General features: G+C 43.9%; 1 protein-coding gene across 4 annotated transcripts; it reads right to left on the bottom strand.

Annotated features, from left to right (window-relative positions):
* Positions 1-15,128: 15,128 nt before the first annotated feature.
* Positions 15,129-70,393, bottom strand: LOC138648770 (5-hydroxytryptamine receptor 3C-like). 4 transcript variants are annotated; one of them, XM_069738654.1, is made up of 8 exons: positions 70,352-70,393; positions 57,029-57,168; positions 56,368-56,412; positions 35,626-35,735; positions 31,700-31,854; positions 28,397-28,604; positions 20,039-20,236; positions 15,129-16,560 (listed from the first exon to the last, which is right to left on the bottom strand). In XM_069738654.1, exons 4-8 carry the CDS (start codon positions 35,630-35,632, stop codon positions 16,490-16,492), a joined length of 639 nt encoding a protein of 212 aa, XP_069594755.1. In that variant the 5' UTR covers positions 35,633-35,735; positions 56,368-56,412; positions 57,029-57,168; positions 70,352-70,393; the 3' UTR covers positions 15,129-16,489. The 4 variants fall into 4 exon arrangements, 3 of the variants coding, with proteins under 3 accessions (XP_069594755.1, XP_069594756.1, XP_069594754.1); XR_011315188.1 differs by lacking the exons at positions 28,397-28,604; positions 31,700-31,854; positions 35,626-35,735; XM_069738655.1 differs by lacking the exons at positions 56,368-56,412; positions 57,029-57,168; positions 70,352-70,393 and having other exon boundaries at positions 35,626-36,291.
* Between the last annotated feature and the right edge of the window lie 1,696 nt (positions 70,394-72,089).

Below are 72,089 nucleotides of genomic sequence, written 5' to 3'. Positions count from 1 at the left end.
AGCTGACATGTCCCGGCTTTGATGCGGGCTCACTGCGGAGCCCTGCATCAAAGCAGGGGATCTGACCTTGGACGTACTATCCCGTCCAAGGTCAGATAGGGGTTAAAAAAAGGTCTGGATGATTTCCTTGATACACATAACATTGTGGGTTATAGTTAAATTATTGACAAAATGTACATTTGGTGGAGAAAGGTTGAACTTGATGGACCAAGGTCTTTGTTCAACCTCCGTAATTATGTAGCTATGTAACTATGATGCAGGAAAAAGCATTTCAGGATGTTGAACAAGTTGATCAAGAATTATTAATAATGAAATATGACAAGAATGGGACAGAAAAAAAATAAGCTATGCTATAGTCTTTGTTAAAATTTACGTGATGACCTTTTCATCAAGTTATCCAAGTCTATTCAGAGAGGTGCTGCTTATCATACACACCAATTCTCAAGAAGAGGTTTGTTACTAAGAAATATTTTGTTCTTGAACCTTTACCTGCGGCAGTTCTTTTGGGTATTCCTTGTCTGAGCAAACATAATTATGTAATTGACCTATTATGCACTGTGGAACTCTAAAAGTCGTCATACCTGTCTAATATTTCCCCTTAAAGAACTTAAGAACTTCATTTTTGTAATTGTCAAATTTGTTCTCTTTGTGGTTGAATGTAAAAAATTACCTTTTCACCAAGCATACTACTGTCTAATTGATCTTGCACCCGATTCCCATTGGTTGGTCTCTGACCGGTGGAACATTCTCCAGTCCTAAGAACTGGACTCGGAAATGCCCTGTAGCAGTGGCCTCTAATGCAGCACATTCATTGTATACAGGAGTGATGGAAGGTCTATGCCCGACAGTCTCACAAATATGTGAATCAGGGGGTATGCATCCTCAGCCACTGGTCCATTCGTACAAGGCTTTGAGGAGCCCCTGTCGATAACTCTCAGTGATATTCTATTTTTTTGCTATAAGGATGTGTTCATACATGGCTTTAATTGATGTCATAGACCTAATGTTAAAGAGAGGAATTAAATGGGTAGAAAGGCAAAATGAGCAATTGTAAGTACACAGTGCCATATAATATTAAGGAGATACAAATGTTGATAGGAAGAGGAAGAGGAGAAGGAGGGCTTCTTTAATGGGTGCAGAAATGGTGCAGAAAATCTACAACAGTGTTTCTTAACTCCAGTCCTCAAGACCCTACAATAGGTCATGTTTTCAAGATTTCCTTAGTATTGCACAGGCAATGGAATTAATGCTTGAGTGAAGCGCCCCCAAACGCAGGGCCGCGGGTACTCGGTCTGGGGTTGTCACGGTGGCTAGACCCAGTCCGTGACCCTGCTAAGGGGCGTCCAATAAAAGGTGATGGTGCGTGGTGCAAGGTGCGAGGAATAACGAGGACACAGAATTGCAGTCTCTTTACCTTTTACTAAAGGTTTCAGGATCCTCAATCCAGGGCACTGCCAACAGGGCTGTCTGAGACCGGCCGGTCCAAAGGCACATCCAGAGTTCCCTTTGCAGGTGGAAATCAGTGCCTACCAACTAGCGCCTGTGTGTTGTAGTTCTTCCCTGCTGGGCATTCGGGATAGTTTTCACAACTTCTGTTCTCGTTCTTTCTAAATCTTTCTCTCTCCATCCCCCAGGTTTGTTATGGCTAGGACGCACCTTTATGACATGTAGGCCTGGAGTTATTCTGGGACTCTAGTGTCGCCCCTCTCCCACGATTGCCCCCTATGTCCTTCTTAGGTGATGTATGGTAGACAGCCAACCTGTAATTAACTGTCCTGCTGCTGTTTGAAGTAATGCATGGAGACTGTTACTTCCTCGGTGCTCCGGCCACCGGCTATGCGCCTCAGTAGGATGTTGCCGTTCTCGGGGCACGACTCCTACTGGTTCTCCTTTGTCCACAATATCCTTCACTTCGTGTCCTTTCTTTAGATACCGCCGCAAGGTAGTGCAGGCGCGGTTCCGTAACAATCTGTCCTTTCGGCTAGGTACCTGCCAGATTCCCCAGTTCTGACAGGTCCTCCCTGGAGCTCTCCCAGGCTGCGTTCTCCCTGACTTCCTGTCCAACCCCTAGTTTTACCAGTGTGAGGAGTGACCTAATAAATAGGCCTTTTGCTCCCCCTAGTGGCCGGAGTGTGAAGTGTAATGTGTGCTGTGATACCTGGTCAGAAGAACTCCTTTAGTGCCATCAGACGTACCATCACTCCACTTAGTGGCAGAGCGACGTTACTGCAATGACCATATCTCTGGGACGCTGCACTCCCCCCCGGTTAAATCCAGTACTCCCGGAGTGGGAAAAGAAGAATAACAATACATGTTAATAGAAAACACACAAAAATTCTTATATACTATGAACAAATAAATATAACAGTGCTTTCCGTTATGGAAGGTAAGGACGCTTGAACGTTGCAAAAGATTGGTCATGCACAGTCCATGACTCCCAGTTCAGTAGGTGCAACCATAGAACAGCAGGGACCCCGGGTAAACAAAAGGGCCCCTGTGAAAGTTTTGGAGTGATTCACTGTCCATCACACCATTGTCCATTTTTAAACCTATAACACAGATATTTACACAAGCATTTTCAACCAAATAGCAACTATCGTTAATATCTCCAAGGTCTATAGCGAAGCGGAGTCTGATTCTTGGTGCTATGCGTAGACCTCCGCAGCGTAGTGGTTGCTACTGGCCTGACAGGACCCGCTACGCTTGCTATCGCTAGTGTAGTGCACTGTCTTCTAGCTACACTTCTAGTGAGTCTGGGCAGCACTGGCATACTGTAGTCCTCAATGCTGCCACTATTAGTGGTGGGCATGGCAGATTCACCGATGACAGAGGGAGGGCCCGCTGGTTCGACCGTTGGCATCGCATCTTCTGGTGGGGTCGGCTGCTCTTGCGGGTCCAGATGCCCCGGCACCACGTTTAGTTCTGGCGGTCTCGGTTGACGAAACGTTAAGACAGGTACCACAATGGCCTGATTTATTTGAGTCCAGGACTGGGGAAAATCGCCAAGAACAGTGTATATCATCTTCTCCTCTTCCACGGGCGGAGAAGTCCTGGAATCTGTTTCCCCATCTTTCAGCTTATCAGGGCATATTTTCAGGTGGTCTCTGGATATGGCCGTTGAGGTCTCCCTTCCATCTTTACTGATGAGACAGACCTTCGTATTGTCGAAATCGGAGGAGAGAATGGTATACGGTTCCGCTTCCCATTGATCATCAAGCTTATGTAGTCTCCTCTTTCGTTTGAGTACCTGCTCACCAGGTGCCAATGGAGCCGCGGGAGCATACTGGTTGTAGTCCCTCTCTTGCTTCTGTCTGGCTTGAGCGAGACTCCTTTCTACACATTCCTGTATTTTGCGGTACCTCTGCTGCCTCTCGATATCCCAATCCGCATCTGGCGATATATCTTCGGAGGTCAGGACCCCCATGTCCAGATCGACGGGCAACTTGCTAGACCTTCCTCGCATCAGGTACGCTGGGGTGCAGTTGGTGGAATTCACCGGGATGTGGTTGTACATATCTACCAAATCTGGTAACTTTGTAGGCCACAAGTTCCACTCCTCTACAGGTAAGGTCTTCAGTAAGTCGATCACCACTTGGTTCATCTTCTCACACATCCCCTTGGTCTGTGGATGGTACGGCGTGGTTCTGATCTTCTTACACCCGTACAAATTGCACAACTCCTGGAACACCTCCGCTTCAAATGCAGGCCCCTGATCGGTCAAAAGCTTCTCTGGGTACCCATGGGGTCGACAGAAGTACTGCTGGAAGGTTTTGGCAGCCGTCAGATCTTTGACTGGTACGACTACCAGGAATCTAGAATAGTGGTCCACAATGGTGAGAGCGTAGATATACCCTGACTGGCTAGGTGTTAGCTTTACGTGATCCAGTGCGACCAACTCGAGCGGCCATTTGGTGATGATGGGCTGCAAGGGAGCCCGTTGGCTGTCACAATCCTTCCGGCGTAGGCTACAGGGGCCACACTCTCGACACCACTTCTCGATGGCCTTCCTCAAGCCGATCCAGTAGAACCTCCCACGGAGTAGCCTCTCCAGCTTCCTCCATCCGAAGTGTCCTGCCCCATCGTGGTATGCTCCCAGGACCATTGGCACATCTTGTCTGGTGACCACAATCTGCCACACCAATTCGTGAGTGCGGGGGTCGATGCTCCTTCGGCACAGCTTGCCATCGTGAATAAACAGTTTGCCCCTCTCCTTCCACAACTGTAATGCCTCCGGTGGATCATCCGGGCCGGGATGCAAACCTGCCTGTGTCAGGAGCTCTTTCACCCGACGGACTGCAGGGTCACCATCCTGGTTCTCTGTCCACCTGTGGTGGGGCAGGGGATTCAATGGGGAGCCCTGTTTGTTTCTGCCTCTGTTCTCCACCTGATGGGAACACTGAGCTGCCTTGGGACGATGGAAAGCGGGCAGCTCCACTTCTTCAAATGCTTCTGGATCTTCCTCCGTTTCGGGTAGGTGAGGCATTCGGGACAATGCATCGGCATTCGCATTCTTGTGCCCCGCCCGGTACTTGATGGTGAAGTCGTAATTGGACAACCGGGCCATCCACCGCTGCTCCAAGGTGCAGAGTTTCGCTGTGTCTAAGTGCGTAAGTGGATTATTATCCGTGAAGATGGTGAATTTCGCTGAGGCCAGATAGTGCTTGAACCTCTCCGTCACGGCCCAAACGACGGCGAGGAACTCCAGCTTAAAGGAACTGTAGTTGTCCGGGTTCCTTTCAGTGGGGCAGAGCTTCCTGCTGGCGATTACCCGTTCCTTGCCCTTCTGGACCTGGGACAGCACAGCTCCCAGCCCCACGTTGCTGGCATCCATATACAATACAAACGGTTGGTCGTATTCAGGGTAGGCTACTACTTCTTCTCCCGTCAGTGCCGATTTTAAGCAAGTGAACGATCCTTCCATTCCGTCGTTCCAATCCAACGGGGTATTCTTACCCTTGGGTTTCTTGGGCTGGCCAACCAACAGGTCTTGCAATGGCGCGGCCTTCTTGGTAAAGTCCTTGATAAACCTCCGGTAGTAGCCCACCAACCCGAGGAACTGCTGGACTTCATTAAGGTTACTGGGCTGCGGCCAGTCCTTGATCACCGTGACCTTGTCGGGGTCTGGGGCCACTCCTTCGGCACTCACCACATGGCCCAGGTACTGTACTTTGGGTTTGAGCAGATGGCATTTGGACGGTTTCACCTTTAAGCCAAAGTTGGACAGCGCTTCAAATACCTCGGCCAGGTGCTTCAAATGGTCTTCATAGGTCTTAGAGAAGTCAATGACATCGTCCAGATACAGCAGCATGGTCTCAAAGTTCTTGTGTCCCAAACAGCACTCCATCATCCTCTGGAACGTCTCCGGGGCATTACACAATCCAAAGGGCATGTAGTTGAACTCGCAGAGACCCATCTGCATCGTGAAGGCTGTCTTTTCCTTGTCCGCCTCTGCCACGGGAACCTGCCAGTACCCACTAGTGAGATCTAAGGTAGAGAAGTAATTAGCAGACTTTAACGCAGCCAAGGACTGCTCTATCCTAGGCAGGGGGTATGCGTCTTAATGTGTAATGCGGTTTAATTGCCTATAATCCACACACATCCTCATGGTGCCATCTTTCTTCCTAACGAGGACTAACGGAGCTGCCCAGGGGCTACAGCTGTCTCTCACTACCCCAGCCTCCTTCATCTCTCGCAACATGTCCTTGGCACACTGATAATGAGCTGGGGGTACAGGACGTTATCTTTCTTTTGCGGGTGGGTGATCTCCTGTGGGGATGTGATGTTGAATCCCTTTTACCCGCCTGAAATCAAGGGGGTGTTTGCTGAATACCCGCTCATACTCGTGAACCACCCTGTAGGCCCCCTGTATCTGGTGAGATGGTGTAGCATCAGTGCCCACATGTAATTCTTGACACCAATCTTTTGATTGCTCTGCAGAGCCGTTGTCCTCCGCCGACTTGGACGGAGCCAAGGGCCCGGGTGCCTGTATCACACTATTATTAACAGTAAACAGCTTGGCAAGTGTGACATATTTGGTTAGGTGGACTTCCTCCTCCCCGCAGTTAAGAACACGTACCGGCACCCTCCCCTTGCGGACGTCAACCACCCCTCTGGCTGTCAGGAGGGTAGGCCTATTCTCTGAATACACAGGTTCTACCAGGGCCTGATAGTCTTTACCCCCGAGGCCTATGGCTGCCTGACACCATATTAACATTTCACTCCTGGGGGGTATTGCAATGGGGTTCGAATCACTCACTGTGACCCGGCCAATTTCACCACCAGTCAGCTCCACTTGCTGTCTCCGCATTAGGGCTCTGATTTCTTTCTGCAAGGCACGTTGTTCACTGTAACCAGCTGTCTCTGCTACTTGCTGCAACAAGACAATAACTTCTGCAAGACAATTTTCTATGACATTAGTACTGATGGTCATCATGGGGTTACGTTCACGTCGGTCAATATCAACAATAACAATTCCTTGGGCCTCCAATTCTACCCGCCCCACCTTAATAGTGACCTCTTTATACCCCACTTGCGGCAGTGGCTGACCATTGCTAGCTATTATGGTGAAATCATCATCGGGGGCACGGGTAATGTCGGTATCCTCCCAATAACATCTATAAAGAATGTAGGGCATAGTTGTCACCTGGGAACCGGTGTCCAGCAAAGCGTTCATGGGGATATCGTCGATCACGATGGGGAGAACTGGACGCCCCCGACGTATTTGGCTCTCCAATTTTGCGGGCCTGGGCGTTCTACTCCTGGGGGTTGGCCCTTGGCCCCAGGGGTTGCTCGTTTAACTGACAGTACCTTGCAAGATGGCCCACCTGGTGGCAGAGGCGGCAGATAGGTCATCCATCCCGATGAAAACAATCGTTGTCTCTGCCTCTGGTCGATGGAACTCTCCTTGGTCGCTGCCAGGGGACATTTTCCGGTCTGGAAGCCAGCTGGATCTTCTCCTTGGGGGCTTCCTGTAAGGACTGGACGGTCCGGGTTAGGGCGGCAACGCTCCTGGTCAGTTCCTGTACCTGGAGGCGCAGTCCTGCAGGGGAGTCGTCTTCCAGGATCTGGGCATCGGCCTTAGGCGGAGATGGGTGCGTCCGGCGCCACCTTCTGGTGGTATGTGAGGGCTTGACGCCTGGGAAGTGTGGCACGGCTGGGCTGTCGCTCTGGTAGTGCCTGGATAGCTTTATCTTTGAATTGCGCAAAAGTTAGGTCTGGGTTCTGCATTGCCAGGAAGTGTAGCTGGGCCCTTTGGTTACTGCACAGGAGCCCTTCGACGAACCACTCCTTCAGGAGTTTATCTTCATCTTGCATGCTGTTTGGGTCACTTTGCTTGATGGCCTGCAGCGCCTCCTGAAGATTAAGGGCATAGTCCCGTAAGCTATCCTGCGGCCTCTGCTTGCACCCATAGAATGTTAATTTAATTTCCGTAGCGGCGCTGGTGTCAAAGGTAGTTTTAAGCTTGGCAAATACCTGTTGCGCAGTTTTCTTGTCTGCAGCGGTCCAGGACTTCACTTCCCTCAATGCCGCTCCAAAGAGTTGGCCGGTTATCATATGGACTTTCTGAGGCTCCGTCAAGGGATAAAACTCGAGCAGGCTACAAATCCCCTCTTTAAAGTCAGTTAACGTATGAGCTTCTCTGAAGTATCGCGGGAGCCAGGCGGCTCCTGGTAGGTACGGCATAGAGAAGGGCATTATGGCTGTTGTAGCGGCGGCAGTACCCGGCTGGTTGATGGGAGTGGCAAGCCCTGCGGCATCCGGCGGTGAGATCAGACCCGTGGCTGCGTCTACCATGGAATCTGGAAGTGCTCCCGAGTCTGCAGCTGTGGCCGCCGCCTCCGCTCCTCCGGGATCCGACATGGCCGTCCTTCCCCCCTTGCTAACCTGTCGGGGTCGGGGTTCTCCTTCCGTGATCGGCGCCTCAACGCGTCTTCCGCTCTGTGCTCTTTTCCAGCCGGCTCCACACACGAAGCTATGGCTCCTCCCCTCGCGCTCCACATGGCGCGGTAATGGCGGACTTTTGGCTGCAAATAGCAATACACAGTCTTTGCAATAATTCACAGTTCAATCACAATTCCAAGGCATACATGACCTGATTCTTCAGGCTTAAGTAGATCCTGTTTGTGACGTCAAGTTGAAGCGCCCCCAAACGCAGGGCCGCGGGTACTCGGTCTGGGGTTGTCACGGTGGCTAGGCCCGGTCCGTGACCCTGCTAAGGGGCGTCCAATAAAAGGTGATGGTGCATAGTGCAAGGTGCAAAGAATAACGAGGACACAGAATTGCAGTCTCTTTACCTTTTACTGAAGGTTTCAGGATCCTCAATCCAGGGTACTGCCAACAGGGCTGTCTGAGACCGGCCGGTCCAAAGGCACATCCAGAGTTCCCTTTGCAGGTGGAAATCAGTACCTACCAACTAGCGCCTGTGTGTTGTAGTTCTTCCCTGCTGGGCATTCGGGATAGTTCTCACAACTTCTGTTCTCGTTCTTTCTAGATCTTTCTCTCTCCGTCCCCCAGGATTGTTATGGCTAGGACGCACCTTTATAACAGGTAGGCATGGAGTTATTCTGGGAATCTAGTGTCGCCCCTCTCCCACAATTGCCCCCTATGTCCTTCTTAGGTGATGTATGGTAGACAGCCAACCTGTCCTGCCGCTGTTTGAAGTAATGCGTGGAGACTGTTACTTCCTCAGTGCTCTGGCCACCGGCTATGCGCCTCAGTAGGATGTTGCCGTTCTCGGGGCACGACTCCTACTGGTTCTCCTTTGTACTTGATCTCTTTTCTCACTGTCCACAATATCCTTCGCTTCGTGTCCTTTCTTTAGATACCGCCGCAAGGTAGTGCAGGCGCGGTTCCATAACAATCTGTCCTTTCGGCTAGGTACCTGCCAGATTCCCCAGTTCTGACAGGTCCTCCCTGGAGCTCTCCCAGGCTGCATTCTCCCTGACTTCCTGTCCAACCCCTAGTTTTAGCAGTGTGAGGAGTGACCTAATAAATAGGCCTTTTGCTCCCCCTAGTGGCCGGAGTGTGAACTGTAATGTGTGCTGTGATACCTGGTCAGAAGAACTCCTTTAGTGCCATCAGATGCACCATCACTCCCCTTAGTGGCAGAGCGACGTTACTGCAACGACCAGATCTCTGGGGCGCTGCATGAGGAGGTGATGAAATTATCACCTGTGCAATACTAAGGAAATCCTGAAAACATGACCTGTTGTGGGGTCTTGAGGACTGGAGTTGAGAAACACTGATACTAAAACATCAAAAGCTGATCCTGGGAATATAGACTTACACACCAAATATGTTGGTAAAATATGCAGCAAAATACCGTATCTCTTGCCATTGAGAAAGGTAATGTGTAAATTAAAGTAAGTATAATCAGTCATGTAGATGTCTCCACTCTTGACTATAGACTTGCAAGATCCCTTTGTATTCTAAGCTGCCCTATTATTTGTTTGGGTGTTCCCCTATAAAGGTGCATGCTCTCCATCCTCGTACAGGTATGAGTTTCGCCATTGGACAAGCTTGCCCCAGGGTCTCCAGCTTTCATCTCTTTTTCTCAAAGAACCATGGAAAGAAATAAAGATTAACACTTTTGGGAGCAAAATTTAAAGCAAATTAATAAATTCAGTCTAAATTTCTTGGAAACTTGCTCTATCACTCCCCCACTTCAAGTTTTATCCATTTACATATTCATATTCCAATAATTTTTTAACTATTACTATCTTTCCTCTTAGAACAAACAGTTACATTTCCCCTACTTTATGTTGTTGACTTATTTACAGAGGCAAGTTTTTAATTTATCGACATATTCCAAACCAACGCCGGAATTTCATCTGGCAGAACACATTGCCGCTGTCACATTGTTAGGACTGGCGGAATGCACCAAATAATATTTAGAGAGGATAAGAGGTGCATTCCCAGTCCGGGGTCCACCGTGCAGAAAGGACACCTGCTGCTCTGTAATGGCAGACTAGATGGCGGTATAATGTGAATACATAGACGGGTTAGGTTCCCCAGGTATGAAGGAAGCGAACCCTGTTGCATCACAGGGCTGCGATACCGTACAGAGCGCGCAAGTGAATGGTCACAGAACTCTGTCCCAAGACACGGGGAAAGAGTTCCTCTAGACCTCTTGCGCTTGACACCGTTACTGTGGTGTCAGGGGTAGAACTGAACTAATAGTAATAATTAATTGCACAAGAGTGCATACAACGTTGCTCTGGCGGACGCCACTAACCACCCTAACCAGGGCCTGGAAGGTGCACTAAGCGCACGGCGCCGCACTGGCGGTCACTGCTGAGAGACGCAGAATTGTGTGCTGGATGTGCAGAGTAGCACTGTCTGGCGCTAGGTAGCTTCCACTATTCATGAGCAGGCAACAACACTAGGGATGGGAATGATTCGGAGCTTTCATCCATCGACAGGCATTCATCTACACACACAAGTAAATCAGTTTACACTAGCGCATGGCCGAGTGGCCATGCGATCCTTTTATAGCAGTAGTGCTCCAGGACCTTCCTGATGGTCCAATAGGAGCCGCAACAGGACCTGAGCATGTGACCCCAGACCTCCAATGGGAGGTCGTCCCGTGGGTATGCTCAGTATGGGAAAAGCAGGACTTAGTCCCAGAAAGGCCTGCTTGCTGCTGATCAGTGCTGGCTACAAAGGCAGAGCCTGGAAAGGCAGAAGTAACCATTCTCATAGTATCAGTTTATGGCTGGGACCGACGTCTCCGCTGAGCAGGTTCAACTGCGGCTGGAAGAGAATAGAAGACTGCAGCAGACATGGTTCGAGACTCCCCCTGTGCAGCGGCGGGAACTCAACACCTAACACACATCTAATAAAGTTGCATGTCTAATTTATTTTTTACATTTTCCCTATTCTTTTTCGGTTTTTCTACACCACTCTTTTCCAATTGTTGCTTTATTACGCATACGTACTCTTTTTTACACAAAAGGTGTATTATCTGATATTTCTTTCGAGTTTATGCTGTTTTTCTGGGTTTTTTTTTACATTATTCCTACCTTCCACATTCCTCACCTACAAATGGTTGGATAGTGTATTTGTTATGTTTGCTATTTTTCTTGTATTTCCCCTTATTAAAAAATCTCAATCAACTTGTCCAACATCATAATATGTTTTCTCTTGCATCATTTCGACATAATTTATGAGTAAAATGTTGGACATCGATTTTCTTCTCTAATTTTTTTTAGGAATTTTACCCCTCCTATTCAGGTCTAATGTCAAGTCTAATCTCTAAAAGGGACATATAATATATAACCCAGTCTTCAATTATATCAGATCCCATGTAAAATAAACACACATAACATTTAACGTGCGGAACAGCACCTTTCGAGCAAGGTCAACAATGTGTCTACTGGTTCCGCATGGGTTGTAGTGGTCACACTTCCCTCAAACAGAACTGTTCCATCTGAAGGACTTTAACTCATCAGTGTCAACATAATATAATGTCACATGAATGCTGCAGACCCAACGCCAACATCATTGCAATAGACTTCTCAACAACAGTGACTGACGAATAAAACTTGTTCTCACCTCTATGTAAATATCAAATCCAAGAGAAAATTACAATTATTATATCTTCAAAGTCTGGCCAGACTCAAAGTGATGTAAAATTGCCAGGTACAGTAGCAATAGTTACAGATCTTGCATGAACCAGAGCTCATTTTCTAATATGTTATCCTGCTTGAAGAAATGAGCCTCAGCATAATCATTCATTAACTCGCAGCAGTGGGACCTGTAGGTTCACATGCTAAAGTTCTCTGTTCTGATATTTGTTATTTCTTATGTACTTTTTGACACTAAAGACAAAGTTATTTCATCTTCCCCCTGGGGAAACTCAGAGCACGGCCTTACTCATAGTTCTGAAAACATTCTGTTCCTCATGGTCGAATGTCAGGGACTCTAAAACTTTGGAATCCTCATGCCGGCATCAAATGAGAGCTTGTGAGACCAATGCTTTACCCACAATGTTGAGCTTTAACAACAGCCTATCCATATTGTTATAAAGTGAGGTAGGACTAAACTTGACAAAATGGAAACACGTCGACTCTTGACACATATTGGGGCTCCAACATGACATTCAATACTTTCAAGAAACACATTGGCCAATAGGCAATCTCTTAAGAGGGTTGTAGACTTCTTTTTAGTGTGACCTAAAAATAATAAAAAGTAATAGTCACCAATCCTTGCTATTTTATACCAAGTTACCAGGCAGTCCCTTCTATATCTCTTCTGGAGTGGCCTATATGGAAGTGTTAGAGATAATTGACTTATCTGTAGCACCTGAAGAGGAAGAGAGGAGACCAACAGGGAATGCAGTTAATGGTAATGAGTATGTAAAATTTTTTTTATTTTTGAGCACAAAAGAAAAGGCAGAAAACCCTTGGAGGATCACTGTGTAATAACCCTTGACAGTGACCATGTGTTGCCCAAGGTATACAAGGAATTTTTGTTTTTTAAGGAAAAATAAAACTCGACAATTGCGGTATTGGATCTGCTGATTTTATTTGGATGAGTATAACTTCATCGATAGACTCCTTCAATGAGAAGGAGGTTTCTGAGAACTTCAGTCCCAGAATAGCTCACAAGTTTGGTGCAAAAACTTTACCAACTCATCATTTTTTATTACTTTAGAATACAAACAAAACATGAGAATACTTTTTTTATTTTCCAAGTTATCAATTTTATTTTAGGAGCTGTGGTTGTCTGTAGATATCTGCAGGAAATGGAAATGGCAATTGGGAAGACCAGAATGGCATAGGTTCATCGACTACATGTGATATTTCAGTTTTTCTTTTTTATTAAATTTGCAAAAATGTCTACATTTCTGTTCTTTTTCAGTCAAGATGGGTTGCAGAGTGTACATTAATGAGAAAAAAATTAACTTTTTTTGAATTCTCCAAATGGCTGCAATGAAACAAAGAGTGAAAAATGTAAAGGGGTCTGAATACTTTCCTTTATATGTGAAAATTGGAGTCCAGGGTCCAACCTCAGTCCACGGTCTAGGACCTGGCTGGGACTGAAATTCAGCCCTGGCATTTGATAGCACAAAGGCCCACTTATTGTGCAGTTAAAGCAGCACTCCAGTATTTTTTTTTTAGCACTGGAGTGGTGTTACTAATCTGAAGTCCCATACCATAGTATTATACTTACCCACCCCTGTCTTCACCTTTTATCGGTGTTGCTACGCTCCAGATGCGCCATTTTGCGAACGCAACTTCTGAATGACTGGAAGTCAAAGGCAACAATCACTGGCTCCCATTTTAAGTGTATGAAAGCCAGAAGAGGAGAGAATGAGACTCTCATAGACTTAAATTGAAAAGTCTGAAGAAACACAAATATATGCACAAACAAACAAAAAATAAAATTGGCCTTAACTAAGGGGCACCACTGCTCTTCACAGACACAGAGTCTCATGGAGCGCAGAGCGAGCTGCAAGTGGCTGCTGCTTAAAGCCTAAGGAGCTCAATAGGCTTTGGACGACGGAATCGGGAAACATCTTGGGAAATGTTGGACTACGTCGGACCTGCATGGGACCTTTTTTATAATTAATTGGTGAACGAACGACAGTGATTTGTTTTTATTTCTCTTCTTTATGTATTTCAGGTTTCCATTTGTGGACTACGTCATATTCCCTGGACCTTGTAAGCCAAATCCAGGAGTAGGTGAAAAATGCAGAAGTGGTGACATGTTTCTATTATACTTTTCCTCTGAGTGTTTTATTCCTGATTTTGACTTCCAAATACTGGTTCAAAATACTGAGAAAATTCTGAATGAGTAAATGTGGCATTATGCTTGTAGGCACCTTAAAGTAACAAGAATTCAAGAATTCTTCTTCAAGAATTCAAGAATTTTCTGTTCCATTGTGTGAAAAATATAGTGTCTTCGAATTCCAGCAACAGATGACAATTAGTCAGAAATGAGCATGGCGGCTCAGTTATTAGCAGTCTTGACTTGCAGCCCTGGGGTTTAACCCCTTAACCCCCGGAGCTTTTTTCGGTTTCGCGTTTTTGTTTTTCGCTCCCCTCCTTCCCAAAGCCATAACGTTTATATTTTTCCATCAATATGGCCATGTGAGGGCTTATTTTTTGCGGGACGAGTTGTACTTTTGAACAACAGCATTGGTTTTACCATGTTGTGTACTAGAAAACAAGAAAAAAATTCCAAGTGCGGTTAAATTGCATAAAAAGTGCAATCCCACACTTGTTTTTTGTTTGGCTACTTTGCTAAGTTCACTAAATGCTAAAACTGACCTGCCATTATGATTCTCCAGGTCATTATGAGTTCGTAGACACCAAACATGTCTAGGTTCTTTTCTATCTAAGTGGTGAAAAATAATTCCAAACTTTGCTAAAAAGAAATTTTTTTTTTTAAATATCTGAGGTTGGGTGAGGGCATTTTAATGCAATGTCGTGGAAACCAAAAAAAAGTAATTCTGGCATTTTTAATTTTTTATCGTTATGCCATGTAGCGATCAGGTTAATCCTTTTTTATATTGCTAGATAAGGCGATTCTGAACGCAGCGATGCCAAATATGTGTAGGTTTGATTTTTTTTAATTGTTTTATTTTGAATGGGGCGAAAGGTGGGTGATTTGAACTTTTATATTTTTTTATTTTTTTCATTTTTTTTAAAAAACAACTTTTTTTTTTTACTTTTGCCATGCTTCAATAGCCTCTATGGGAGACTAGAAGCTGCCATAACCTGATCGGCGCTGCTACATAGAGCAATGATCAGATCGCCTCTATGTAAGAGAATTACAGCATTGCTATGAGCGCCGACCACAGCGGTGCTGCTATCAGTGTGCCAAGAGTGGGAGAAGAGGGTTGCATTGACAATCCAACGCAATGGGCAGCACTTTGAACACATTTTATAAGTGGTCATAAACTTGTAAATAACTCATGAAATAATAAAGTTACATAAAAACCAAGCACACCATTGTTTTTCTTGTGAAATTCTCAATAAGTTTGATGTGTCACATGACCCTCTTCCCATTGGAAAAAAATAAAGTTGGATCCAAAATGCCCAACTTCAAAATGGCCGCCATGGTCACCACCCATCTTGAAAAGTTTTCCCCCTCCCATATACTAATGTGTCATAAACAGGAAGTTGATATCACCAACCATTCCCATTTTATTTAGGTGTATTATTATTATTATTTATTGTTATAGCGCCATTTATTCCATGGCGCTTTACATGTAAGGAGGGGTATACATAATAAAAACAAGTACAATAATCTTAAACAATACAAGTCATTACTGGTACAGGAGGAGTGAGGACCCTGCCCGCGAAGGCTCACAATCTACAAGTGATGGGTGAGAATACAGTAGGTCAGGATAGAGCTGGTCATGCAGCGGTTTGGTCGATCGGTGGTTACTGCAGGTTGTAGGCTTGTCAGAAAAGGTGGGTCTTGAGGTTCTTTTTGAAGGTTTCGATGGTAGGCGAGAGTCGGATGTGTTGTGGTAGAGGGTTCCAGAGTAGGGGAGATACGCAAGAGAAATCTTGTATACGATTGTGGGAAGAGGAGATAAGAGGGGAGTAGAGTAGGAGATCTTGTGAGGATCGGAGGTTGCGTGTAGGTAAGTACCGGGAGACGAGGTCACAGATGTATGGAGGAGACAGGTTGTGGATGGCTTTGTACGTCATGGTTAGGGTTTTGTAGTGGAGTCTCTGGGCAATGGGGAGCCAGGTGTATCCATATAACTGCCCACCCTGTAGATTGTGAGCCCCAATTGGAAGAGTGTGATGATGTCTATACAAGTGCGGTGCTATATGATGGCAAGTTACTAAAATAAGGAGGCAAAAGATCCATCAAGTGATCCCAGAATCCAGTCTAAGCTTTTACACAATATATATGATTTGGAAATACAAAAAGGATCCAACAATACAGCCTGCTATTTTTGAGAAATTTTAACGGAGAGGATAACCAAGGAATAAAGAATTCATTGCATTTTCTCATTTTTTAAGTTTTTGTTTGTTTTGCTTGTTTTGCACATTTTTCTTCTTTAATTTGTACCTTTTTTAAAGTCTATTTCATACATGTTTCACCTTTTATTTTTAATGCTTGTCTTTGTGAGTGGCTTTTGGGGTTGTCAGATGTTTTCGGATGATTTATCAATTGCCAATCACAGGTGCCATGTTGAAGATTTTGGTGCAAAAAAAATCAGCGAATATAAAAAAAAAAGAGAAAAATGAGTAAGAAAAACAAGTCTAATGATTAATTGGGGTCAAAAGTGTTTTAAGGTTAGACTCATTGTTAAGAATCCTTATTTTGCCAAATGACAATAACAAAGATACATAAACCTGCTATGAAGAGTACATATACTATGAAAAATAAGCGGTCGATAACCCTGGCGGTAAGGATCCATGCTGTCTTGACTCCTTGATGTTTCCTTTTGGCGTATATTGAGTTTTGGATAAATATAATAATTAACAATAAGTTCTTCAGCTGTATCACTTCTTCGGTTTCCTCATTTCCGGCTGCTGACTATTTTCTCCAACAGATTTTGAAATTTTGCTTTTCCCATCTTATAATGGGCATCTGATACAATAGAAAAAAAATAGAAAGTAAGACACTTGAGCGTTACATTAACATGAACAATGGAGACTCTCTGCGCCGAATCTATTGTGTGCCACCATCCCTTAGGCTAAATTCAGACCTAAACCAATAGATTGGTTGGGATGTCATTATTAATTTTGAACCAGTTAGATTCTACAGCCTCTATGTATAGCAGATGGTAGAAAGTGATTGGTTCTTGATCCTTACTAGGATCACATCTGTCAGTGGCTGTGTCACAGATTCAAAGAGCTAATCATGCTGTATTATATTTTTATAACAAAATGACGGCGACCATAAGATAAATCTGACATACCCCATCATAGGTGGATTATAATGAGGGCAATCTGGGCTACCGGGACGAGGCCCTTCACACATATCCAGGTAAGGACCTTTCCTGGTGCTGTGCTGCCGACAATGCAGGATGGCAGCCAGCTCCAGAGGAGCTCCGGTCACTGCTGCCGTGACGTTCCAGCTTGATGACATCATCGCTAATACTGTATATAGGAGGCTATGTGGGGGCTTATACTATATATAGGGAGCTATGTGGGACTCTGTATATAGGGTGTTATGTCAGTGCTCATACTGTATCTAGGTAGCAATATGGGGTGCATACTGTATGTAGGTGACTGTGTGTTAACTCATATTGTATGTAGGGGCTGTGTATGGATTTATACTGTATGTATGGGACTGTGTGGAGGTTCATATTCTATGTAGAGGGCTCTTTGGGGGCATATTCCCTGGGCCTGTGAGCTGTTATACTCATTGCAGTACAGCTTATGGTCTCATTTTCTTGTCCTGATTGAAGGAATTCTTTGATGAACCACTGAATGACCAAAAGAGGTGGGAAACACGTCAGAAGAAGATGTCATTAATCTAAGTACACAACTGTTCAGGCCATATAGGGTCTATATATGTATATACAGTACAGTTGTGTGAAAAAAGTGTTTGCCCCCTTCTTGACATCCTATGATATCCTATTCTTTTCCATATTTGTCAAACGTAAATGTTTCAGAACACCAAACAAATTTAAATTATAGACAAAGATAACTCAAGTAATCACAAAATGCAGTTTTTAAATGAAGGTTTTTGCAATTAAGGGAAAAAGAAATTCAAACCTAGAGGGCCCTGTGTGAAAAAGTGATTGTCCCCTAAACCTAATAACTGGGTGGGCCATACCTAGCAGCAACAGCTGCACTCAAGAGTTTGCTGCAATCACCTTGTCTGCCCTAAACGTCCCTATATAGGTTCTGTACCTATCGCCGAGCAGGAACCTAATCCCTGCCTAACCCTAGGGATAGGCCCTACATAGGGAGGGGATGGGGTGCGCACTAGTTAGTCCCCACTAAAAATAAAGACAGTGAGGGTAGATGGATGGGGGAAAACACTTAGCTCAGAGAAAACCACTGAGATATCATGCCAGCAATCCTCCAAGGGTCCCCAGGGAAAACACTAACCGACTGCTAGAGCTTCCAGCAAGACTTAGGCAAGTATGAGCTAAAATCAGTAGCAATTGAATGTATTTAAACATTCAGCACAGGTGTGTGATTAGCAGCAGAAGGTAGAGGCAACTATTGGGTCCTAGAGGAAGAAGGATATCGCTCCATAACAGAGATGCAAAAATCAAGAAGGTGTTTGAGCTAAACGCAAAGATCTTCTATAGCTGGATCCAGGATGACTGTCTGTCACTCCTAAAACACCCATGACAAATTGTTGTAATTCAGTCACACTGGAGGGTTTCCGAGTATGAGCTGCCTTTTTAATGAAATTCCACAGCATCTCAATTGCATTAAGGTCAGAGCATTGACAAGGCCGCTCCAAAGTCTTAATTTTGTTTTTCTTAAGCCATTCAGAGGTGGACTTGCTGGTGTGTTTTAGATTATTGTCCTGCTGCATAAGGCTACGTTCACATTAGCGTCGCGTCGCTGTTGCGTCGGCGACGCAGCGGCGACGCGCCCCTATGTTTAACATAGGGGACGCGTGCGTCTTTTTGCACGCGTTTTCCGACACGTGCGTCGTTTTAGACGCTAGCGTCGGACGCAAGAAAACGCTACAAGTTGCATTTTTCTTGCGTCCGATTTCGTCAAAAAACGACGCACGCGTCGCAAAACGCGCGCGTTTTTCCGTGCGTCGCGCGTTGCGTCGCCGAAGCAGGGCGGCGCAACGCTAGTGTGAACGTAGCCTAACACAAGTGTGATTCAGCATGAGGTCACAAACAGATGGCCGGACATTCTTCTTCAGGATTTTTTGATAGATAACAGAATTCATGGTTCCATTTACCACAGCAAGTCTTCCAGGTCCTAAAGCAGCAAAACAGCCCCGGACCATCACGCTACCACCACAATATTTTACTGTTGGCATATCAAAGTTGAACTTTTAGCTAAACAGATATAACTGGAAGGAATAGAAAAAATGGATACCACAACCGCACGAACAGACAAATTCGAGCTTATCGCTAATATGCTATGTTTAATGCCTCATAATTTCTGTACCTGGCACCATTAGGGGAGGATTTTGGGTAGGAGAGAGTTAACATCTTAGATGAGATGGGGAATCTACCAGGTCAGAGATATAAGGGGCAGCAGAGGTCTGTACAGGCAGTAGTTGAATTTCAGAGAAGAGTTAGTGACAAGAAAAGATCTATGAGGTTTCAGAGTTACAAGAATCCAGATTAAAATGAGTACAGCTGAATTGGAGAGTTGGGAAATAAGGAGAGGCCCGAAGTGAAGCATCAGTGGAACAGAGCTGGTAGATGGAAGTCGTGAGACCACTGTGTGTTGGAGGGCGTTCAGTGCAAAAGGAGTTTCTGCTTTGTCTTTTTATCCTAAGTCAAGTGGCGAGGCCCTTTAATGGGTGAAACTTGACTTTTACAATTGTTAAATCCAATAGGTAACACTTGAGTTCCTGTCCTTTTCTTCTCTGAAGATGCTACTTGAATATTTAAATTCCCGGGGAACATTGCATCAACTATAAGCCTCCCTATGCCAATTTATTGCTCTCCACCTCTTAGGTATCCTGCAACAGTGAGTGAACTGGTCGATGACAAGTCGGTGGGAAGGTTTAGTAGGAGCATCTGAGAGTATAGCTGCTGCAGACGGATTGCTAGTAATTTCAAGGAGTTACATGCGGGTCAACAACCTGTATCTCTGTGTATATATATATATATATATATATATATATATATATATATATATATATATATATATATATATATATATATATATATATGAACATCTCTATGGTTCTCCAACTGGTAAAAGACTTCAAACCCTAGCATGCCCTGTCTGCCTCTGGTGGTCAGTATTTGCTGTAGAGAATCCGGTTGAACACAACTGTTCTATGTGCAGGTAGATGGGTTGGGGCCATTGGTGTGCTGATCACCTCGTTCCTGCTAATTTTAATATAATATCACTTGAAGTTCTCACCTTGCCCCAAACTAAGAAAGACCATTCATAAAACGTACCTGGATCCGGCGGTTGATTGGTGTCTGAAATATTCACTCTTTGGAAACATAGGATTCTTGATAGATACTTAGCAAATACAATCTCTATCCAATGGGGAACATTTGTTTGAGTGTCAGACAACATTAGGATGTAGGCTGTAAATACAGACTCAGTAATACTGACCACCATGGCAGCCATCATCAAACCGCAAAAAATACCTGTTAACACATGAAAAAACATTGCGTTAACCACACATCACTGCCCAATAGCAAATGTCAAAAGAAAAATAAAGGTGCTAACACATTCATTATGGAAGACTGGCCATAAACCTGTTATGTGCATTGCTATCCAAGCCAATCAATTTTCTAGTGGATGACTTATACCAACCCCATCCCGTAGCTTGTTTGTTGCGTTCCTGATCTTGACTTTGATCTGTGACCTGGCTTCACTAACAACCCTTCAAGTTTTACACAGCACTTCTTGTTTCCACTATATATACCATAATGGGCAAGTCAAGAAGAGTTAGACCACCTGGGTTGAAAATGCATTTTTCATGGGCTTAACTGAACATGGAGGTCTAGGGTATTCCCAGAGATCAACACTTTAGCTTCTGCATGGAAATGTGAATGGCAGGGAATGCCATTATTGTTATCCTCAAAATAGTCTCCAATATCAACAGTTGACAAATGGAAGACTCGGATACTCAGTACCAATGCATCAGAGAGAAGATATGGTCAGGTAGGGCGAAAGTAGGGCAGATGTATCTCTACCACTGAGGTAGATAGGGAGAAAGTCATGGTAGGCAGCAATTAGATAGATGTGGTCAGGAAATAATGCAACAAAATGCAGCACAAACAAACAATGTCATAGAACTGGAACCTAAAGGACCTTATTGCACTGATCATCAAGGGAAGAAGCATTGAAGGAGCGTTATCAGAAAATGACTTATTGTTTAACTCAAGTTTTTGTGTTAAATACATTTTTAAAGTATTTTTGCAAAGTTCTTTTTTTTTACATAGCACAGTCTGCATTAAAAATAAAAATTAGTGCTATATTTAGGAGGTTCTGAGATCTTTTGGTTTCGGGCCAACTTTTATCTCGTGGTTGATGTTGTTGTATTCTTCTCCGACTGCTAGGGTGAGAGTTAATGGTGAGCTGGCTGGAAGTTTTGGTTTATATAGGGGGACTAGGCAGGGGTGTCCGCTGTCTCCGCTGCTTTTTGCATTGGCAGTGGAACCCTTAGCACAGACATTTAGGAATTTGGTTTCGGTTAGGGGGTTCCGGTATGGCATGATGGAGGAGAAAATAGCCCTATATGCAGATGACATGCTACTATTTTTAGAAAATTCTGGAGAGGCCTTGGACGGTGCAATGAATATTCTCAAGACATTTGGTGATATATCGGGTCTTGAAATCAATTGGGAGAAGTCAAATATCTTGATAGTGGATAAAGGGGGCGATGACATCCCAATATCAGGGGAAGGTAGTAAGCTGACAGTGGTTTCATAGTTCAAATATTTGGGTGTTCAAGTGTCTATTCCTCTTTCGAGCTACGTCAATCTGAATCTGCCCCATTGCTGGACAGGTTTAGGAAGAAAATAGGGGCGTGGTGCAAACTATACATTTCAGTGGTGGGAAGGATAAACTTAATCAAACTGATTCTTATGCCCCAATTATTGCATGTATTGCATAATTCCCCCGTTTGATTGCCCCGAAAGTGGTTTCACACCATTAACTCTATATTTCGAGACCTTGTTTGAAGGAAGAAACTGTCAAGAATTAGGCTGGAATTGCTTCAGAGGCCTAAAGATGGGGGGGACTGGCCCTTCCGAATCCCTGGATCTATTTTTTGGCAGCCCAGGGTCAGCAGATGAGAAATTGGAGAGAGGTGAATGGACTGGGCTCGGTTCAACGGATTTTGGTCTGGTTAGTGGGAAGGGACCCATTGGTTCAGGGATTGGAGGTAGGGGGATTCAGGAAGTTTGTAACGGCTTATCCTACCTTGACATTGATTCAAAAGGTATGAGAGACAATTAAAAAGACAAGGGGAGTGGGACTTTTAACAAATCTCTCCCCAATATGGCACAATGAAATATTACCTGAATTTATTAAAATGGCGGAATTCAAAAACTGGAAAGCATTGGCTATTCAATATATGGCTCAGATTCAGGATGCACAAGGACTGTTATCCTTTGAGGCACTGCAGGAGAGTTACGGGTTGCAGGAGACCTGTAGGTTTCAATATGGACAGTTGAGACATGCCTATCTTGCGCAAAGCAAAATGGTTGATATGGGAATTTATAGAGATATTCTGGTAGACTATGTCTGCAACGGGAGGAACGAAAGGGGTAGTCTCGGATACTTATAGGGATTTGTTTTATACCTTTCTTAATAGATTTCCTATTAAAGCAAAAGAGGAATGGGAGGAAGAGCTGGGAAGGGTAGAGGAGGATAAATGGGTGGATATGATGGAGTATATTCCCCAATTATCATTAAGTGAGCTGGGTAGACTTTCACAATTATATGTACTTCACAGAGTATATAGAACTCCAGATAGACTATATAAGGCAGGGCTGAGACAGACCTCCGAGTGTCCTAAGTGTCAATCCGAGGGGGCAGGGATTCTACACATGTTATGGCAATGTACGAGACTGAATTCATACTGGTTGGATGTGGGAGAAGCAATTGGAAAATCGTATGGCTGTGCAATTGAAAGAGATCCTGTGATATTTATTTTGGGATATGTGGAAGAGATCCGAGTTCCAAATCATCATAAAGTAGCCATAGTTAGATTATTGTATGCTGCGCGAAAGCTAATTGCCAGGCACTGGTTGAGTGAGGAACCGCCGACTCTGCAGGAATTTTATAGACAGTCTGATATGGTTATTAATATGGAAAAGGTATTTATAAAAAAAGGGAAAGTGTGAAAACCTTTGAAACACTTTGGAAACTGTGGATGGAGAGGAACTGATTCCAAGGGAATGTGGCTTTATTATGTAAGCAATGTATGCTATTGTCCTATTCTTGTTTATAGAGGCTTTAAAGTTAAAGCTTGGGCAGAAATGGGTCTTCCAAATGGACAATGACTCAAATCATACTGCCAATATGGTAACAAAGTGGCTGAAGATAACAAAGTCAATGTTTTGGAGTGTCAATCACAAAGCCTTGATCTCAGTCCTATTGTAAATTTATGGACCAAGCTGAAAAGGCAGGTGCGAGCAAGGCGACCTACAAACCTGGATAAGTTACATCAGTTGTGTCAGGAGGAATGGGCCCAAATTCTGACCAATTATTGTGAGAAGCTTGTGGAAGGTTTATTCTGATTTCATGTCTGATATTGAGAAAAACATACATATGTGTCTTTTTATATAGTGTATGTAAACTTCTGGTATCAACTGTACATGATAGAATCATGCATGGAATATGCATCTTACCTATTGATTCTATTATGTATGCTTTCATGGTGGATTTATTATGATTCTACTATATTATCTACGAAGAACATACTCACCTTAAAAAAGCATTAAGGCGGCTGTGATGGTTTCAAGGACTTTATGATTACACTATGCGTAAGCAATGACTCAACTTAACGTTACTTTAATGAACTAGCTGGAACAAATAGAGGTCTGCTAAAGACAATATAAATGTAATGTCCATTTGGCAGCCATTTTTCATGACTAGCTGACTAGATAATGGCATTTGTGCCCTAAATCGCGCATAATTTACCATCACTTATTTTTGTTTACTCTTTGTCGAATCCTCACTAATGTGTCCTCCTTTATGCATGATGCGTTTTCTTTTAATATTTTCAGTAAAATGTTATTGATTTTATATTCTCGTGTGAGGGGTTAATGGATTCTTTGTATCCATATGTAGGTTATTATAAGGTTAGGGAAGTGGCTTAGCATAAATTAAAAATTACGCAGTTGGCACAATTATTATGTGTCCATCTTTCTCAATTTTAAAAGTTAGGAGGTATGACTACACTTAAGCATTCTTGATGAGCCCGACCTCTGATACATGAGGTATCACTAGTTCGCTAGTACTACACAGGGCTGCCACTAGGAATTTCGGGGCCCCATGCAGGCAAAATTTTCGGGCCTCCTTGAGACTCGGCCCAGGCTCTATCCCAGCCCTGCCTCCACCCCTCGAACTGTCCACAGTCAAAAGATTTTTTAAGCCGCCACCACTATAAGGTCGGGCGCTCTGCTCTACTCTAACCTATTAAATATTTGTTAAAATATCCAATACAATTTAGGTATATTTTATTTTATTTTTCAATTTTTAAAATGACCAATAGTACCACATACAGGGGACAAATACCACCGCACCATGACCAGACACCATATTACCCCCACATAGTGACCAAATAATAGCACATACAAGGAACAAACACCACCACAAAATGTCCAGACCACATATTACCACCATGCAATGACCAATAATACCACATACAAGGAACAAATACCACCACACCATGACCAGACACCATATTACCATCACATAGTGACCAAATAATACCACATACAAGGAACAAATACCACCACACTGTGACCAGACCACATATTACCACCACACAGTGACCAAATAATAGCACATACAAGGAACAAATATCACCACACCATGGCCGGACAACATATTACCGCCACATAGTGACTAAATACTACATTACTGATCAGTAATAAAAACACAATACTAATATCACCATAAGTGCCATTATTCACAGGAGATCTGTAGTTAGTATGCAGTGTCTGTGTACAGGTAATACAGTGATCACCGGTGACATTATAGTGTACACAGGAGCTCTGTATATAGTGTATAATGTAAATGTAACACAGTGATCACTGGTGACATTGTACACAGGATCGCTGTATATAATATACAATGTATTGCATCAGTGTACAGGTAACACACTGACTAACCATTGACGTCTCTAATCTTTAATCATCATCCAGCACAGACCGCCATCACTTCATCCAGCCAGGGCTCGTCTCTGCAGGAAATAACAGTTATCTTGAGCACCGCTTGCAGAAAACATTACTTATTTTTTTCCCAAATTCTAAACTATAACAGATGAAGAAAAAAAGCGACAGTGTTGCTCTGCACAGTAACAGGACTGCCCCCCCCTCCCCCCATTTAAAACAGTATACTCAAAAAATAAAATAAATACATCACCGCAGTAATAATATCCCTTAATTAGCCCCATGGTAATAATATCCCCCATCCTGTGTCTCATTCCTGGCTCCAGCCATATGTTCTCCTATCCTGCCACATATGATATCCCTATCCTGCCCCATCTGTCCCATGATCCTGCCCCATCTATCCCATGATCCTGCCCCATCTGTCTCCATCGTATCCATCCTACCCCATGATCATACACCATCTGTCTCCATCCTGCCCCATCTGTCCAATGATCCTGCCCCTTCTGTCTCCATCCTACCCCATATTCCTGCCCCATCTGTCTCTATCCTGCACCATGTCTCCATCCTGCACCATGTATCTCCAATCCTGCCCCCGTGTCTCCCATCCTGCCGTGTCTTCAATCTGCCCCATGTCTCCATTCTACCCCGTGTCTCCATTCTGCCCCGTCTCCATTCTTCCCCTCGTGTCTCCATTCTGCCTCATGTCTCCAATCCTGCCCCCGTGTCTCCATTCTGCCCCATGTCTCTAATCTGCCCCGTGTCTCCATTCTGCCCCTTGTCTCCATTCTGCCCCATCTGTCCCATGATCCTGCCCCATCTGTCTCAATCTTATCCATCCTACCCCATGATCCTACACCATCTGTCTCCATCCTGCCCCATCTGTCCTATGATCCTGCCCCATCTGTCTTCATCCTGCTCCATATTCCTGCCCCATCTGTCTCCATCCTGCACCATGTCTTCATCCTGCACCATGTGTCTCCAATCTTGCCCCCGTGTCTCCCATCCTGCCGTGTCTCCCATCTGTCCCCGTGTCTCCATTCTATCCCATCTCCATTCTTCCCCAGTCTCCATTCTTCCCCTCGTGTCTCCATTCTGCCCCATGTCTCCAATCTGCCCATCGTGTCTCCATTCTGTCCCTTGTCTCCATTCTGCCCCATCTGTCCCATGATCCTGACCCATCTGTCCCATGATCCTGCCCCATCTGTCTCCATCATATCTATCCTACCCCATGATCCTAAACCATCTGTCTCCATCCTGCCCCATCTGTCCTATGATCCTGCCCCATCTGTCTCCATCCTGCTCCATATTCCTGCCCCATCTGTCTCCATCCTGCATCTTGTCTCCATCCTGCACCATGTGTCTACAATCCTGCCCCCGTGTCTCCAATCCTGCTATGTCTTCCATCTGCCCCGTGTCTCCATTCTACCCCATGTCTCCATTCTTCCCCCTGTCTCCATTCTTCCCCTCATGTCTCCATTCTGCCCCATGTCTCCATTCTGCCTCCATGTCTCCAATCCTGCCTCCGTGTCTCCATTCTGCTTCCATGTCTCCAATCCTGCCCAGTGTCTCCATTCTTGCCCCATGTCTCCATTCTGCCCCGTGTCTCCAATCCTGCCCCGTGTCTCCTATCTGCCCCTTGTCTCCATTCTGCCCTTTGTCTCCATTCTGCCCCATCTGTTCCATGATCCTGCCTCATCTGTCTTCATCGTATCCATCCTACCCCATGATCCTACACCATCTGTCTCCATCCTGCCCCATCTGTCCTATGATCCTGCTCCATCTGTCTCCATCCTGCTCCATATTCCTGCCCCATCTGTCTTCATCCATCCTGCACCATGTCTCCATCCTGCACCATGTCTCCATCCGGCCCCCTGTGTCTCCAATCCTGCCCTGTGTCTCCATTCAGCCACCTGTCTCAATTCTTCCCTTCATGTCTTCAATCTTGCCCCGTGTCTCCATTCTGCCCCCATGTCTCCATTCTGCCCCTTGTCTCCATTCTGCCCCTTGTATCCATTCTGCCCCATCTGTCCCATGATCCTGCCTCATCTGTCTTCATCGTATCCATCCTACCCCATGATCCTACACCATCTGTCTCCATCCTGCCCCATCTTTCCTATGATCCTGCTCCATCTGTCTCCATCCTGCTCCATATTCCTGCCCCATCTGTCTTCATCCATCCTGCACCATGTCTCCATCCTGCACCATGTCTCCATCCGGCCCCCTGTGTCTCCAATCCTGCCCTGTGTCTCCATTCAGCCACCTGTCTCAATTCTTCCCTTCATGTCTTCAATCTTGCCCCATGTCTCCATTCTTCCCCCATGTCTCCATTCTGCCCCGTGTCTCCATTCTGCCTCCATGTCTCCAATCCTGCCCACATATCTCCAATCCTGCCCCATGTCTCCAATCCTGCCCCGTGTCTCCATTCTGCCTCCATGTCACGAATCATGCCCCCGTGTCTCCATCCTGCCTCCATGTCTCCATTCTTGCCCCCGTGTCTCCATTCTGCCCCGTTTCTCCAATCTGCCCGTGTCTCCATTCTGCTCCTTGTCTCTAATCTGCCCTATCAGACCCATGATCCTGCCCCATCTGTCTCCATCCTGCCCCATATTCCTGCCCCCGTGTCTCCAGTCCTGCCCCATGTCTCCATTCTGCCTTCATGTCTCCAATCCTGCCCCTGTTTCCATCCTGCCTCCATGTCTCCATTCTTGCCACGTGTCTCCTATCTGCCCCCATGTCTCCATTCTGCCCTGTGTCACCAATCCTGCCCCCATGTCTCCAATCTTCCCCCGTGTCTCCATTCTGCGCCGGGCAGGATGGAGACACATGGTCCATGTGTCTCCATCCTGCCGGTGAAACATTGCGGCTGGCCGCTTTCAATAAAAATAATTTAAAAAATTAAAAAAAACATTCTTCTTACCTGGCTGCACTCCTGCGGTGGAGATCCCTCCCGGCGTTTCAGCGCGCACTCGCCGGCGAATGACAATGATGTCATACGCCGGCGATGCAAGGGCCCGCTAGGCAATAGAGTAACTGAACCTGCGTCTCGGATGCAGGTTCAGTTACACATAGAAGCCTGCTGCTGGGGCCCGATGAGCAGAAAAGACGAGGCTCGATGCAGGCCCCCTCTGCCCACCAGGCCCCATGCGCCAGTCAGGGCAGTAATGCCCTGATGGTGGGCCTGGTACTACTGTATCAGGTTCTGATTGAGTTCCATTATGGCACCTGTAACGACGTATGGAGGAGCCCAGAAACCTCACCATAAAGAGTTACATCAACCGTTATACCATTTAGTTTGATAGTCTTTCTGAAAAAATTAGGTTCTTGGCAAGTAGGCTTTCACAAAATTGTGACTCCTTCTGGTGGAGAATATGGTGAATTATTGAGGGCAAGAAACAAAGGCACATGAAGTGTGAAGAGGTCTGTAATGCCTTATTATTTTCAGATATTGTGACTTACCCAATAGTGGTGGGGTATGTGATAGAGGCAGAATGTCATTCAGGATCAGAAGAAGCATTGAGAATCCAAGCACAATGCTGATCTTAAAGCCCAGACGGTCATTTTTCGGCATTTCAATGAACATACTCGCAATATCTAGCAACACCATGAAGCATATTGGCAAGATGAAGCTCACAACATAAGTTTGTGGAATCCTCTGTATTATGATCTAGTATATGGAATAAATAAATAATTAGTACAAGAATATACCTTATAATAGAACATACAGTGCTAAGTGTATATTTGTATGAATAGTAGACCATCTAGGAACCTATCTACAGTGGATATAAAAAGTCTACACAGCCCTGATAAAATAACCGGGTTTTCTCATGTGAAGAAATCTTACGAAGAAAAATAATTTCTGGACTTTTTCCACGATTAATGTTACCCATAATCTGTACAATTCAGCTTAAAAATAAACTGAAAATCTCTTCAGGTGGAATAATAATTTTAATAATAATAATAATAATAACCACTAAATAATGTGGTTGCATAAGTACGATTAGCCTCTTATATGGATGTCATAGTATTCTGAATTAGTCATTAAAATTTAATCTTATGTTAAATAACCCAATTCATTTACTGTAGATTAATTTTACAGCAAAAGCCATAGTGTGTAAACAGCTTACAACACAGCAAAGGGATTTCTAATGAAAGTTATCAGGAGAAAGTACAAAAACTTTTTCAATGCATTAGATATACTATGGATAACTGTAGAGATGGTCATCAAGAAATGGCTTAAATTTTGCATAACAGTGATATTACCTAGAACTGGACATCCCTCAAAAATTGATGAAAAAAAACAAGAAGAAAACTAGTGTCAATCGCTCCTGTCAAACCAATCTAATCAGTTTTTATGAAGAGGTAAGCTATAGACTGGACCACGGTGAGTCATTGGACGTGGTATATCTCGATTTTTCCAAAGCGTTTGATACCATGCCGCACAAGAGGTTGGTACACAAAATGAGAATGCTTGGTCTGGGGGAAAATGTGTGTAAATGGGTTAGTAACTGGCTTAGTGATAGAAAGCAGAGGGTGGTTATAAATGGTATAGTCTCTAACTGGGTCGCTGTGACCAGTGGGGTACCGCAGGGGTCAGTATTGGGACCTGTTCTCTTCAACATATTCATTAATGATCTGGTAGAAGGTTTACACAGTAAAATATCGATATTTGCAGATGATACAAAACTATGTAAAGCAGTTAATACAAGAGAAGATAGTATTCTGCTACAGATGGATCTGGATAAGTTGGAAACTTGGGCTGAAAGGTGGCAGATGAGGTTTAACAATGATAAATGTAAGGTTATACACATGGGAAGAGGGAATCAATATCACCATTACACACTGAACGGGAAACCACTGGGTAAATCTGACAGGGAGAAGGACTTGGGGATCCTAGTTAATGATAAACTTACCTGGAGCAGCCAGTGCCAGGCAGCAGCTGCCAAGGCAAACAGGATCATGGGGTGCATTAAAAGAGGTCTGGATACACATGATGAGAGCATTATACTGCCTCTGTACAAATCCCTAGTTAGACCGCACATGGAGTACTGTGTCCAGTTTTGGGCACCGGTGCTCAGGAAGGATATAATGGAACTAGAGAGAGTACAAAGGAGGGCAACAAAATTAATAAAGGGGATGGGAGAACTACAATACCCAGATAGATTAGCGAAATTAGGATTATTTAGTCTAGAAAAAAGACGACTGAGGGGCGATCTAATAACCATGTATAAGTATATAAGGGGACAATACAAATATCTCGCTGAGGATCTGTTTATACCAAGGAAGGTGAGGGGCACAAGGGGGCATTCTTTGCGTCTGGAGGAGAGAAGGTTTTTCCACCAACATAGAAGAGGATTCTTTACTGTTAGGGCAGTGAGAATCTGGAATTGCTTGCCTGAGGAGGTGGTGATGGCGAACTCAGTCGAGGGGTTCAAGAGAGGCCTGGATGTCTTCCTGGAGCAGAACAATATTGTATCATACAATTATTAGGTTCTGTAGAAGGACGTAGATCTGGGTATTTATTATGATGGAATATAGGCTGAACTGGATGGACAAATGTCTTTTTTCGGCCTTACTAACTATGTTACTATGTTACTATGTTACTAGTGTAGAAGGCTGCCAATAGACCTACGGCAACATTAAAGAAGCTTCTGGAATATCTGGCAAGTATTGGTTGTGTACTCTATGTGACAACATCTTCCGTATTCTTCATATGTGTTCCTTTCAGGGTAGGGTAGCAAGACAGAAGTTTTTTTTTTACAAGGAAAAACATGCAAAGTCCAGCTTTGCTTTGTCAAATCCTACATCAAGTCTGCCAAAAGCATGGGAGAAAACATGTTCTTGTTTGAGTAAAGTAAGGTGGCATTGAACATGTGCCATCATTCCACCTGCCCATCAAGTGATCTCAGGGTGTCGATGGGTTTCCATTACACGTGGATGTCTGCTTCTGACTCTAGTGATAAAATGAATAGTTTATTTCAAAAGTGCAACCAGTCCCGCAAAAAAACAAGCCGTCATATGGCTATATGGACAAAAAAAGAAAAAACTTATGGCACTTGGATGAAGGGGAAAAAGGGGGAAAAAAATGAAATATCGCCTGGTTGTTAAGGGGTTAAAAGGAATTTTCATGTGTAAAGTTTGAAGATGGACAAGTCCTGGATGAAATGTATGTCTTACTGAGATGCCTAGCCTGATAATTATGGTGATGGGACACACGGACCGGAGCACTGGGTGGCACAGATACTGCTGAGAGAGTTTGGGTCTGGGTATTAGGGAAGGTCACCAGAGCTTGGTGGGATTGGCAGTTCCCATACCTCCAGTTCATGGCCTTGGAATGGCCTGTTTAAGGTAGTTCTGCTACCTTATTCAGAGTTTGTATGTGGGGGTATGGAAGGACTCTGATGTTGGTTAGTCTCTGCTGAGGGCACATTCTGACCTGAGTGTGCCCGCATCTATTCCTATACAGCTGTCATGACCAGGTCAGAAGTGCCGACGGCCAGTCTGAAGATTGCGATGCGATCCTCATGCGAGTAATATGGTGTCTGACTGCGCCCTGAGACTTAGAGTTGGATTTTCATAAACTGCTCACTGGTATTGATATAAGAACTGTGTGCTTGTGTATCGAAGCATCTACCAGAGAACTGATTTCCGACAAAGGGTTACAAGGAATTTTCATGATTTTGTATGTAGGAATGCTGTATGTACTAATCTCATTGTTTTTATTTTTCTTCTTTGACTAATATTATTGAGTTTATTCCTTACCATTAAAATAATTCTGCTATATATTTCTCCTGTGGCTGTATAATTTTCTTCCAAAACAGTGGTGTTTACTAGTTCCCAGGCACCTTTATCTTGATAGCTTTCCTTTGTCGTATTATAGGGGGCTTCAGAATCTGATATAAATCTGATTTCAGAAGCTGAAGAGATAAGAAATAGGTTATATTTGTGACAAGGTGGTGACAGTGCAGCAGTGATGCTAGATTACCAATGATAAGATAACCAAGTGTGGCTATTGGAAGAAAATGAATTTAGTTACTCCCAGGAGCCGCTGGCTTTCAGTCACAGAGAGGCAAAGGCCACTATTCACAGCACCGCTCATTATGCTGTGAATGGCGGCTGGGAAAATATACTGGCACTGGGATTGACAGCTCAATCTGCCCAGATGCGCTGCAGAGTCAAAGTGTCGGGACGTGCTCTCACCTACTGCTCACAAATTAATGAGCGGTGATTGTAGACTCTTTTTGCACTCCCCAATGACTGAAAGCTGGTGGTGCTTTTAGTAATATGGTCGGGCAGCATTTTAATGCCATTTAACAGCAGATTAAACCTTTAACTACAGGTAAAAGCATTTTCCTAGTTGACAGGGTTCTTTTACAATAATAAAAATTGTCTAACAACCCAAATGCTATGATCAGCTGAACATGTATGCTTATATTAATAGAACAGGTAAATAAGTGTGCTGCCAAAACCTTCAAAGGAACAAAGAATTGGACTGATCCTAAAAGAATTTTTGCCCCCCAACAAATGACATTGGGGGCCAGTGAGTTAACCACCATAGATGTCTCCATTGAGCTCCTCGCTGCCCTAACATGAACGTTAGTGACAATTCTAGATTAAAGGGGTGGCAAAGGAATTAATAGGTACATTGGAAAGGCCCCTACCTCTGCAGATCAAATCAATGACATCTATTTTACAATCATAAAGATTTATGGAATGTTTAGATGATTCCACTTCTGGAGAAAAGAGTCCCATGAATGGTACTTTTCCCAGTGAATTCAAAGGCACAGTGGCTGTGATTGCCTAAGTATTTCCATAACTCCAATGTAGAAGGCTGGGCTGAATTAGTACATTGAGATCAGAGGACCTCCATACCTGGGGACAGCAGGTATCAAGCATTTTGATTCTTCTTGTGGACATGACATAAATGTATATAGTGGAACTATTCCTTTAAGTTTGGAGCTAAATATCCATATTTCACCATTTTATTTATTGGACAGTATTGCCCCATTTTACCCATTTATAATGCCCTTGTGCATACCATTATGTTAAACAAAAAAGAGAAAGGAGGGCGGCACTACTGCCAACATGAAACTGCAGGCCACTGATCACCACAGGTGCGGCTTCAAAGCCTTTATGATGGGACGCTATAATCCAAGATCTCGGGTGCTGTATCCAGAAAAAACAAATCCGTCCACTTGTACAATAGAAAAAAGAAAAGCACTCACCGATCTGAAAAATCCTTAGCTTTACTGAATCTTCATTAAAAAGAATCCATGGCCGGGAGAGTGAGGAAAGGAATTAGTGCGAGCAGGTCAAAACAACGGCCGTTTCGTGCTATGCCAGCGCTTCAACCTAGGTTGACCCGTAGAAGCGCTCGCACTAACTCCTTTCCTCATTCTCCCGGCCATGGATTCTTTTTAATGAAGATTCAATAAAGCTAAGGATTTTTCAGATCGGTGAGTGCTTTTCTTTTTTCTATCGTACAAGTGATACCATTATGTTAGCAGAGAAACCTTGTGAGCTCCTGCAGTACAAAGCACGTTTAGCCTAATTTTAAAGTCTAGTTAATGTTACAAACCTGGGTAAACATAGGAACCAAGAGATATATTACATGTCTGTTTGTCAAAGGGAAATTTGTAAATGTTTAAATCACAAGAAGTGACGACTCTCTGCATTTTGAAATCAACCATTCCTCCATTCCAATAAAGTATGTTGTAGATAGGTGGCTGAGATTTATCCTCAGTCTCAGTCCCATAGAATTAAATGCATAGTTACATTGAGACAAAGAAAAGAAATTAGAATGTATAAATTTGAGTTTTCGATTCTAGCATTTAAAAAAATGACAAAGAGTTGAATAGAATTTGTAAAAAGTAATTAAAATCCACTACAACATAAATGGAACATTTTATAGCAATGGTTGTCCTCTTTAATACAATAGCCCTTAGTATACGGGCAGAACTTCTTACAATCATAACATCTAAACACAAGCTCATCAAGTGTCCGATTTCACCAAGTCAACAACCAGAAGAGACACATGATTTAACTATAAAAACATCAGTTTTTATTAGAGAATCGTCTTAGCCTTGGTGAGTCTCAATCTAAAAAAAGTATTTTCCCTACATGGGAACAGGCCATTTAAGGGGTTTGCCCAGTAAAAGGAAGTTATGAGCTATTCACAGGACAGATGATAACTTAATGATCTGTGGGGGGTCCGACTGATGGGACCTACACCTATCTGCAAAATGGGGAATTCTTGTCCCCGATGGAGGGCTTTTAGCCTGGCTATTAAATGGAGCAGCAGGTTGGAGACCCGACCACCACTACCATTCATTCTCTATGAGGCTGCCAGAAAAAGAAAAGTTCAGTGGTCAGCAGCCCCATAAGGAAAGAACTGAGCAGTGGTTAAGCATGGGCCCGGCACTCTATTCTAATGGGAGTAGAAGCGCTCTATTATGCAGATTGGTGCTGGTCCCAGTGGTCGGACCCAACTGGTCAATAATCACCAATCCTTTGGATTGGTGACAACTTGTTATCACAAGTCAAACACTTTAATTAAATTTTTGCCATTTTTCAGTACACCAAGCATGGTATTTGCTGATACATGTTGAATCTAATATTACACCCCTTTGAAGGGTTTGCATTTCATGTTAATTTAACAGTGGTAGAAGCTGATGTATTGCTCCCTGACATCTAATGGTTAAGTGTATTTGATCCCCATGTATGTGATAAAGGTATTATACCCACTGGGGTTTCAGTTAGCTGGGACAGGGTTAACTGTAGTGACCAACCCAGTTTGGGAGGGGGAATTGAGTGGTAAGTGCAGGAAGTGACAGTCCGTGTGATGGTAGCAGTGAGTAACAAAGCAGTACTGAGGCTGCTAAGGACAGTGTGAGCCTAATACTCAGGGCAGTGAATTGCCACAAATACCCTTCCGTGTGATTCCATCTAATGGCCTGGGGCAACCTCGAGATAGACGTCAGGAGCCAGAGGCACACTCAGCTTGTGAAGCTACAGGGAAAGATGGACTCAAGCTACATGGGGAGGAAGGTATTGCAATTTGGATATACTGCTAGAGGGGAGGAAGATTCCCTAGGGCTAGGAAAGCCAGAGAGGGGGATATGCCACCTATCCCGAGAACCAGGGCTGAAGTTGTATCCGGTACAACCCGTTGGGCCTTATCCTTTGCATCTGCTTGTAAATATTGTACAGACTGCCATTCACACAGTTTGTTTTTTAAGAACCATGTGTTTCCTGGATTAATTGCTGCCCCGGAATCAGAAGAAGGATTCCTGGAGTCAGAAGAGGCCTGCAGGGCCAGAAGTAAGTGGAAATCACCACATACTTAGCAGCACACTGGGACTGAGGCACATCTTGTCTGTAGGATGCCAGAGCAAGTGGGGACCGAAGCTCACCCACGACTACCTCCCTTGGGCATCTTACATTACACTTCTAGAAGCATCCCCCAAAAAAGAGCTTGGCTCGAACTCTATATTAGCCTCTCAACAATAAGTTTACACAATAATGAAGGGCTATAACTATGCTATCACAGTGTAGCCCGAATGGCCTTAATTGTTCTGCATCTACCAACCTAAAGCCTCCCAAGAGTACTTCTATGTTTTAGAAGTTGTGTCAGTAAGTTTTTGTTCTTAGATGAGCAAACAGAGAAAAAATGTTTGAAAAAAACTTACATTTCATATATGTAAATGTCTGGCCTCCAAAACTTTTCCTTTCTCAAGTAAAGATACCAAATATCACAAAACAAATCTGGATCCCATGATATTAATTCATTTTCCCAAAACTGCAATAAAAAAGTAGATGTTAATATGGCAGGAAAATAATTTCAGTGCATTTCTTACCAATAGCCTATGTCACTTGGAAGGACCCACATGGGGCTACCATCACCCCTAACTTTTAATCTTTGTCGTAGACTCTTGCACTATCACTCTCCGTTTTGTAGACCATATGTCACTTTTAAGCCTGAGACCTACAGAATCACAAGGTGAGTAACTGGCCAAGATCATGTCAAAAGTAAAAAAAATGTTTTCATAAATATATATATAAAAAAATATATATATAAAAGTTCAAATCACCCCCCTTTCACACCATTCAAAATAGAACTGTTTCTTAAACGGCGTAGCGAGAAAAAAAGTAAAAACGCCAGAATTACATTTTTTAGTCACCGCAACATTGCATTAAAATGCAATAACAGGCGATCAAAAGATCGTATCTGCACCAAAATGGTGTCATTAAAAAAGTCAGCTCGGCGCACAAAAAGTAAGCCCTCACCCAATCGGAGTTCATGAAACATGGAGACACTACGGGTATCGGAAAATGGCGCAATTTTTTTTAACCCCTCCCCGACCTTTGATGTCAGGTAGGCGTCATGAAAGTCGGTGCCAATCCGACCTGTGACGCCTATGTGGCGTCATGGAAAGATCGCGTCCCTGCAGATCGGGTGAAAGGGTTAACTCTCATTTCACCTGATCTGCAGGGACAGGGGGAGTGGTAGTTTAGCCCAGGGGGGGTGGCTTCACCCCCCCTTCCCCCGTGGCTACGATCGCTCTGATTGGCTGTTGAAAGTGAAACTGCCAATCAGAGCGATTTGTAATATTTCACCTAAAAAACTGGTGAAATATTACAATACCTACAAGCGAACAGGAGTATACTCTCATATATAAATGTAAGTAGAATAAAGCCCTGAGTCTAAAAATAATTATATCAAAAAGTGAAATTTTATTAGACAAGGCTCATTGTAAATACAGAAATGGCTAAAAGCCTAAATGCACAAAAACATGACGAGAAAACAGGGAAAAACCACATAAAAAACAACAGCTGCCTAAGGAGGTACACCCCTAAATGTTGGTGCTACGAGTGGGCATAGAAGGAATATATAGGGCATCCTACCATTAAAGGACAATTGTAAAGGGAGCCCATATATGCTAATATTACAGCTCCTACGCCCAGTGTAATCTCACTTGTGCAGCCCAGCATAACCGTAACTTACCCATGTGGGAAGGAGGAACCTAAAAAGGCAGCAGGAAGGGCCCCAACGCGCGTTTCGCGAAGTTGGCTTCCTCAGGGGACCATAAAAGACAGCCACCAGTACCCGGCTATATATACTAACTAGATGGCACCTAGATCAATCTCAAACGCCGCGCCAGGTGCGGCGCGTGCGCAGTGCCGCCCACGGCATCAGCCGCCACATCCGGCCATCCAGACCCCGGCGCGGGTCATGGAAAACATTTCCTGTGACGTCAAAGACCCGCGCCGGGTCTTCAGGATGCCTTCGGTGACGCAGACGGAGTCGGGGCCGCAATGCGCACGCGCACAGCGCGGCGGCCATCTTACATCCTGGACGAAGTGTGGGCAGGGACTGAAGGACTACTAGTAGGTATACAAAACTGCGGTATAAGTACAAAAACACAAACATTGCACCATTAAAAACACTGTTAAGAGAAAAGAGGAAGAGGGAAACAAGGAAAGCGTATGACGGAATCCATAGCAGGAACAATCAGAGCGGAACGTATAAGCTGTAGTGATCCATTAGTGTTCTGGTCCGAAATGTACGCAATCCAGAGAGTGCTCCCATGCAGTCCATATATGAATTTGTTCCACGGTGAAAAGAATCACTCCACGTCTAGCCAAAACTGGTCAAGGGAAGATATGTTTCAGGAGCACAAAGAATTGATGGACCTCTTATCACTAAACAAATTAGAAATAAGAAACATAAAAATAATTAAAATGCAAAACATGCAAAAACCCAGAATATAAGGGAGAAAAAGGCGACGCGAAGGCAAACTGTCAAACAAGTGACAATTACCACTACTAATATAGAACATTATTAAGTGTACACGATCCGGAAAGAGTTCCCTTCAGCCATGAAGGAAATGCAGCAAAAGAAGAAGTGAGGTACATATCTATGATTTCTTCTTAAAGAAAAGGGGTAAAGGATAGTTGTTCGTTAAGCCCGTGCGGGGACATCGTGCCCAGAGTCACGATCCATCGGCACTCCAGCTGCGCCAGAATACGTTTGCGGTCACCCCCTCTGATGCCACAATGTACCCTGTCTATGCCCCGCACCTTAAAAGAGGCGGGGTCACATCCATGGCACAGTCTGAAGTGCCGAGGGACCGGTTCCAACTCAGTAGTGTCCACCACATTTCTGGCCGCAATGATGCCCCGCACGTGCTCACGTATCCTCACCCTGAGCTCACGAGATGTGAGTCCCACATAACCGAGATTGCAGGCACAGACGGCATAGTACACCACATAGGTAGTGTTGCACGTGATATAATTGGTGATATGATATTCCTTATCGCCATTAGCTGATGTAAATGATGTTGCTCTAACAAGGTTGCGACAGGCCAAACATGACCCACACGGAAAGAAACCCCATTTTTGTTTGCCCATCCCAAAAAGGGTGGCCGGTGTTGCCACATAGTGACTTTTTGTCAAGATGTCTTTCAAATTTCTTCCTCTCCTTGCTGTTAGGAGAGGATGTTCTGGAATTAGTCTTTCCAAGGTAGGTTCGGTCTTGAGGACCGGCCAATGTTTAGACAAGATGTTCCGGATGGACCCCCATTGATCATTATACGTTGTAATAAAACGTACAGGTTGTTCTTTATTCGCTGCCCTAGTCCTCATAGTACCAAGAAGATGTTCTCTTGGTGCTCTCTTGGCTCGCAAATATCCCTGTTTTATGCTCCTGTTGCTGTACCCCCTCTCCCGGAATCTGCTGGAGAGGTCACGAGCCTGGGCCTCAAACATTCCATCCAATGAGCAAATCCTCTTCATCCGTAAGAATTGTCCTATAGGGACCGCTCGTATTGTAGAGGAAATGTGAGCACTGGATGCATGAAGAAGTGCATTTACTGAAGTTTCCTTTCGGAAAACATAAGTTTGTAGCATCCCTGAGTCATCAATCAGAATTTTCACATCCAGAAAGTCAATGGTTTTGGAGGCAATCTTATGGGTAACCCTGTTCACACAGGTTATATACAGATGATCAGGTTTTTAAATACATCAGATAGGGATTGCATACATTAGTTAGGACTGCTCTGATAAGGGTATACCGTGAAGATTGGTAGAGCAGCTTAGTATACATTTTTTGCAAAAAACGTATCAACCAAATACCCTGTTTTTTACATCTTTTACTAGCACTTGCGGATTACTGCAACATTTTTTCAAACTGAGTGTTTTTGGTTTTACTATTCTCTTTTGTGTCTTCAGGTTTCTTGGTGGTGTGTGAACATGATCATACAGACTTGTTCACTGTGCAAGTAGCCCATGTGTTCCTGTTTCCATAATTGTTCTCTTGTGTCTACAAGACTGGGGAGTTCCACCACTCCTCTTGGGCTATCTGCACAAAAGCTGTTCTACCCTGTATGCACACATGGATTTTTCCTCTCTGAACCCTGTTCACACAGGTTATATACAGATGATCAGGTTTTTAAATACATCAGATAGGGATTGCATACATTAGTTAGGACTGCTCTGATAAGGGTATACCGTGAAGATTGGTAGAGCAGCTTAGTATACATTTTTTGCAAAAAACGTATCAACCAAATACCCTGTTTTTTACATCTTTTACTAGCACTTGCGGATTACTGCAACATTTTTTCAAACTGAGTGTTTTTGGTTTTAATATTCTCTTTTGTGTCTTCAGGTTTCTTGGTGGTGTGTGAACATGATCATACAGACTTGTTCACTGTGCAAGTAGCCCATGTGTTCCTGTTTCCATAATTGTTCTCTTGTGTCTACAAGACTGGGGAGTTCCACCACTCCTCTTGGGCTATCTGCACAAAAGCTGTTCTACCCTGTATGCACACATGGATTTTTCCTCTCTGAACCCTGTTCACACAGGTTATATACAGATGATCAGGTTTTTAAATACATCAGATAGGGATTGCATACATTAGTTAGGACTGCTCTGATAAGGGTATACCGTGAAGATTGGTAGAGCAGCTTAGTATACATTTTTTGCAAAAAACGTATCAACCAAATACCCTGTTTTTTACATCTTTTACTAGCACTTGCGGATTACTGCAACATTTTTTCAAACTGAGTGTTTTTGGTTTTACTATTCTCTTTTGTGTCTTCAGGTTTCTTGGTGGTGTGTGAACATGATCATACAGACTTGTTCACTGTGCAAGTAGCCCATGTGTTCCTGTTTCCATAATTGTTCTCTTGTGTCTACAAGACTGGGGAGTTCCACCACTCCTCTTGGGCTATCTGCACAAAAGCTGTTCTACCCTGTATGCACACATGGATTTTTCCTCTCTGAACCCTGTTCACACAGGTTATATACAGATGATCAGGTTTTTAAATACATCAGATAGGGATTGCATACATTAGTTAGGACTGCTCTGATAAGGGTATACCGTGAAGATTGGTAGAGCAGCTTAGTATACATTTTTTGCAAAAAACGTATCAACCAAATACCCTGTTTTTTACATCTTTTACTAGCACTTGCGGATTACTGCAACATTTTTTCAAACTGAGTATTTTTGGTTTTACTATTCTCTTTTGTGTCTTCAGGTTTCTTGGTGGTGTGTGAACATGATCATACAGACTTGTTCACTGTGCAAGTAGCCCATGTGTTCCTGTTTCCAATCTTATGGGTAAGTCTGATGTTTTATTGGTTCTGGTTAAGCTCATGGATGAAATGTCGGAGCCCAGGCCCGCCACCCTGCCAAATAAGAAGGATGTCATCGATGTATCGATACCAGCACTGCGCCTGGGAGGCGGCGCATGCGCCATCACCGAAAACCTCTCTCTCCCAATAACCGAGAAAGAGGTTTGCGTAGGATGGCGCACACGCCGCGCCCATCGCAGTGCCGCGCTGTTGTAAAAAATAACGATCCTTAAAAACAAAAAAATTGTGTGTCAAAATAAACTCCAGCAGTTCTAGGACGAGGGAGCACAGCTCAGGATTCAGGTTACTTGATTCCAGATAGAATGTAGTGGCCCTGATGCCATCTGTATGGCCAATGCTCGTATAGAGCGACTCGACATCAATTGTTGCGAGAAGCATATCTGGTTCCATTACCAAACCGTCCAATTTCCTCAGGACGTCCGTAGTGTCCCTGACACAGGAGGGCAGCGTCTCAACCAGCGGATGAAGATAATATTCAATAAATTTACAAGCTGGATGGCATAGCCCTCCTATGCCAGAGACAATAGGACGCCCAGGAGGTGTGACGGGATCCTTATGGACCTTGGGCAGCAAATATAGTGTTGGTATCACTGGGGTTTTAACACATAGTCCATCAAAAACATTTTTGGGAATAATCCCTAGTTGAAAAGCCCTATCCAATATTTCATACAAAAGCTCCGAGAACATTGCCAATGGATTACTAGGTAAGAGTGTATATCCCCCCCTATCCCTAAGTTGGCGAAAGGCCTCCCTTTCATACATATCCGTCGGCCAGATCACCACGTTCCCCCCCTTGTCTGCAGGCTTAATGACCACGTCAGTCATAGATCTCAATTCTTTTAGAGCCTGACGTTGAGATCTACTTAAATTATCTCTCCCCCTGCTCTGTGAAATAGCCTTAAAATCGGCCAGAACCAACTTATTGAAAATCTCAATTTGGGGGCATATAGAGAAGGGGGGGAACGTGGATGACCTTGGTACGACGGAGGCAGGGAAGGTACCTTTGGTAGGGGCAGCACTCTCACTTTCAAGTTCTTCCAAAGTGGCCAATGTCTCCCGATCCATGGTGGTGTCTAGGCCGTCCGTGCCTGTTGGTCTCGCATGAAGTTTGCGGAGTACGACCTTCCGCAAAAAGAGCTGCAAATCCTTCATGGCTACAAAATAATTAAAACCGTTAGTGGGAACAAAAGTCAAGCCCAATTTCAAAACTTCCTCCTGGGACTTAGACAAAACATGCCCTGAGAGGTTAATTACCTCCAAATTTGTAGTTGTTTTGGATTTCTTTTCCAATGATTGTGGAGGGGTCAATTTCCTTTTATTATACGTCGATCCTTTTCTATGGGCATGTTTACCCAGTCCCAGGAGTAAATTCTGTTGGATAGTAGAGTGGCTACCAGAAGACATCTCCTCATCCATAGATGAGGCTGAGGAGAAGGAGTTCCGATGGGATCTAGGTGTTATTAGGGGTGGACCCTGTTTCTTTCTCCATTTATATACCCGGTTATTAGAAAAATCCAACACATCCCGTTGATATTTCTTAGTCTTTGAAGACACTATTTCCTTTTCCCATTTCGCAAAGTCACCTTCCAGTTCTTTATTAAGCTTCGTTATAGCCTCATTATCAAGTTTACTCGCCAAATCCCCCTGTATCTCATTAATTTCAATCTCCAATTCACTTAGGGAGACAGCATTGGATTTGATAAGCAATCTCATAAAACCCTTCGAACAGTTTGTAGCAAAGTCCTCCCATTCTTTTTTAAAAGAATCGTCATCAATAGAGAAGGAGGGAAACACTTGGACCCTCAGGCCTCTAGGTATTAACCCCTTCTCAATATATCGATCAAGGAAGGACTTATTCCACCAGATACGTGTTTTTCGATTGTACAGATTCTTAAGTTTAGTAATCACGTCACCAGTCTCCCTCGTATTGGGGACCGCAGATGGTTCTCCCCCAAACATCTCATCAAGTTTTGTTAACCATGCTTTTTCACGTGCTTTATGGTCCATAGAGTCAGTAAGAGATGCTGTGAAAATACACAGAATAGATATGAGTTTAACAAAAACTGACATACTGGATATACATTGAGAATATATGGTCCTAAAAATACGGGACCAGAAAATGAGAGCGCAACCGCGACTCCACAAAATATACAAAACCTACAAGCGAACAGGAGTATACTCTCATATATAAATGTAAGTAGAATGAAGCCCTGAGTCTAAAAATAATTATATCAAAAAGTGAAATTTTATTAGACAAGGCTCATTGTAAATACAGAAATGGCTAAAAGCCTAAATGCACAAAAACATGACGAGAAAACAGGGAAAAACCACATAAAAACAACAGCTGCCTAAGGAGGTACACCCCTAAATGTTGGTGCTACGAGTGGGCATAGAAGGAATATATAGGGCATCCTACCATTAAAGGACAATTGTAAAGGGAGCCCATATATGCTAATATTACAGCCCCTACGCCCAGTGTAATCTCACTTGTGCAGCCCAGCATAACCGTAACTTACCCATGTGGGAAGGAGGAACCTAAAAAGGCAGCAGGAAGGGCCCCAACGCGCGTTTCGCGAAGTTGGCTTCCTCAGGGGACCATAAAAGACAGCCACCAGTACCCGGCTATATATACTAACTAGATGGCACCTAGATCAATCTCAAACGCCGCGCCAGGTGCGGCGCGTGCGCAGTGCCGCCCACGGCATCAGCCGCCACATCCGGCCATCCAGACCCCGGCGCGGGTCATGGAAAACATTTCCTGTGAAGTCAAAGACCCGCGCCGGGTCTTCAGGATGCCTTCGGTGACGCAGACGGAGTCGGGGCCGCAATGCGCACGCGCACAGCGCGGCGGCCATCTTACATCCTGGACGAAGTGTGGGCAGGGACTGAAGGACTACTAGTAGGTATACAAAACTGCGGTATAAGTACAAAAACACAAACATTGCACCATTAAAAACACTGTTAAGAGAAAAGAGGAAGAGGGACACAAGGAAAGCGTATGACGGAATCCATAGCAGGAACAATCAGAGCGGAACGTATAAGCTGTAGTGATCCATTAGTGTTCTGGTCCGAAATGTACGCAATCCAGAGAGTGCTCCCATGCAGTCCATATATGAATTTGTTCCACGGTGAAAAGAATCACTCCACGTCTAGCCAAAACTGGTCAAGGGAAGATATGTTTCAGGAGCACAAAGAATTGATGGACCTCTTATCACTAAACAAATTAGAAATAAGAAACATAAAAATAATTAAAATGCAAAACATGCAAAAACCCAGAATATAAGGGAGAAAAAGGCGACGCGAAGGCAAACTGTCAAACAAGTGACAATTACCACTACTAATATAGAACATTATTAAGTGTACACGATCCGGAAAGAGTTCCCTTCAGCCATGAAGGAAATGCAGCAAAAGAAGAAGTGAGGTACATATCTATGATTTCTTCTTAAAGAAAAGGGGTAAAGGATAGTTGTTCGTTAAGCCCGTGCGGGGACATCGTGCCCAGAGTCACGATTCATCGGCACTCCAGCTGCGCCAGAATACGTTTGCGGTCACCCCCTCTGATGCCACAATGTACCCTGTCTATGCCCCGCACCTTAAAAGAGGCGGGGTCACATCCATGGCACAGTCTGAAGTGCCGAGGGACCAGTTCCAACTCAGTAGTGTCCACCACATTTCTGGCCGCAATGATGCCCCGCACGTGCTCACGTATCCTCACCCTGAGCTCACGAGATGTGAGTCCCACATAACCGAGATTGCAGGCACAGACGGCATAGTACACCACATAGGTAGTGTTGCACGTGATATAATTGGTGATATGATATTCCTTATCGCCATTAGCTGATGTAAAACCTGTACGTTTTATTACAACGTATAATGATCAATGGGGGTCCATCCGGAACATCTTGTCTAAACATTGGCCGGTCCTCAAGACCGAACCTACCTTGGAAAGACTAATTCCAGAACATCCTCTCCTAACAGCAAGGAGAGGAAGAAATTTGAAAGACATCTTGACAAAAAGTCACTATGTGGCAACACCGGCCACCCTTTTTGGGATGGGCAAACAAAAATGGGGTTTCTTTCCGTGTGGGTCATGTTTGGCCTGTCGCAACCTTGTTAGAGCAACATCATTTACATCAGCTAATGGCGATAAGGAATATCATTTCACCAATTATATCACGTGCAACACTACCTATGTGGTGTACTATGCCGTCTGTGCCTGCAATCTCGGTTATGTGGGACTCACATCTCGTGAGCTCAGGGTGAGGATACGTGAGCACGTGCGGGGCATCATTGCGGCCAGAAATGTGGTGGACACTACTGAGTTGGAACCGGTCCCTCGGCACTTCAGACTGTGCCATGGATGTGACCCCGCCTCTTTTAAGGTGCGGGGCATAGACAGGGTACATTGTGGCATCAGAGGGGGTGACCGCAAATGTATTCTGGCGCAGCTGGAGTGCCGATGGATCGTGACTCTGGGCACGATGTCCCCGCACGGGCTTAACGAACAACTATCCTTTACCCCTTTTCTTTAAGAAGAAATCATAGATATGTACCTCACTTCTTCTTTTGCTGCATTTCCTTCATGGCTGAAGGGAACTCTTTCCGGATCGTGTACACTTAATAATGTTCTATATTAGTAGTGGTAATTGTCACTTGTTTGACAGTTTGCCTTCGCGTCGCCTTTTTCTCCCTTATATTCTGGGTTTTTGCATGTTTTGCATTTTAATTATTTTTATGTTTCTTATTTCTAATTTGTTTAGTGATAAGAGGTCCATCAATTCTTTGTGCTCCTGAAACATATCTTCCCTTGACCAGTTTTGGCTAGACGTGGAGTGATTCTTTTCACCGTGGAACAAATTCATATATGGACTGCATGGGAGCACTCTCTGGATTGCGTACATTTCGGACCAGAACACTAATGGATCACTACAGCTTATACGTTCCGCTCTGATTGTTCCTGCTATGGATTCCGTCATACGCTTTCCTTGTGTCCCTCTTCCTCTTTTCTCTTAACAGTGTTTTTAATGGTGCAATGTTTGTGTTTTTGTACTTATACCGCAGTTTTGTATACCTACTAGTAGTCCTTCAGTCCCTGCCCACACTTCGTCCAGGATGTAAGATGGCCGCCGCGCTGTGCGCGTGCGCATTGCGGCCCCGACTCCGTCTGCGTCACCGAAGGCATCCTGAAGACCCGGCGCGGGATGTGGATGCGGATGTGGCGGCTGATGCCGTGGGCGGCACTGCGCACGCGCCGCACCTGGCGCGGCGTTTGAGATTGATCTAGGTGCCATCTAGTTAGTATATATAGCCGGGTACTGGTGGGTGTCTTTTATGGTCCCCTGAGGAAGCCAACTTCGCGAAACGCGCGTTGGGGCCCTTCCTGCTGCCTTTTTAGGTTCCTCCTTCCCACATGGGTAAGTTACGGTTATGCTGGGCTGCACAAGTGAGATTACACTGGGCGTAGGGGCTGTAATATTAGCATATATGGGCTCCCTTTACAATTGTCCTTTAATGGTAGGATGCCCTATATATTCCTTCTATGCCCACTCGTAGCACCAACATTTAGGGGTGTACCTCCTTAGGCAGCTGTTGTTTTTATGTGGTTTTTCCCTGTTTTCTCGTCATGTTTTTGTGCATTTAGGCTTTTAGCCATTTCTGTATTTACAATGAGCCTTGTCTAATAAAATTTCACTTTTTGATATAATTATTTTTAGACTCAGGGCTTTATTCTACTTACATTTATATATGAGAGTATACTCCTGTTCGCTTGTAGGTTTTGTATATTTTGTGGAGTCGCGGTTGCGCTCTCATTTTCTGGTCCCGTATTTTTAGGACCATATATTCTCAATGTATATCCAGTATGTCAGTTTTTGTTAAACTGAAATATTACAATCCAGCCATGGCCGATGCTGCAATATCATCGGCCATGGCTGGAAACACTGATGTGACCCCACCCCACCGATCGCCCCCCCAGCCCTCCGATCTGTGGTCCGCTGCCCTCCGTCCTGTGCTCCGCTCCCCTCCATCCTGTGCTCCGCTCCCCCGTCCTCCTGTCCGCTCCGTGCTCCAATCCCACCCCCGTGCTCCAATCCAACCCCCATGCACTCCGATCCACCCCCCGCACTCTGATCCACCCCCCCGCACTCCGATCCACCCCCCCGCACTCCGATCCACCCCCCCATGCTCCCTCCCCCCACGCCATCATACTTACCGGGCCTCCCGGGGTCCATCCGTCTTCTTTCCTGGGCGCAGCCATCTTCCAAAATGGCAGGCGCATGCGCAGTGCGCCCGCCGAATCTGCTGGCTGGCAGATTCGTTCCAGAGTGAATTTTGATCACTGTGATAAAACCTATCACAGTGGTCAAAATAAAAAACCAGTAAATGACCCCCCCCCCCCTTTGTCACCCCCATAGGTAGGGACAATAATAAAATAAAGAATTTTTTTTTTTCACTAAGGTTGGAGTTAGAACTAGGGTTAGGGTTAGGGTACGGTATGTGCACACGTATTCTGGTCCTCTGCGGATTTTTCCACAGCGGATTTGATAAATCCGCAGTGCTAAACCGCTGTGGATTTATCGCGGTTTTTCTGCGCATTTCACTGCGGTTTTACAACTGCGATTTTCTATTGGAGCAGTTGTAAAACCGCTGCGGAATCCGCAGAAAGAAGTGACATGCTGCAGAATGTAAACCGCTGCGTTTCCGTGCAGTTTTTCTGCAGCATGTGTACAGCGATTTTTGTTTCCCATAGGTTTACATTGAACTGTAAACTCATGGGAAACTGCTGCGGATCCGCAGCGTTTTCCGCAGCGTGTGCACATACCTTTAGAATTTGGCTATGTGCACACGGTGTGGATTTGGCTGCGGATTCGCAGCAGTGTTCCATCAGGTTTACAGTACCATGTAAACATATGGAAAACCAAATCCGCTGTGCCCATGGTGCGGAAAATACAGCGCGGAAACGCTGCGTTGTATTTTCCGCAGCATGTCAATTCTTTGTGCGGATTCCGCAGCGTTTTACACCTGTTCCTCAATAGGAATCCGCAGGTGAAATCCACACAAAAAACACTGGAAATCCGCGGTAAACCCGCAGGTAAAACGCAGTGCCTTTTAACCGCGGATTTTTAAAAAATGGTGCTGAAAAATCTCACACGAATCCGCAACGTGGGCACATAGCCTTAGGGTTAGGGTTGGGTTGGAATTAGGGTTGTGGTTAGGGTTAGGGGTGTGTTGGGGTTAGGGTTGTGGTTAGGGGTGTGTTGGGGATAGGGTTGTGATTAGGGTTATGGCTACAGTTGGGATTAGGTTTAGGGGTGTGTTGGGGTTAGTGTTGGAGGTAGAATTGAGGTGTTTCCACTGTTTAGGCACATCAGGGGTCTCCAAACACAACATAGCGCCACCATTGATTCCAGCCAATCTTGTATTCAAAAAGTCAAATGGTGCTCCCTTACTTCCGAGCCCCGACGTGTGCCCAAACAGTGGTTTACCCCTACATATGGGGTACCAGCATACTCAGGACAAACTGCGCAACAATTACTGGGGTCCAATTTCTCCTGTTACCCTTGAGAAAATAAAAAATTGCTTGCTAAAACATCATTTTTGAGGAAAGAAAAATGATTTTTTATTTTCACGGCTCTGCGTTGTAAACGTCTGTGAAGCACTTGGGGGTTCAAAGTGCTCACCACACATCTGGATAAGTTCCTTGGGGGGCTCTAGTTTACAAAATGGGTTCACTTGTGGGGGGTTTCTAATGTTTAGGCACACCAGGGGCTCTGCAAACGCAACGTGACGCCCGCAGAGCATTCCATCAAAGTCTGCATTTCAAAACGTCACTACTTCACTTCCGAGCCCCAGCATGTGCCCAAACAGTGGTTTACCCCCACATATGGGGTATAAGCGTACTCAGGAGAAACTGGAGAACAAATATTGGGGTCAAATTTCTCTTGTTACCCTTGGGAAAATAAAAAATTGCGGGCTAAAAAATCATTTTTGAGAAAAGAAATTTTTTTTATTTTCATGGCTCTGCGTTATAAACTTCTGTGAAGCACTTGAGGGTTCAAAGTGCTCACCACACATCTAGATTAGTTCCTTTGGGGGTCTAGTTTCCAAAATGGGGTCATTTGTGGGGGATCTCCAATGTTTAGGCACACAGGGGCTCTCCATGCGCGACATGGTGTCCGTTAATGATTGGAGCTAATTTTCCATTTAAAAAGCCAAATGGCGTGCCTTCCCTTCCAAGCCCTGCCGTGCTCCCAAACAGTGGTTTACCCCCACATATGGGGTATCCGCGTACTCAGGACAAACTGGACGACAACATTTGTGGTCCAATTTCTCCTATTACCCTTGGCAAAATAGGAAATTCCAGGCTAAAAAATCATTTTTGAGGAAAGAAAAATTATTTTTTATTTTTATGGCTCTGCGTTATAAACTTCTGTGAAGCACCTGGGGGTTTAAAGTGCTCAATACGCATCTAGATAAGTTCCTTGGGGGGTCTAGTTTCCAAAATGGGGTCACTTGTGGGGTACCTCCAATGTTTAGGCACACAGGGTCTCTCCAAACGCGACATGGTGTCCGCTAACAATTGGAGCTAATTTTCCATTCAAAAAGTCAAAAGGCGCGCCTTCCCTTCCGAGCCCTGCCGTGTGCCCAAACAGTGGTTTACCCCCACAAATGAGGTATCGGCGTACTCGGGAGAAATTGCCCAACAAATTTTAGGATCTATTTTATCCTATTGCCCATGTGAAAATGAAAAAATTGAGGCGAAAAATTTTTTTTTGTGAAAAAAAGTACTTTATCATTTTTACGGATCAATTTGTGAAGCACCTGATGGTTTAAAGTGTTCACTATGCATCTAGATAAGTTCCTTGGGGCGTCTAGTTTCCAAAATGGGGTCACTTGTGGGGGAGCTCCAATTTTTAGGCACACGGGGCTCTCCAAACGTGATATGGTGTCCGCTAAAGAGTGCAGCCAATTTTTCATTCAAAAAGTCAAATGGCGCTCCTTCCCTTCCAAGCCTGTCCGTGCGCCCAAACAGTGGTTCCCCCCCACATATGAAGTATCAGCGTACTCAGGACAAATTGGACAACAACTTTCTTGGTTCAGTTTCTCCTTTTACCATTGGGAAAATAAAAAAATTGTTGCTAAAAGATCATTTTTGTGACAAAAAAGTTAAATGTTCATTTTTTCCTTCCATGTTGCTTCTGTTGCTGTGAAGCACCTGAAGGGTTAATAAACTTCTTGAATGTGGTTTTGAGTACCTTGAGGGGTGCAGTTTTTAGAATGGTGTCACTTTTGGGTATTTTCAGCCATATAGACCCCTCAAACTGACTTCAAATGTGAGGTGGTCCCTAAAAAAATGGTTTTGTAAATTTCGTTGTAAAAATGAGAAATCGCTGGTCAAATTTGAACCCTTATAACTTCCTAGCAAAAAAAAATTTTGTTTCCAAAATTGTGCTGATGTAAAGTAGACGTGTGGAAAATGTTATTTATTAACTATTTTGTGTCACATAACTCTCTGGTTTAACAGAATAAAAATTCAAAATGTGAAAATTGCGAAATTTTCAAAATTTTCGCCAAATTTCCGTTTTTATCACAAATAAACACAGAATTTATTGACCTAAATTTACCACTAACATGAAGCTCAATATGTCACGAAAAAACAGTCTCAGAACTGCTAGGATCCATTGAAGCGTTCCTGAGTTATTACCTCATAAAGGGACACTGGTCAGAATTGCAAAAAACGGCCAGGTCATTAAGGTCAAAATAGGCTGGGTCATGAAGGGGTTAAACAAAGTTTGGAAAAATGTTTTCACCACTTAGATAAAAAAGAGTCTAGACATGTCTGGTGTCTATGAACTAGTAATGACCTGGAGAATCATAATGGCAGGTCAGTTTTACCATTTAGTGAACCTAGCAAAAAAGCCAAACAAAAAACAAGTGTGAGATTGCACTTTTTTTTGCAATTTCACCGCACTTGAATTTTTTTTCCCGTTTTTGAGTACACAGCATGGTAAAACCAATGGTGTCGTTCAAAAGTACAACTCGTCCTGCAAAAACAAACCCTCACGTGGCCAGGGGAGTGAAAATCGAAAATGAAAAAAACTAAAAACACTCCGGGGGTTAAGGATTTTTAGAAATGCAATTGATGTCTGAATTTTAACACTTGGTTTTCTATGAAATGAATGTTTCTGCACACCGTAGAGCTGGAATTTTAATTGTTTGCTATCTGCCAGATCTGAACAGTATGTTTCCTTGCTCCGAGTGTTGGAGTTCTTTTTGAGGGTGAGCTGGACTCTTCCCATACAGGGACTACTGTGGGGGCTCTCATAAATTTTCATGTCATTATATAGAGTGGGAGCTATTGTGGCAGCCATTATACAGTTTGGGGCTATCATGGGGGCAATCATACAGTGTGGGGACAAGTGAGGAGGCCATTATACAGTGTTGAAGGTAATGCACAGGCCATTAGTCAGTTTTGGGACTACCGTGGGGGTCCTCATACAGTGTCGGGACTACTGTGGGGACTACTGTAGGAAACCTTATACCGTGTGGGGGGTTCTCATACAGTGTAAGGACTACTTTGAGGGGCCATCATATAGTTTTGGGGCCCTGATAAAGTATGTGAACTACTGTGGGGGACAATATACAGTGTAAGGGCCATTATACAGTGTGGGGGTTACTGTGGGGAGAGCATTAATCCCTTTACTCCCGAGAGTGGTTTGCATGTTAATGACCGGGCCAATTTTTACAATTCTGACCACTGTCCTTTTATGAGGTTATAACTCTGGAATGCTTCAACGGATCCCGGTGATTCTGACAAAGAATTTCTTGTGACATATTGTACTTCATGATAGTGGTAAAATTTCTTTGATATGACTTGCGTTTATTTGAGAAAAAATGGAAATTTGGCAAAAATTTTGAAAATTTTGCAATTTTCCAACTTTGAATTTTCATGCCCTTAAAGGGAACCTGTCACCCCGTTTTTTCAGATAGAGATAAAAATACTGTTAAATAGGGCCTGCGCTGTGCGTTACAATAGTGTATGTAGTGTACCCTGATTCCCCACCAATGCTGCGAAATACATTACCAAAGTTGCCGTTTTCGCCTGTCAATCAGGCAGGTCAGGTCAGGTGGGCGTGGTGACATCGTGGTGAAATCACACAGATATGTCACACAAAATACTTAATAAGTAACATTTTGCACATGTCTACTTTACATCAGCACAATTTTGGAACCCAAATTTTTTTGTTAGGGAGTTATAAGGGTTAAAAGTTGACCATTTCTCATTTTAACAACACCATTTTTTTTACGGACCACATCACATATGAAGTCACTTTGAGAGGTCTATATGATAGATAATACCCAAAAGTGACACCATTCTAAAAACTGCACTCCTGAAGGTGCTCAAAACCACATTCAAGAAGTTTATTAACCCTTCACTTGATACACAGGAATTTTTGGAATGTTAAAAAAAATGAACATTTAACTTTTTTTCACAAAAAAATTTACTTCAGATCCAATTTGTTTGATTTTACCAAGGGTAACAGGAGAAATTGGACCCCAAAAGTTATTTTACAATTTGTCCTGAGTACGCTGATACCTGATATGTGGGGGTAAACCACTGTTTGGGCGCATGGCAGAGCTCGGAAGGGAAGGAGCGCCGCTTGACTTTTCAATGCAAACTTGGCTGGAATAGAGATCGGACGCCATGCTGCATTTGGAGAGCCCCTGATGTGCCTAAACAGTGGAAACTCTCCACAAATGACACCATTTTGGAATGTAGACCCCCTAAAGAACTTATCTAGATGTGTGGTGAGCACTTTGAACCCCCAAGTGCTTCACAGAAGTTTATAATGTAGAGCCACAAAGATAAAAAATCAGATTTTTTTTCACAAAAATGATTTTTCGCTCCAAATTTTTTATTTTCCCAAGGGTAACAGTGGCAATTGAACCCCAATTGTTTTTGTTTCCAATTGTCCTGAGTACGCCGACACCCCATTTGTGGGTGAGAACCTCCATTTGGACGCATGGCAGAGCTCGGAAGAGAAGGAGCGCAGTTTTGAAATGCAGACTTTGATGGAATGATTTGCGGGCGTCATGTTGCATTTGCAGAGCCCCTGATGAGCCTAAACAGTAGAAACCCCCCACAAGTGACAATACATTGGAAACTAGACCTCCCAAGAAACTTATCTAGATGTGTTATGAGAACTTTGAACCCCCAAGTGTTTCATTAAGTTTATAACGCAGAGCAGTGAAAATAAAAAATATTTTTTTTTCCCACAAAAATGATTCTTTAACCCCAAATTCTTATTTTCCCAAGAGTAACAGGAGAAATTGGGCTGCAAAAGTTGTTGTCCAATTTGTTCTGAGTACGTTGATACCCCATATGTGGGTGTAAACCACTGTTTGGGCACACGGCAGAGCTCGGAACGGAAGGAGCACTGTTTTACTTTTTCAACGCAGAATTGGCTGGAATTGAGATCGGACACCATGTCGCGTTTGGAGAGCCCCTGATGTGCCTAAACAGTGAAAACCCCCAATTCTAACTCCAACCCTAACCCCAACACACTCCTAACCTTAATCCCAACCCTAACCATAACCACACACCTAACCCCAAGACACCCCTAATCCCAACCCCAACCATTACCCTAACCACACCCCTAACCCTGACACATCCCTAACCCTAATCCCAACTGTAAACGTAATCCAAGCCCTAACCCCAACTCTAGCCCCAACCCTAACTTTAGCTCCAACCCTAACCATAACTTTAGCCCCAACCCTAAATTTAGCCCCAACACTAACCCTAATGGGAAAATGGAAATAAATCCTTTTTTTGTTTTTATATTTTTCCTTAACTAAGGGGGGTGATAAAGGGGGGTTTAATTTACTATTTATAGCGAGTTTTTATTTTTGGCAGCTGTCACACACTAAAAGTTGCTGTTTATTGCAAAAAATAGTTTTTGCATCACCAGATTCTGAGAGCTATAATTTTTCCAATCTTTGGCCTGCAGAGTTATTTGAGGTCTTCTTTTTTGCGGGACGAGTTGACGTTTTTATTGGTACCATTTTCGGGCACATGACATTTTTTGATCGCTTTTTATTACGATTTTTGGGAGGCAGAATGAACAAAAACCAGCAATTCATGAATTCCTTTTGGGTGGGACGTTTATACCGTTTCGCCTGTGGTAAAATTGATAAAGCAGTTTTATTCTTCGGGTCACTACAATTACAGCGATACCTCATTTATATTTTTTTATGTTTTGGTGCTCTTATACAATAAAATCTATTTTATATAAAAAATAATTGTTTTTGCATCGCTTTATACTGAGAGCAATAACTTTTTTTTTCTTGCTGATGACGCTGTATGGCGGCTCGGTTTTTGCAGGACAATATGACGTTTTCAGAGGTACCATATTTATTTATATCCATCCGACGATATGATGATAAAGCATAGTTTTTTGCCTCGTTTTTATTTATTTTTTTACGGAGTTTACTGAAAGAGTTAACTAGTCGGACAGTTTTATAGGTCAGTTCATTACGGACGAGGGAATACTAAATATGTGTACTCTTATTGTTTTTTTATTTGCATAAAGAAATGTATTTATTGGAACAATATTTTTTTTTCTTTATTTAGGATTTTTTTTTTAAATATTTTTACACAGTATGATTTTTTTTTTTTTTTTACATTGTTCCAGGTTGGGACATCACTGTGTCAGAGCAGCGATCTGACAGGCAGTGTAGGAGACTTCTCAGTGCCTTCTCTGAGGGTCTCAGGGAAGCACGCAGGGAACCCCCTCCCTGCGCGATGCTTTCCTATGCCACCGAAACGCTGCGATCTTGTTTGATCACAGTGTTCCGGGGGTTAAAGTGCCGGGAGTGTTCCGTGACCGCTCCTGGCACATAGTACCGGGTGTCAGCTGTGAAAATCGCTTAGACGTACTATTCCGTCCATGGCCATACGGACCCAGGTCACATGGATGGAATAATACGTCTGATGTCAGAAAGGGGTTAAACAGTGTGAGGTCCATTATACAGTGTAGGAGTTATTACACACTGTAGCACTGTGGGGGTCATCATACAGCGTGAGAACTACTGTGGGGTCATTATACTGTGTTTTGGGGGAGCAGTGGGCCCATCATACTGTGGATAAGAGAGCTGTGGGCCCATCATACTGTGTATAGGAGTGCTGTAAGCTCATCATGCTGTGTAGAAGGGAGATGTAGGCCAATCAGACTGTGCATAAGATAGCTGTGGACCCATCATACTGTGTATAAAATAGCTGTGGACCCACCATACTGTGTATAAGGGAGCTGTGGGCCCATCATACTGTGTATAAGGGAGCTGTGAGCCCATCATACTGTGTATAAGGGAGCTGTGAGCCCATCATACTGTGTATAAGGGAGCTGGGGGCCCATCATACTGTGTATAGGGGAGCTGTGGGCCCATCATACTGTGTAGAGGGGAGCTGTGGGCCCATCATACTGTGTAGAGGGGAGCTGTGGGCCCATCATACTGTGTATAAGGGAGCTGTGGGCCCATCATACTGTGTATAAGATAGCTGTGGACCCATCATACTGTGTATAAGGGAGCTGTGGACCCATCATACTGTGTATAAGATAGCTGTGGACCCATCATACTGTGTATAAGGGAGCTGTGGACCCATCATATGGTGTATAGGAGTGCTGTAAGCTCATCATGCTGTGTAGAAGGGAGATGTAGGCCAATCAGACTGTGTATAAGATAGCTGTGAACCCATCATACTGTGTATAAGGGAGCTATTGGCCCACTTTACTGTGTATGGGGGAGCTGTGGGGGTATCATACTGTATATAGGAGAGCTGTGGGTCCATCATACTGTTTATAGGCCCCATTACACTGTGAATAGGGGAATAGTTTGCCTATACGAGAGCAGCTGCATCTCAGTATTGGGTAATCAGCAGGATGAGGAGTTTGTGCAGACTGGGAATAAATGGGGACGGTGCTGGAAATGTGAAAAGTCAAATGTGTTTTTTTTGTAATCTCTGCAGACGAGTTGTGGCTGGAAGAAGTTGTCATGTCCGTCTGGGCCAGATGGAAAAGACAGAATAAGTGACCAACTCCATCAGAAAGAACGTCAATTGTAGGCCACTACATATAACTGGACTGAAATCTCTTATATGTTCTGCAGGACTGATATCTACCTCTATATGGTCAACATATGACGGTAATATCAGCGTTAATCTTTGTATAGAGATTTATTTTCAGTAACTGCATGGTTTTCTGTTGAGGTTCCTCTATACGCAGAATTAGCGTGCGCCACCATAATTCTAGTAAGCAGTTACTGGTTAGGGCCCACTCAGATATTTCACTCCCACTGACCTGAACTACTAGCTAGCCTCTGCCTAGAATTAAGGGGTGAGATGTTAAAGGAACGGTGACTGAAGCCGCGCCTCTATGACTGAAAGCTGGAAACTCCCTAGAGGAAGTAAAGCTCATTTCTTCCGGGGGCTTTCAGTGCAGCGGCTGCACGGCTTCAAAACACTACTAACCTGCAGATTAACCTCATATCTGCTGGTTCATTGCGTTTTTTGATATAACAGGTTCCCTTTAATCGAAAGGAGATAAATAAGTGTATTTACTTTGAGTTTCTGACTTTATGTTGAATGGTAGTTTGTGGTGTGTGGCTTTTTAACTCCTACTTTTCCTTTGGTAATTTTGTTCTTTATTTAAATTTTATCATTTTGGAAATTTACAAACTGCGAAATGTTACCATGATTGAAAGTTTAGGATACGTCCCTTACCATTATTAACTGAATGACTGAAGTTAGAGTCTTTTCTTTTGTGTCCTAAAAAAAAATAATAGAAAAATGTAATTGGCTTCTCAAATAATAATAATAAAAAAAGAAACATGTCATGAAACTGATCTCATGATTTCTATTTTTATAGTCACCATAATTAATTTTACAAATCCATACTGACCAATGGGCCCAAATGTTTCCTGGAGTGCCCAGGTCTTAAAAGGGTAGTGAGTGTCTGAAAATCTTTCTCTAGTTCCTCTAATCAGTTTTGATTTTTGTTAAGTATGTGGATCTCATTGATCTCTAGTGGTCAGTAAAAAAATGAAAATTTTTGCAGTGTTTTTTATGCTTCTTTTAGGCATTTTTCCCATTTATTTCAACGGGTGAAACAAGCTGCAAAAAGGCAGAAAGAATTGAAATGCTGCAGATCTGCAATGAAAAAATAAACAGCATGTGTATCAGTTTTTAGAAATCCCTTCCACTTTGCTGGTACAGTGCGGCAAAAAACGCACCGACAAAAATGTTGGTAAAAATACAACTTGTGAATAAGCCCTAAGAACAGATTAAGAATTTTTCAACCATTAGACCACTGGATCCAAAGAAAATGTGCTTCGATATGTGACATGTCAGGGGGGACTGATATATCGAACAGTATAATGCTTACCACATTGATTATATCGTAAAGAGATAGGTCAACCCAAACGGAGGTTGCATCGGTCCAAGCCTTCACTGGTCGAAAAGCGCTACTTGGAAATGTGATATTAGTGACACTTTTGTAAGTGCAGTTTTGACATGAAGATAAACCTAAGAAATAAGATAATTGAAGAAATAGATTTTGTATTCTAATCCTTTAAGCGAAGTTTAAGTCATAGCTACACAGTTACGTAATAAAAGAGTTAAAACAAGAATATACTGTAAGTTTAGCGTTTAGCTAAAAAATGGAAAAAGTTACAAATCATTCTTTCCACCCATCGGCCGCCGTTTCACATGACAACCCATTGGCACACCGCGATCATGACAGTCGGGAATCTTCTGATGATCTCCATGCCTGCCATTACAATCTTCCCGTGAAGGCCGGCCTGTGGCTGACGTTCATAGGAAATCATGATTTCTGGAATACATAGCAGTACTGGAGCATTGCTGTGTATAGGTTCAAATCTCCTAAGGGGACTATTAAAAACAGTAACAAGTGAGGAAAAAAGTTTTTAAAACTATGAAAAAGTAAAAAATAAAAACAAAAGCTGAAATCATCCCTCTCTTGCCCTATTAAAAATAAAACATTTTAAAAAATACATATATTTGGTATCGCTGCATTCGTAAAAATCTGTTATATCAAACTGTAAAATAAAGGTATGTAATTGGTAAACAGCAAAATGAGGGGAAAAAAATCAAAACCCAAGAAAAACATTTTTTTGGGACGCCGCAACATTGCAATAAAATGCAGTAAGAGGCGATCAAAATGTTGGATATACCTCAAAAATAAAAATATCAGCTCAGGGCACAAAAAATAAGCCCTTACACAGTCCCATATCCTAAATCATGAAAACGTTACAGGTCTTGGTAAATGGTGACATAAGCAAAAACATATTCATTTACAAATTTCAGAATTTGTTTTCACCACTTAAATATTCAAAAACCTATATATGTTTGGTATCTGTGAACTTGTACTGACCTGGAGAATCACATTGCCAGGTCATTTTTACCAAATAGTGGACATGGTAAATAAAATGCTCCAAAACAATTGTGAAATTGCATTTTTTTTGCAATTTCAGTGCACTTAGAATTTTTGCCCTGCTTTCCAGTGCGTCACATGATAAAATAAATGGTGTCATTCAAAACTACAACTCCTTCCGCAAAAAAAAGCAAGCCCTCGTATCGCTATAAGGATGGTGTTAAGGACCGGCGGAACGCACCAAGTATAGATGATATGAAACTAGGTGCGTTCGCAGTCCGAGGTCCACCGTGCAGGTAAAAAACCCTGCTGCTAGTAAGACGTACTATATGGCGGTACTAAGTATACACACATGGGTTAACTTCACCCTGCGTGAAGGAAGCGATCCTGTTGCGTCACAGGACCGCAGTACCGCACATAGAGCGCGAGCAAGAAGTCAGCTAACTCAACCCCTACACAGGATTGAAGTCCGATTAGACACTTGCTGGCACAACACCGCAACTGGGTGTGTAAGGAAACTTATAAAATACAATCTATAGGCACGAGAGTGCGTGCGGTGCCGCACTGACGGACGCCACTAACCACCCAGGCTTGGGTAAGGAAAGCGCAGAGGAAGCGCACGGCGCCGTACTGGCGGACACAGCAACAGGACGCTGTGATGTGTGTTACGTGCAGATGGCTAGTCGGGCGCTAGATAGCTACCATCATCCGCGAGCAGTCAACAACTCTAGGGAGGGATACTTAGGAGCTTTCATCCATCGACATACATCCATCTACACACACACACACACATAATATCAAGACAATACTAGCGCATGGCCGTGCGGTCATGCGCAGTTTATATAGCTGCAGCACAGGAAACAGCTACAGAAGTTTTGCCCTTTCAGGACCTGCCAAAAGGACCAATGGGATGTGCTGCAGTACCTGAGCATGTGACCCTCGATCTCCAACGGGAGATCTTGCCCTGGGCATGCTCAGTATGTGCAAATAAGGACTTAGTCCCAGAGAAGCCCGCTCGCCGCAGATCAGTGCAGGGTACAACAGGAGAGCCAGAAAAGGCAGCAGTAACCCTTTGCACAGAATCAGTCCCAGCAAGACGCTGGGAGCGACGCCTCCGCTGAGCAGAGCCCACTGCGGCCGAAGCAGAATGGGAGACCGCAGCAGACATGCATCGAGATTCCCCCTGTGCAGCAGAGGAAACTCGACTCCTAACATTACCCCCCTCCTAGGGCCCCCCTCCTTGGGCCTCGCCACATTCGAAGGCAGCAATAAGCTGCGGAACCCGAATGTGCTCAGCAGGCTCCCAGGACCTATCCTCAGGACCGTAACCCTTCCAGTCCACCCAAAAAATTTTTTTGCCACGTACCACCTTGCACCCCAAGATAGCGTTCACCTCGAAATCGTCCGTAGATGAACCCGATGTCTCGGCAGATGACTCAGAAAACCGGGACATGTATACGGGCTTAAGGAGGGACACATGAAAGGTGTCGGTGATACCAAGGCGTGGAGGAAGGGCCAGACGGTAGACCACAGGATTAACCTGTTCGAGGACCTTGAAGGGGCCCAAGTAGCGAGGAGCAAACTTAGTGGACTCAACTCGCAGCCTGATGTTTTACAGGTGGAGAGCCACACCAAGTCGCCAGGAGCAAAGGTCGGAGCGGGGCGCCGATGAGCATCGGCAGAGGACCTCATTCTCTCCTTAGAGGCCCGAATGGCATCCTGAGTGCGGTCCCAAATATCCCATGCCTCCACAGCCCAGTCTGCCACCCTGGAGTCTGCGGAAGACACGGGCATAGGCACAGGTACCCGTGGATGCTGACCATAGTTGAGAAGGAATGGGGTTTGTCCAGTGGAGTTGGCTACAGCGTTGTTCAGCGCAAACTCTGCCCATGATAGCAAGGATGCCCAGTCATCCTGCCTGGCTGAAACAAAATGTCGCAGGTATGTGACCAAGGTCTGGTTGGCCCTCTCTACCAACCCATTCGTCTCGGGATGATAAGCGGAAGAGAGATTCAACTCGATACTGAGAAGACGACAAAGCTCTCTCCAGAACCGAGACGCAAACTGGGGACCCCGGTCACTGACAATTTTGTCAGGCATACCATGTAGGCGGAAGATGTGTTTAATGAACAACGCTGCCAAGGCCCGTGCAGAAGGTAACCGTGGTAGCAGCACCAAATGCACCATTTTTGAGAAATGATCGGTGATGACCCAAATGATGGTACAGCCGCGAGACTTGGGTAACCCCACGACAAAGTCCATCCCGACCATCTCCCAGGGTCTATCCGCCACCGACAAGGGATAGAGCAACCCAGCTGGCCTTTGACGCGGAGATTTATTTTTGGCGCAGGAGACACACGCCAGAATATAATCCCTGACATCCCGGACCATATGCGGCCACCAGTACGTCCTCGCCAGTAGCTCAGATGTCCTTTTTGTCCCAAAGTGTCCACCCACCCTGGACGAATGAGCCCAAGAGAGAACCTCCGGTCGCAAATTAATGGGCACAAAAGTCTTGCCCGGAGGCACAGACTCTAGCAAAACCGGCGCGACGGTACTCAGGCTCTCAGAAGGGACAATAAGCCGAAGCTCCTCTTCCTCCTCCTCAGTTGACATAAGGGAGCGAGAGAGAGCGTCGGCACGAATATTCTTCTCCCCAGCGAGATAATGCAGAGTAAAATGGAACCGGGAGAAAAATAAGGACCATCTGGCCTGACGAGAATTCAGCCGCTGGGCTGTGTGTAAATACACCAAATTTTTGTGATCCGTGAAAACCTGGAAGGGAAACCGTGCACCTTCCAGAAGATGTCTCCACTCTGAAAAGGCCAACTTCATTGCTAGCAACTCCCTATCCCCGATGGAGTAATTTCTCTCTGCTGATGTGAAGGTCTTAGAGAAGAAGAAGCATGGATGCTTCCGACCTTGAGCGTCCTTTTGATAGAGGACTGCTCCAGCACCAACGGATGAGGCATCCACCTCCATTAGGAATGGCTTATCCACATCGGGGCGATGTAAGATGGGAGCGCTAGCAAAATGAGACTTAACAGAAGTGAAGGCCTTGGAGACCTCTTCCGACCACAATTTGGGATTCGCTCCCTTCTTGGTGAGGGCCACCAAGGGAGCTACCAGAGTTGAGAAGTGGGGAATGAACTGGCGGTAATAATTAATGAACCCCATAAAGCGCTGCACCGCCTTAAGAGAATGGGGCTCTTGCCAGTCCATCACAGCCTGTAGTTTGGCAGGATCCATAGCCAATCCCTGGGCGGAGATGATATAGCCCAGGAACGGTAAAGACTCCTGCTCAAACATACACTTCTCCAACTTTGCATAGAGAGAGTTTGCCCGTAAGAGGTCGAAGACTCTGCCAACATCTCTCCGGTGGGAGTCAATATCTGGAGAAAAGATGAGAATATCATCCAGATAGACTACAACCGAGGTGGAAAGCATATCCCGGAAGATGTCGTTGACAAAGTCTTGGAAAATGGCTGGGGCATTACAGAGCCCGAAGGGCATCACCAGATACTCATAATGCCCATCTCTGGTGTTAAACGCCGTTTTCCATTCGTCCCCCTCACGGATGCGAATCAGGTTGTAAGCACCCCGCAGATCTAATTTAGTAAACACTCTAGCTCCCCGAAGCCTATCAAAGACCTCAGATATCAAGGGCAAAGGATACTTGTTCTTAACGGTGATAGCGTTAAGACCCCTGTAGTCTATGCATGGACGTAGTTCCCCATTCTTCTTCTGCACGAAGAAGAACCCTGCCCCAGCAGGTGACACTGACTTCCTGATGAACCCTTTTGCCAGATTCTCTTGAATGTACTGAGACATGGCCTCCGTCTCCGGGAGAGATAATGGATAAACTCGACCCCGGGGAGGCTCTGCACCAGGCAAGAGATCGATAGGACAGTCATAAGGGCGATGGGGCGGAGGGGTCTCCGCCGCCTTTTTGGAGAACACGTCTGCATAAGACCAGTATTGCTTGGGGAGAGAGGAAAGATCTGCGGGTACCTCAGTAGTAGCAACCTGAACACACTCTCGGTAACACCTACCCCCACATGATTCACCCCATCCCAGAATTCTGCCTGAGGACCACTCGATGTGAGGAGAGTGGAACCGTAACCAAGGTATCCCCAACAGGACCTCATCAATCCCCTCGGGAATGATGAGCAGAGATATAATCTCCTGATGGGATGGTGACATGGACAGAGTAAAAGGGATGGTCTGATGTGTTATCTGTGCGGGGAGTGTCGACCCATTCACCACTCGTACCGTTACTGGTTGACATAGCATAACCAGGGGTATTGCGTGACGCTGGGCGAAGGCAGAAGACATGAAATTGCCTTCCGCCCCAGAATCCACGCAGAGCCAAAAGTTATTGTCCCCTTAAAGGACAATTTGGAGGCAAACGTCGCCGTGTCTAGTGCACCTCCACCTACTACCACTAGACGCTGACGTTTCCTCGACCGCTGGTGACATCTGGTGGCAAGATGTCCTGACTGTTGGCAAACATGGCAAACCTGGAGTGCACGAGCGGTTCGGGACTTAGATCCCGCTCGAGACACTACCTTAGGTTCATGGGACTCAGGAGCCTGGACTGGAGATTCCAAAGGTTTGGCGAAGGTGGGAGCCAGCCGAAACCTCTGCCTACACTGGGCTCGCTCCAACCTCCGCTCATGAAAACGGAGGTCAATACGAGTAGACACTGTTATTAATTCTTCCAGTGTGGCGGGAATCTCCCTAGTGGCCAGGGCGTCCTTAACGTGGTCAGCCAGCCCCCTCCAAAATATAGGAATAAGAGGTTTATCCGACCACTCCAGCTCAGATGCTAGAGTGCGGAAGCGGACGGCAAAATGGCTGACCAAGGACGAGCCCTGAGTCAATGCCAACAGTTGGAGCGTCATATCATGGGTGACACGAGGTCCTAAAAAGACCTGTTTCAGAGTGCTCAGGAATAACGGAGCACTCTGCACTACATGATCGCCACGCTCCCACAGCGGCGTAGCCCACTGCAACGCCCTGTCCGACAGTAAAGATACGATAAAGCCCACCTTAGCCCGCTCTGTAGGGAAACAAGAGGCCAGAAGCTCGAGATGTATTGAGCACTGACTCACGAAACCCCTACAGGACTTACTGTCACCAGAAAATTTCTCTGGTAGCGGGAGGCGAGATAGCGTCGGTACAGAGGCGGCAGTGGACAAGGTAGCATGGCCGAGCGGTCTAAGGCACTAGTATTATGTTAAGGACCGGCGGAACGCACCAAGTATAGATGATATGAAACTAGGTGCGTTCGCAGTCCGAGGTCCACCGTGCAGGTAAAAGACCCTGCTGCTAGTAAGACGGACTATATGGCGGTACTAAGTATACACACATGGGTTAACTTCACCCTGCGTGAAGGAAGCGATCCTGTTGCGTCACAGGACCGCAGTACCGCACATAGAGCGCGAGCAAGAAGTCAGCGAACTCAACCCCTACACAGGATTGAAGTCCGATTAGACACTTGCTGGCACAACACCGCAACTGAGTGTGTAAGGAAACTTATAAAATAGAATCTATAGGCACGAGAGTGCGTGCGGTGCCGCACTGACGGACGCCACTAACCACCCAGGCTTGGGTAAGGAAAGCGCAGAGGAAGCGCACGGCGCCGTACTGGCGGGCACAGCAACAGGACGCTGTGATGTGTGTTACGTGCAGATGGCTAGTCGGGCGCTAGATAGCTACCATCATCCGTGAGCAATCAACAACTCTAGGGAGGGATACTTAGGAGCTTTCATCCATCGACATACATCCATCTACACACACACATAATATCAAGACAATACTAGCGCATGGCCGTGCAGTCATGCGCAGTTTATATAGCTGCAGCACAGGAAACAGCTACAGAAGTTTTGCCCTTTCAGGACCTCTATGTTCTATTTTAATTCATGTTTTGTTTATTTAGGTTTTGTCTGGTTATATAAGTGATACAGCGTCTATCTTTGGGCTTTATATGTCGAGATACCAGTTGCACCACCGGTTGAATATTCCTCACAAACAGACTACTCCGGAGCAATATATGTCAAGATACCATCTGCGCCACCATTTGAATACTCCTGATAAGTGGACAACATCGGAAGCAAGAGATCTTAGTGGAAATGTTATACGGCATATTAAAATTGGGACTTCTTGGAATACGGCCATCAGTGTGACACTTCCTCTATGTATCCAATTAAAAACTACATGCATACTAATGGATATTTATTATTGCATGAAAACTCTGCTGTTTCCATTGGGAGAAGGGTTTTTATCACTAAGACAATTTTTGATCGTTTTAAAGTGATTATAATGAGTTAGAAATTTCTTTGTTTATTCCACTGAAGGACTTATTTATTGTGATAAACGTGTACTCAGTATATAACAACTTTAATAGATGGTTAACATCAAGATTAATAAATTTAAGTAACGAGGGGGGAGATATAAATATATATAATTATGAGTAAGCCTCTTCAGAGCCCTTAGCAGCCTAACAGTTTTAGCTATTACCGTATATGATATATGGATCAGAGGCTTTGGCTTCTTTGAGAATAGTCATTTTCTGGGAGGTCTGACGTGAGGGATAACCTTATTATGTGTTGAATGTATGTTACGGTTGAAGAATTCGAGTGAAGTATGTGAGTGTTAATAATATGTTATATTGTGTATATGGGTCAAGTTTGTGTTGTGAATAATATTGAGACAATATGGGTATTTGTATGATTGTATATGCTAGTTGATACCGTTTTAAGTATGTATTACACGGTACTTATTGTACTGTTGTAACCCCAATAAATTCACTTTTATTTACGTTCGGAACACTACCTCTATTCTTTTCACTTCACTAACGTTTATACCATATTTATAATTTTTTGTGGTTTTGGATACACTGGTAAGATCTGAGTTGTCGGACGGTGGCCTGGTCCTCCCTCTATCTGCAGTAGGGGTGGGCTTTGCCCCGATCTCTTCTCAGTGAAATTAACCATATAGTTCACTTGTATTTTAAGCCTCACATTTTATTATTTATTTAAAATTGTAAGAGGCTTTCTATGGTACTTATGTTTCTACTCACCTTTATTTATCCTTAATTCACTTTTTTTATGTGTAAGGTTTCATCCAACCTCATTTCACTGCTGGATTTGTCCTAGCCATATTATGTAGCAGATGCCTTGTGGGCGTCATTGTGGTATCAATGACGCCCACAGTCATTTGTGACTGGCACATCATCATTTTAATGAGTTGCACATGCACTTTGGGTCCATCTAGTATGGTATATATTATGAATATATGTGCTTTTCTCAATAATGGTTGGATGTTCTTATTTGTATATAAGGTTTGTAGTCTTGTGATGTGGTGGTTTCGATATTTGGGTATATTAGTGGTCTTATTACTACTATTTCTTTCTTCTCTTTCTGACAGGCTGTTAGTTTATAGCTTTTTATAAGCCTTAGTGGTATAGGAAATTAGGCCCTAGGCTGTGTGTTTTAGTATCACGTCTGTATGATATATTAATGTCTGATTATAGAGTTCGGTTATTAGTGCCCTCCGGGTTATGTTAGGTTATTGAGATTAGACAGCCGATATGAATGTTACTATGTGTGTGCAGCATTTCCACTTACCTGACAGAGTACCAGTCTGGCACATTGCCTGTTACATCTGACAATTTGGGATTGTTCCATGAATGTGTGTTGGTTACTATGGTAGCGACTTGTTTGGGTTGTGGGCCTCTGCCTGGGTTTAATATATGATAGCCTATGGCGGCGTTTTGGTTGGTTGTGGGGCGGTGATCATGTAAATTATGAGTAGCTCCGTTTATGTCCCGTATGAATGTGTGCTAGTTACTATGGCAGCGGTTTGGAGTGATTAGGGGGCGGTGACTATGACGTCTGAGTAGCTCCACCTTTGTCTTGGGCGACATACTATATATTTGGTTATACCTAATCTGGTTCCATCGCGTAATTATTAGAATGGTTGGATTTGGTTATATTGTCGGACCACTGCTTTTCTTCTGTCAGGTGTATACTTACTGAATGAGTCTGTACCTTGCCTCCGTGTATGTACTTTGGTCATCATGGTAGCGGAGTGATTGGCTGGTGGGGCGGAGAGGACGTGACGTATGAGAAGTCACGCCTCGGTCTTGAGTAACACGATTGGTCTCGACATATGGGATGTGATCTCTTTATAATTCCCTTCAAAGCATTAGATCTTGTTATGGTCTGTGATCATCGCTGCCCCATTGCTATAAATTGTAGGTAATTTGGGATGTTGAGAGCGGACATGGTGAGGTTTCAAGGGCGGATACGAATATGTGTTTACAATAGAAACCTCCGCCCATTGTACTTTTGATTGGACACTGATCATTTATAACCTGTGAGTCCCATCGCCTTAGACACACCCCCAGGAAGAAGCATCACGCGAAACGCGCGTCGGGGTTTTGCGGATACAGCACGCCACTGGGCAGAGCATTTTAGGAGAAGGCACGGAGCAGGTAATATGTATGGGAGACGGGACATACCGCTTATTACATTATAGCCATACGGCTTAGACCAGAGGTGTTGCATATAGAAGCGGTTATTATTGCTCTAGCCTCCAGTAGTATGATACATAGTGTGGTTTTGGCCCACACGGCCTTTATTTAGTGATGGCTCTAACATATTCATAGTCTTTCAGAGGTTTACAGACTGATTACATGATTAATTTCCACACTTAAATTATATTTACCAGGCTTTAGTATCTTTATGTTTGCTGACCGCAATATGGGTTGTTTTTTGAGGCATCTTGTTTATGTTTATATATATGTGTGTTTTGTATTTTAAGTGTTAAATAAAAGGATTTGGTTTTATATAAAAAAATGTATTTCAGTGGCACTTCTTGGATCACAGCTTAATATCTGTGTTCCTGATATGATATAACTGTTATATGAGGTGTTGCCCACTCCCCAGTAGGGGTTATGGGCTTGGGCGTTATGCTTACCTTTCAGGACCTGCCAAAAGGACCAATGGGATGTGCTGCAGTACCTGAGCATGTGACCCTCGATCTCCAACGGGAGATCTTGCCCTGGGCATGCTCAGTGTGTGCAAATAAGGACTTAGTCCCAGAGAAGCCCGCTCGCCGCAGATCAGTGCAGGGTACAACAGGAGAGCCAGAAAAGGCAGCAGTAACCCTTTGCACAGAATCAGTCCCAGCAAGACGCTGGGAGCGACGCCTCCGCTGAGCAGAGCCCACTGCGGCCGAAGCAGAATGGGAGACTGCAGCAGACACGGATCGAGATTCCCCCTGTGCAGCAGAGGAAACTCGACTCCTAACAGATGGGAATATAAAAAAAGTTATGGCTCTTGGAATAAGTGGAGTAAAAAATTAAAGAGCAAAAAATGGAAGATAGCAAGATCATGAATATTCTATCAATATTCTCACAAACAAAGAGTATCTAGCTGAATAAGACAGATGCACCTAAGTGTCATGAAATAAACCAAAAGAAAAATGCTGCTACAAAATATCTAACAAATATATCCACTTGTGCCCACATATCTACTGCAGAATATTCCCTAATAGTTAACATACACAACAGATAGAAGTGTATAGAAGTCAAACTTTGATAGTAATAATGTGGAGCCCTGTTAGGTGTCTGCTCCCAACGCGCGTTTCCCCCGGCTTCGTCAGGGTGAGTGTCAAACAATTTTATTTTTTTCAGATCTGAAAAATGACAATTCTTGCAGCATTTTTCACCCAAAGTAACGAGAAAGGAAAAATACGCAACAAAAACGTATGTCAAAAATGTGGCAATACCACACATATTTTACAAAGCATTTTTAATTCCAACACATTGGGATTTGCAGCGTAATTTTCTGCTGCAAATCTAGAAGTGTGCAAATAGCCACAAGAAGAAATGGAAATGACCTATTAACAAGAATTATGTGAATAGTATCAGTCAAAGTCCGGACCTCATTCGAAGGGAAAGGCTGTGGAGAGACTTCAAGAGAACGAGTGTCCACGATGAAAAATCAATTACAGTAGTTCAGGAACAAGAAAAATGGAGTAATAACCTATTTTTTAGTTACGTGTTTTATTCAAACCTGCACAATAACTTCTCCTATATGTTAAAGTAGGTTTCCAGAGAACAAAAAATAATTGTAAAGAGTTCATGCTATTTTCAAAATAAAAAGCAGTAATACTTCCCCATACCTGTCCGCTACAGCTCCCGTTTCACTGCTTATCTGTCAGGGACTGGATAAGAATTGAACCTGGAGATGAATGTAATTATTGGTCTTCCTCTCCAAATAATCTGACCCTTATTCTATGCCTAGAAACTGTTGCAATTAAAGTAGGGGTGTACATAGACATCATGGGTTTCCTTAATAGAAGTCCCAATTTTGCCCCATTCCCACATAAAAAATATATTCAGCGGATCATATATCACAGCTTTACAACCCATAGAAAATAATTTTGCTCCTATTGATGACCCTTAGTGTTCCATGCAATAAGATACCCCTTTCATGGCCTCCATAAAGTTTGATGCCAAAAAAGTTTCCCCCAAATATAGTACGGTACTCCAACACTGAATTTTTCCAAAGTACCCTCCACACACACAGTATAATGATCATACAGTACCCCTCCTGTGCATAGTATGAAACCCCTACAGTGACCCCAACATAGTACGATGCCCCCCACACACAGTAGGATGGCCCAGAAAACCCTACACACAATATGTTAGCTCTTTATACAGTATAATAGCTCTCATACTCCTTCACGCACTATGAACCCCACATAACCCTTCACACTGTACAAGGGCCCGAACACAGTATACTGGCCCACACTCCCACTCCAAACATTATAATCAGCCCCACATAGCCCTCCAAACAGTATAATGACAGCACAAAACCCTCCACACAGTATTATGGACCACAACACACTCTACACACTGTATAGTGCCCACATACAATATAATGGCTCCCACTAGTCCACCAAACAGTATAATAGCTCCCTATATAGCCCTCCAAACAGTATAATAGCTCCCACATAGCCCTCCTAATAGTATAATGGACTCCACATAGCCCTCCAAACAGCATAATGACCCCCACATAGCCTTCTAAAAAGAAAGTGGCCCCCACATAGCCCTCCAAACAGTAGAATGGCCCCCACATAGTCCTCCAAACAGTATAATGGCCTTCGACATAGCCCTCTTAATAGTATATTTTTTTCTCAGACTATGTCCAAAGAAAAAATTAGAGAGGGTGCATGGCCCAATAGACAAAAATTGGTTTGAGTGCCTCCGATGTTCTGTTGGATCGAACTCGGACCAAAGATACGTTGGTCTGCATGAGCCCTTGATATGTTTTTACATAAAGACAGAAGAGCAGGAATTCCTCATGTCTGTGTGTACTGTGCATGGAAAATATCATAGAAGCTAGTCTTCACCCACTAAGCTGCACATCTACAGTTTATTGGGTCCTATAGAAAAAAAAGATTAGTCCTCAGCACTTAATTATAGTAATCAGAAAGGGGTTCATAAATAGTAATAATCATGCATAATCCCCCTCTCTATCAGAGAACCCTGATGTGCCAAATAGCAGAACGCCACCAATATATTGTTCCCTACAAAAATATATTGTACAAGCACCTGGCTGGGAACCCCCAATCTGTTGGCCCTATTGCTGCTATGGCTGCAGCACTCATTCACCGTCTAACTTGGAGACAACAGAAATTAGAGAGTCTGCAGAGGGGAAAATTGGTGAAAATACAGGATGCAAATAATATAATAGTAAGAAATTGTATTTCAGTCAAGCACAGTAAAGTCATTTTTTTTTATGCGAAGGCTGTGTGTACAAGAAATGTAGGAAGACACGTTTCAAAAATGTGTCCTGGCTAAGTCATGACCGTTTTCTCTCCACTTTCGTAACTTGACGTGCATGGTGTAAATGGCTCTAATTTCGTAAATGGGTACAAAAGACGGGCAAAGGTAAATGGTTAAATATGGTGTTAAACTTTCAACACATTTTTAAAGCTATTTTGAATTATTTTAGAAAATAATTCACAAATTTCTTTATTCAAGTCGAGACAGACGATGGACCCTCCGAAACATCACCTCCAATGGGAATAAGGAGGCAAAAGCCCGAAACTGAAAGACTCGTACAAACATCGAGCACAAAACACATAGTCCAAAAATATCAACTTCAGCCAATACATTTTAAGAGGAGGTATTTTAAATAACCAAGAGGTCCAATGGGATTTTGTAGGAATATAAAAATCATCTATGATACAATCCAAGTGTTAAAGTAAATAATATTCAATAACATAATGACTTACCTATAAAGAATAGAGAAAGATAAAAGCAGCAAGCTCCGTGTAGAAACATTGTCAACTAATGCTGCTATTCTAGCTTTCTGCATTGTGCCTAAGGGATTTAGTGGGAGTGATACTGACAGAAGGCTTTACCGGTGATCAGGCGGATAAACTTGTTTAAGAAATATATTTTGTCCAATTGGCAAGAAAAATACAAAGCTGAAAAATAGCTGAAAGTGAGAGAAGGAAGAAGAAAGAAAATCATATCCGATAACAAAATATTCTCATTTGTGTGTGTGCTCAGGTAGGAGCTGTGCACTTTTTCAAGCCTTTTTGGGCAATTTATGGGAATCTTAAGATCTGGACCCATACCGATTAGCTTGCAATTAACCCCTTCATGATCGGAATTTTTTTTGTATTTTTGCCTTTTTTTGTTTTTTTGCTCCCCTCTTTCCCAGAGCCATACCTTTTTTATTTTTCCGTCAATATTGCCATGTGTGGGCTTATATTTTGCGGGAGGAGTTGTACTTTTGAACGATGTCATTGGTTTTACCGTGTCATATACTAGAAAACAGGAAACAAAATTCCAAGTGCGGCGAAATTGCAAAAAAAAAAGTGCAATCCCACACTTGTTTTTTGTTTGGCTTTTTTGCTAGGTTCACTAAATGCTAAATCAGACCTCCCATTATGATTCTCCAGGTCATTACGAGTTCATAGACACCAAACATGTCTAGGTTATTTTTTATCTAAGTGGTGAAAAAAAATTCCAAAGTTTATTAAGAAAAAAAAGTGCACCATTTTCCGAGACCCGTAGTGTCTCCATTTTTCATGAACTGGGATTGGGTGAGGTCTTATTTTGTGTGTGCTGAGCTGACATTTTTAATTATACCATATTTGTGCAGATTTGATCGCCCATTATTGCATTTTAATGCAATGTCAAGGCGACCAAAAAAACGTAATTCTGGCATTTTTCTTTCTTTCTCGCTACGCCGTTTGGCAATCAGGTTATTCCTTTTTTGATAGATCGGCAATACTGAATGCGGCGATATCAAATATGTGTATGTTTGATTTTATTTTTATTGTTTTATTTTGAATGGAGCGAAAGGGGTGTGATTTGAACTTTTATGTTTTTTTATTTTTTTTCATATTTTAATCACATTTGTTTTTACTTTTAGCATGCTTCAATAGCCTCCATGGAAGATTAGAAGCTGCCATAACTTGATCGGTTCTGCTACATAGAGGCGATGCTCAGATCGCCTCTATGCAGCAGAATTACAGACCTGCTATGAGCACTGACCACAAAGTGGCGCTCATAGCAATCCAGCATCAACAACCATAGAGGTCTCAAGGAGACCTCTGGTTGTCATGCTGATGTACCGCTGACCCTCGATCGCATGATGGGGGTCAGGGGTGAGCGTGTTTCCTGCCCGCTGGCCGGAAGCGCTTGTTAAATGCCGCTGTCAGAGTTTGACAGCAGCATTTAACTAGTTAATAGGAGTGGGCAGATCGAGATTCCACCCATGCCTATTGCGGGCACATGTCAGCTGTTAAAAACAGCTGACATGTTGCAGCTTTGAGGTGGGCTCACCACCGGAGCCCATCTCAAAGCGGGGATACTGACGTTGGACGTACTATCCCTTCTGACGTCAGAAAGGGGTTAAAAAAGACATATTAAATAATGATAACATGTTTAATTATCTAGTGCAAAAAGAGCCCAAAATGCAACGTTTAAAAAATTTAGCACACCATGCACCTGCATGCT

Source organism: Ranitomeya imitator, chromosome 9 (assembly GCF_032444005.1).
Source record: "Ranitomeya imitator isolate aRanImi1 chromosome 9, aRanImi1.pri, whole genome shotgun sequence".
In the NCBI taxonomy this organism is placed as follows: domain Eukaryota; kingdom Metazoa; phylum Chordata; class Amphibia; order Anura; family Dendrobatidae; genus Ranitomeya; species Ranitomeya imitator.
Note: the sequence above shows the minus strand (reverse complement) of the source record. Positions and strands in the feature narration are given on the sequence as shown.

Bases quoted from the DNA above. Each gene is read 5' to 3' on its own strand.
- LOC138648770 (XM_069738653.1), bottom strand. From the start codon at position 33,627: ATGGTTGATTTCAAAATGCAGAGAGTCGTCACTTCTTGTGATTTAAAC. The intron at 31,855-33,515 runs GTTTGTAACATT...TTATCTCTTCAG, and splicing joins TGGTTCCTATGTTTACCCAG to CTTCTGAAATCAGATTTATA. The intron at 28,605-31,699 runs GTAAGGAATAAA...TCCATATACTAG, and splicing joins ATAGCAGAATTATTTTAATG to ATCATAATACAGAGGATTCC.